Here is a 72,089-nt window from a genome sequence, read left to right as displayed (position 1 = left end):
ATTGTTGCTTCCTGTGTTTTTTTTTTTTTTTTGGATTTGTTGTTGTTGTTGTTTTTAAAGTTGGAATTTTGTTCTTGCAGCTGTTTTCTTTTAGGTTTGTTGAATGATTATTTTCTTGCTTTTTCTAGGGTGTAGTTTCCTTCCTTGTGTTGGTGTTTTCCCTTTATTATCCTTTCAAGGGCTGGATTCGTGGAAAGATATTGTGTGAATTTGGTTTTATCATGGAATACTTTGGTTTCTATATCAATGGTAATTGAGAGTTTTCCTGGGTATAGAAGCCTGAGCTGGCATTTGTGTTCTCTTAGTGTCTGTATAACATCTGTCCAGGATCTTCTGGCTTTCATAGTCTCTGGTGAGAAGTCTGAAGTAATTCTAATAGGCCTGCCTTTATATGTTACTTGACCTTTTTCCCTTACTGCTTTTAAGATTCTATCTTTATTTAGTGCATTTGTTGTTCTGATTATTATGTGTCTGGAGGAATTTCTTTTCTGGTCCAGGCTATTTGGAGTTCTGTAGGCTTCTTGTATGTTCATGGGCATCTCTTTCTTTAGGTTTGGGAAGTTTTCTTCTATAATTTTTGTTGATGCCCTTTAAGTAGAAAATCTTCATTCGCATCTACTCCTATTATCCATAGTTTTGGTCTTCTCATTGTGTCCTGTATTACCTGGATGTTTTGAGTTAAGGCCTTTTTGCATTTTGCATTTTCTTTGATTGTTGTGTCCATGTATTCTATGGAATCTTCTGCATCTGAAATTCTCTCTTCCATCTCTTGTGTTCTGTTGCTTATGCTTGCATCTATGGTTCTAGATTCCTTTCCTAGGGTTTCTATCTCCAGAGTTGTCTCCCTTTGCGTTTTTTTTTTAAAATTGTTTCTACTCCCCTTTTTAGATCCTGGGTGGTTTTGTTCAATTCCATCACCTGTTTTGTTGTAGTTTCCTGTAATTCTTTAGGGGATTTTTGTGTTTCCTTTTTAAGGACTTCTATCTGTTTAGCAGTGTTCTTCTGTATTTCTTTAAGTTATTAATGTTCTCCTTAAAAACTTCTACCACCATCATGAGATATGACTTTAAATCTGATTCTTATTTTTGGGTGTATTGGGGTATCCAGGACTTGCTGTGGTGGGTGTACTGGGTTCTGATGATGCCCAATGGTCTTGATTTCTGTTAGTAAGATTCTTTTGTTTGCCTTTCACCATCTGGTAATCTCTGGTGTTAGATGTTCTATCTGTCTTTGGCTGCAGCTTGTTACTCCTGTGATTCTGTTAGCCTCTCTCAGCACTCCTGAGAGTCCAATTCTCACCTGAGTCACAGTGGTCAGAGCACTCTCTACAGGTAAGGTCTCCTCTTGCAGGGAAGGTGTCCAGAAGTCTGGAGCTCAGATCCACCTGTTGAGTCCTGAAGTTAGAGCCCTCCCTAGAGGCTGACTCTCTTCTGGCAAGGAAAGTGCCCAGGGGTCTGGGTCTCAGCTCCGCCTCCTGGCTAAGGATGAAGGCCCAGAGGGACCCTGTCCAAGAAGCTCTGTTGCTTCTGTCGCCCATGTGCTCTTCACTGGTCACGACGTTCTGGGTGTGCTAGGGGTCCTGTAGCATGGAGAGTCCTCTGGGGCCCTCGGCACCCTTCTCCGGGTTCATGGGCTGGCCCTGACCAGAAGGAATCCCAGCCTCTGGTCAGGCGGGGTTCCTTTGTCCCTGTTCCTGCTGTCACAATACCCTCCGGGATACTTTGGAGCTGATGTTGCATTCCTCTCACCTGTGATCCAAAAGTCTTGAGTATGCAAGGGGTTCTATGGCATGGATAGTCCTCTTTCGCCCTTGGCACCCTCTGCCAGGTTCACGCGGAAGAGTTGGTATGAGATTATTTAATTCCTGTTTTTCCATTATTGTAATTACACTTCTTGGGTTGCAATTTGCCTTCTTTTTATTTCTGGGTTAAGAATATATATTCTTAATTACTTATTCTATTTATTTACATTCCAAATATTGCCCCTCTTACTAGCCTCTGGTTTGTAGAATTCTTCTCCCATCCTCTATTTCCATTGCCTCTGAGATGGTGACCTCCTGTGTATCCCCCTGTCCACCACGTGCTCACCCTACTACTGGACCCAAGATTATTTGGCGGGAATTGGGTTCCCTCCCTCTTTTTATGTCGGAACTAGTAAAATTGAGCTTTGATCAGAATAACTGTCTTGGCTACATTTCTTTCTCTCGCCACCTAGCCCCTCTTCTCTTCCAGGTTTCCAAAATGCCTTTCCAGGCTAGAACCCAGATTGTGGTCTGCTGGCCGGACACAACATCCCCCCACCCTGGGGTATCAAGTTCCTACAGGCACATTGTCCCCCACTGATTCCAGATAAGGCATCCCATATGTGACAGAGACCTCAGACCAGTCCATGCATACTCTTTAGTTGGCTGTTCACTTTCTAGAAGCTCCCAGTGGACCATGTTAGTTGATACTGTTGATCTTCCCATGAGGTTGCCACACCTTTCAGTTCCTGAACTGCTTCCTCTAACTCTTCTGTAGGGATCCTCAACATCTGAAAGTGCTTGGCAGTGAGTATCTGCATCTACCATAGTCAGCCTCCAGGTAGACCCTCCCAGAGGACAGCCATACTATGCTTCTGACAGCAAGCACAACGTAGCATAGTTGGGGAATTGTCAGGGATTGGTGCCCACCATGGGATGTATTCCTAGTTGGGCTGATCACTGGTTGGCCATTCCTTCAATCTCTGCTCCACTTTTGTCCCCACATTTCATTAGGCAGAAGGAATTTTTGGTCAAAAATTTTATAAGTGAGTTGGTGTCCCCATCCCTCCACTGGAAGTCCTGTCTGACTACCAGAATTGGTCTCTTCATGTTCCATAACCCCACTCTTGGGCATTTCAGCTAAACTAAACTACATTAGTATCTGGAGTCTTCCCCTACCCCAGGTCTCTGGGACTTCCTATAGGTTCTCCACACCCACCAACCCAGGCAAATACATATTTCCACTCATTCTCCTGGAACTCTGGGCCTCTCTGACCTTCTCTTCTCATACCTGATACTGCCCCTGCTCTCCTCTCCCTCCCCTTCCCATTCCCTTCCCCTCCTTTTCACCACCCAGATGACTCTTTCCTTCTGTCTCACATGACTACTTTGTCATCCTTCTATGTGGGACTTTACTCACCCTTACTTGGGCCTTCCCTCTAGGTTAACTTCTTAGGTTATGTGGGGTATATCATGGGCATTCTATATTATATAGGAATATTGGGTTATCAGATAGTATTTTCTAGTTCCATTCATTTGCCTGCAAAATTCATGATGTCCTTGCCTCTAATAGCTGAATAGTATTCTGTTCCATAAATGAACCATATTTTCTGTATCCATTCTTTGTTTGAGGAACATCTGGGTTGTTTCTGGTTACTGGCTATTACAAATCAGGCTGCTACAAATATAGTGGAACACATGTCAGGTAGAATTAGTTCCAGTTTTCTGGGTGGTTGTACAAGTTTGCAATCTGACCAGCAACGAAAAAGTTTTCCCATTTCTCAGTATCCTCACCAGCATGTGCTGTCACCTGCTTTTTTTTTTTTTTTTGAGCATGAAAATGGAGCAGAAATTTAATTCTAATTTTTTATTACTCATTCCATTCACTTACATCTCAAATGATATCCCAATTCCCAGTTATGCCTCCACATGCCCTCCATCTCACATCCTTGAGTTTTTGATCTGAGCCATTTTGATTGGTATAAGGTGGAATCTCATTCTCATTTTCATTTTCATTTCCCTTATGACTAAGAACATTTCTTTAATTGTTTCCCAGCAATTCAAGATCTTCTATTGAGAATTTACTGTTTATCTCTGTACCTCATTTTTAAATTATGTTATTTGGGTTTTGAGAGTGTTTGTTTTGTTTTGGGTTTTGGGTTTTTGTTTGTTTGTTTGTTTGATTTTAGTCTAACTTCTGTAGCTCCTTATATATTCTGAATAATAGCACACTGTCAGATGTAGGATCAGTGAGGATCTTTTTCTAATCTGTAGGCTGTTTTGGTATATTGACAGTGGCTTTTACCTTCCAGAAGATTTTCAGATTCAAGAGGTCCCATTTATCACTTGTTGATCTTGGAGCCTGAACCACTGCTGAGCTCTATTATGGTGTTTAAATAAAATAGGTCTATCTTAATTTACTCTTTCTATATGCATGCGGCTTTTAATAGTCTGTCTTCATTCCCCATGATTATTATTTAGATTATTAATTTGTAAGTGGTCTTCGTTTTCTGGTAATTTATTTGCTGTTCAAGATTCGTATGCCTTTACAGCCATTGCCTTCCTTAGTTCAGAATATTTTCTTGTATAATGTTATTGAATATTTCTTTTGGACCTCTGTGATATGGTTCTTCTTCTATTTTTATTATGCTTTTAAAAATTTAGACAATATTTTATTTGTTTTTTATTAATGTTATTTTTATTAATCATTCCATTTATTTACATCTCAAATGATATCCCACTTCCAACTTACCCCTCCACAGCCCACCATCCCACAAAAACCTTCTGCCCCTTCACATTTGCATCTATGACGGTGCTCCCCCACCCACTAACCCTCTCCTGTCCCACCACTCTAGTATCCTCCTATATTGGGGCATCAAATCTACATAGGTCCAACAGTGTCAGCTTCCATTGATATCAGACATTGAAATCCTCTGCTACACATGTATCTGGAGCCATGGATCCCTCCCTGTACACTCTCTGGTTGGTGGTCTAGCCCACTGGAGTACTGGGTGGTAGAGACATCTGACACTGTTCTTTTTGTTGGGGTTTTAATTCATTGTGTTCCCAATTTCCTGGATGTATTTTTGTCAGAAATTTTTAGATTTATAATGTTTTACCAGTGAATCTGGGGTTATTATAACTATTAGTATTTATTATATCTTCAATGCCAAAGAGTCTCTCTTCTGCTTCTTGTATTTTATTGGGGATGCTTGTATCTGTACTTCCTGTAACTTTCCTAGATATTTTATTTCCAAAATACTCTGTGTTTTCATTGTTTTACTTCCATTTTCATGTATTGAACAGAATTATTAACTTACAAACTTTTCAGTCTTTTGTGGATTTCTTTAAATGAAATATTGATTTCTTCACATTTTTCTCTTTTTGGGGGGGGGATTTGTTCATTTTCTCATTAAGGACCTCTATCATTTTCATAAAGCTCAAAAACTTGGTTTAAAGGTCTTTCCTTTGTTTTGTGATTCACCTCTGTTATAATTTTTATTGCTTACTATAGTAGAACAGTTGAGCTCTGCTGGTGACATATTGCCTTTGCTGCTGTTGACTGTGTTCTTACACTGGCATCTATGCTTGGATTTTGTGTGATTATAGTTCTAGGTACCAATTTCTGAGGTTACCATTGTTGGATGGATATTTTGTTATTTGTTTTCTGTTTCTTCTCTGATCTTCAAGTCATTGTCTGTTTGATCATGACATCTCCACTCAAGTTGAGGTTTGGAATTCTGTCTCTGGTCAAGTAGCACCATGCAACTTTGTGCCTGAAATACAGTGATAGAAAGGAAGGGCAAATTGGCGATTTAATGAGCAGGAACTGAGTGTTAACTATGGGAAAGTGGCTTACCTACAATCTGGTGGATTGTTTGGCCTTTGGTAGAGGAGGGGGTCTCTACTCATGTTAGGTTAGAGACACAGAGAGGAGGTGAGGGAAGGGATTTGTGGAATGGTAGCATTGAGTGCGTGGGGGGATTTTTAAATAAGTGATCTACATGGAAGTTTGACAGCCAGTGTGGCCTCAGTCAAGCAGAAGTTTCCTGACCAAATTGAGAACTGTGAAACAGTGAAGAGGAATATGGTGGGTAGGTAGTGAAAGCATAAAGAGATCCAGGCTGGCAGTTTACCTTGAGTTCTGGTGACTGGTATGGCCTTAGGTCATGTGGAATGCCAGAATTCAAGTTGGGAACTGGGACTCAGTGATGAGGAAGAGAGGGGAGATCGAAGGAAGGGTGTGTGGGCATGGAAAAACAGAGGAATGGACCATGGGTGTGCAGCCCACATGGGGTTTTTGTGGTTTGTGTGGTCTCTTGGAGAAGATAATTCTAGCCAAATTCTTTGGATGAAAAAATCCTACCTCTATAGGTGCAGCCAAATTAGGATGCCCACAGGATGGAGACTAGCTCAATAAAATTCATATATAACCTTTCCTTTAGTGCCTCTTATATTGGATATGGTCTCTGGGTGTCTCCTTGTGAAAGAAAGAATGGGAAGAAAGGCTTACTAGATTGTTAATATTCATCAGTGATATACAGGCAACACAGATGAGCTCAGGACTCCAGGAATCATAAAACAATTGTACCTCATTTTTAAAGCAGTATCTGGATATGATATGCTTCAATATAACATTATAGCATCATATTTAGTATCATTGACAGTGCCTCCATAGAGACGTTGGGCATCCCCAAAAGAGAAATAAACATTTATCACCAGTAAAAATAATATTTAACCTTCATATAGATAAATATTATATCTACCTGTTGGGTAGACATTAATGAGTCGTTGAGAAGATGTTAGGGAATATTTTACATGTTTCTTTGAGGAATATCTCAATCCTTCAAGTTGTTTCAATCAACTTATAGTAGGGAATAATCCATTCTGGATCAAATCATTGGTTTAGTGTATTTGCAGTTGGGTACATCCAATAATAATAGTATTTCAATCTCTTAAACTTAAGGTATCACCAAGTTCTTTGTGAAAGACCATTAGTTATTGGACTAGATACTGATATTTGCTAAGAAGTTACTACACAGTACATTTTCCCTTATGTGCTCCAGAACTGCAGAGTCTGTCAAAGTGCCAATGAAGCCAGTGTTTCAGCCAAGGTCTCTTTATCTGCAGTGATATTATGATGATTTTGGCACTAATGGACTCTTGTACACTTCCAAAGTCTATTAGAATGTCCTTCTTTCTAGCAAATCTTTTATTTACAGAAGCAATCCAGGTTATATAGGCAAGGACATGGATTGAGCAATCATTAAGTGTTTTGAGTTCTGAGTTATACAGGAAGATCAAGATTTATTAGTTAATAAGAGCATTCCCTTCACCCCATTCTTGAACTTCTATTAATTCCCGGCATTTATAATCAGTTCATTTAACTTAAAAAATCTCCATACTTAGTAGGGAATATGCATGTGATGAGTCAGTGGTCCAGATACTGAATTTCATAAACTGACCACAATTTCTGAACAACTGTGAAATTTTTTTTTTAGAGCACTTTCCCTCAACCCAAACATTACATCACTTTAGAGAAATTTGTATGTGAAGGTTGGAATTTCTGATTGTTTTTTCTCATTATCATACACATAAGTGGTTTTATCACCTGGGATATGGTGTTTTCTTTCTTTTAACTTTATGGATCATTAAATTTTATTTCATTACTTAGTCACTTTATATCTGACTCACTCTCCTCCTCCTGGTCACTACTCTCACAATCTTTCTCCCATCCTCCTTCTTCTTCTCCTCTGAGTGAGTAGGGTAACATAAAAAGGCAGACCTATAAGAATAAAACCCAATTTCTTTTTTTAATTGGTTATTTTATTTATTAACATTTCAAATGTTATTCCCCATCCTAGTTTCCCCTTTTCAAACCCCCTATCCAATACTTCCTCCCTCCTGCTCCTGTGATCTTGCTCCCCACCTACCCACCCACCAGTCCTGCCTCACCAACACATTTTCCAACACTTGGGCATCAAGCCTTCACAGGACAAAGGGCTTCCACTTCCATTGATGCCAGATAAGGCAATCCTCTGCTACATATGCAGCTGAAGCATTGGGTCCTCCATGTGTATTCTTTGGTTAGTGGTTTAGTCCCTGAGAGCTCTGGGGGGAATGGTTGGTTGATATTGTTTTTCTTCCTATAGGGTTGCAAACCCCTTCAGCTCCTTCAGTTGTTCCCCTAATTCCTCCACTGCAGGTCTATTCCTCAGTCTAATGGTTGGCTGTGAGCATCCTCATATGTATTGGTCTTTGGATATTAAGCAAAAACCTTGCAATATCCATTATACACCTCACAAACTATAGGAAGGTCAAGAAGAAGGAGCACCAAAGTGTGGGTGCTTCAGTCCTACTAAGATGGGGGAACAAAGTAATTACAGGTGTTAGAGAAAGAAAAGGACTTTGGGGGGAGGAAGGAAAGGGAGAAAAGGGGGAGCAGGATCAGGTGTGGGAAGAAACAGGGTAGATATACAGAGGGTCAGAAGATTGTATACCCAACTTCTAAATAAAGACGCTAAAAGCCTGAAGAACATCAAAATATATCTTGCACCCTCTTAAAAAAGAAACAGTAATGCCAACCTTGACTGTATACCCAATAAACACTCAATCACCACAGATGGAGAAGATAATTCAAGAAAAATCCAAATTCAAATTCAAACAATACATATAAACTAATCCAGCCCTACAGAAAATACTAGAAGTAAAATTGCAAATCAAGAAGCATAACTACATCCAAGAAAACACAGGAAATAAGTAATTTCATAAGAACAAAACTAAGGGAAGCACACACACGCACACACTCAATAATATAGGAGTAATATTTAAAATGTATGCAGTGGAGACAGTCAAAAAAATCAGCTTAGCCGGGCAGTGGTGGCACATGCTTTTAATCCCTGAATTTGGGAGGCAGAAGCAGGCAGATTTCTGAGTTCAAGGCCAGCCTGGCCTACAGAGTGAGTTTCAGGACAGCTAGGGCTATACAGAGAAATCCTGTCTTGAAAAACCAAAAAACAGGGGGAAAAAAATCCATCACCTTATATGAAAAGAGTGGTTGAGGTTAATGGTGATAAACTTAGATTATAGGATAAAATCACCAAAGAACCTAAGATGGTAGCTGTCAAAGGTTTTGTCTTCTAGAATCTTTATGGATTGTACTGAGGATTTGTGACCAACTAGTTCGCATAGTAGGCTCATTAGACCCGAATATCTATAATTTTATTAGCTGTATATAATGTCCACAGTGTGTCCTGAAATGACTGGATTGATTGTGCAAGTCACACATTCTCCTTTCTCCAATATTATGAGAGGAAAAAAACAACCATATTGCAATCAGAACCAGATGTAAAGACACAGAGTCTCAGAAATCTGTAGGGTACTTCCAGCAATGGTTGATTCTTAAAATTACATTTATTATTTTTATTTGACTGCATTCATGTGTGCTTATTCCATTTTAACTAAAATTTTGGATGGTCTATTCAAGGTATCAGATTATAAATTGTAGCCTCCCTCAGCCTTGAAGCAGGCTGATCGAGACTTTGACCTTGCTGCCACTAAGGAGGTTACATAGGGTAGAGCCTTCTGACCTTGAGGGCTCTATTTGCTCTTCTCCAAGACTCTGCTTCCTGCTGATAATTGAAGGAAAAAGCTTTGAAGGATTACTAGATACTGGAGCTGATGTAACAATTATTAGAGGACAAGATTGGCCTTCAACTTGGCCTTTGTCTGATACACTTACTCATCTTCAAGGAATTGGTTATGCCAATAACCCAAAACAAAGCTCTAAATTGCTAACCTGGAGGAGAGATGAGGAGGGCAATTCAGGACAAATTCAGCAGTGTTGGGAGCCGCGCCCACATTCGCCGTTACAAGATGGCGCTGACAGCTGTGTTCTAAGTGGTAAACAAATAATCTGCGCATGTGCCGAGGGTGGTTCTTCACTCCATGTGCTCTGCCTTCCCCGTGACGTCAACTCGGCCGATGGGCTGCAGCCAATCAGGGAGTGACACGTCCTAGGCGAAGGAGAATTCTCTTTAATAGGGACGGGGTTTCGTTTTCTCTCTCTCTTGCTTCTTGCGCTCTTGCTTCCTGCACCCTGGCTCCTGAAGATGTAAGAATAAAGCTTTGCCGCAGAAGATTCTGGTCTGTGGTGTTCTTCCTGGCCGGTCGTGAGAACGCGTCTAATAACAATTGGTGCCGAATTCCGGGACGAGAAAAAAAAACTCGGGACTGGCGCAAGGAAGATCCCTCATTCCAGAACCAGAACTGCGGGTCGCGGTAATAAAGGTTCCCGTAAAGCAGACTGTTAAGAAGGATTCAACTGTATGAATTCAGAACTTTTCAGCTGGGGAACGAGAGTACCAGTGAGTACAGCTTTACGAGGTAAGCCTGGCCTTGAACTTTCTAACGAAATTCAAGACAGTCTATCAGAAGTAAAGTGGAAAATGTTTGGCCTTGAATTTTTTCTGGTGTTAGGAGCCCTTTTGTTCCTTTTCACATGTTATCAAGTGGTTAAGGCAGGGCGGATTCTAGATGAAATTCAGGACAAGCTATCAGAAGTAAAGCGGGGAGAGAGAGTAGGAGCAAAGAGAAAATATGGTACACAAAATAAGTATACAGGCCTTTCCAAGGGTCTTGAACCCGAGGAAAAGTTAAGGTTAGGTAGGAATACCTGGAGAGAGATTAGAAGAAAAAGAGGAAAAAGGGAAAAGAAGAAAGATCAATTAGCGGAGGTCTCTAGGAAAAGGAGCCTGTGCTCATCGCTGGATGGGCTCGGGGAGCCAGCTCTTAGTAGTTCTGAAGCAGATGAAGAATTCTCCTCTGAGGAAACAGACTGGGAGGAAGAAGCAGCCCATTACCAGCCAGCTAATTGGTCAAGAAAAAAGCCAAAAGCGGCTGGCGAAGGCCAGTTTGCTGATTGGCCTCAGGGCAGTCGGCTTCAAGGTCCGCCCTATGCGGAGTCCCCGCCCTGCGTAGTGCGTCAGCCCTGCGCAGAGAGGCAGTGCGCAGACTCATTCATTCCCAGAGAGGAACAAAGGAAAATACAACAGGCATTTCCGGTCTTTGAAGGAGCCGAGGGTGGGCGTGTCCACGCTCCGGTAGAATACTTACAAATTAAAGAAATTGCCGAGTCGGTCCGTAAATATGGAACCAATGCTAATTTTACCTTGGTGCAGTTAGACAGGCTCGCCGGCATGGCACTAACTCCTGCTGACTGGCAAACGGTTGTAAAAGCCGCTCTCCCTAGTATGGGCAAATATATGGAATGGAGAGCGCTTTGGCACGAAGCTGCACAAGCGCAGGCCCGAGCAAACGCAGCTGCTTTGACTCCAGAGCAGAGAGATTGGACTTTTGACTTGTTAACGGGTCAGGGAGCTTATTCTGCTGATCAGACAAACTACCATTGGGGAGCTTATGCCCAGATTTCTTCCACGGCTATTAGGGCCTGGAAGGCGCTCTCTCGAGCAGGTGAAACCACTGGTCAGTTAACAAAGATAATCCAGGGACCTCAGGAATCCTTCTCAGATTTTGTGGCCAGAATGACAGAGGCAGCAGAGCGTATTTTTGGAGAGTCAGAGCAAGCTGCGCCTCTAATAGAACAGCTAATCTATGAGCAAGCCACAAAGGAGTGCCGAGCGGCCATAGCCCCAAGAAAGAACAAAGGCTTACAAGACTGGCTCAGGGTCTGTCGAGAGCTTGGGGGACCTCTCAGCAATGCAGGTTTAGCGGCTGCCATCCTTCAATCCCAAAACCGCTCCATGGGCAGAAATGATCAGAGGACATGTTTTAACTGCGGAAAGCCTGGGCATTTTAAGAAAGATTGCAGAGCTCCAGATAAACAGGGAGGGACTCTCACTCTTTGCTCTAAGTGTGGCAAGGGTTATCATAGAGCCGACCAGTGTCGCTCTGTGAGGGATATAAAGGGCAGAGTCCTTCCCCCACCTGATAGTCAATCAACTGATGTGCCAAAAAACGGGTCATCGGGCCCTCGGTCCCAGGGCCCTCAAAGATATGGGAACCGGTTTGTCAGGACCCAGGAAGCAGTCAGAGAGGCGACCCAGGAAGACCCACAAGGGTGGACCTGCGTGCCGCCTCCGACTTCCTACTAATGCCTCAAATGAGTATTCAGCCGGTGCCGGTGGAGCCTATACCATCCTTGCCCCCGGGAACCATGGGCCTTATTCTCGGCCGGGGTTCACTCACCTTGCAGGGCTTAGTAGTCCACCCTGGAGTTATGGATTGTCAACATTCCCCTGAAATACAGGTCCTGTGCTCAAGCCCTAAAGGCGTTTTTTCTATTAGTAAAGGAGATAGGATAGCTCAGCTGCTGCTCCTCCCTGATAATACCAGGGAAAAATCTGCAGGACCTGAGATAAAGAAAATGGGCTCCTCAGGAAATGATTCTGCCTATTTAGTTGTATCTTTAAATGATAGACCTAAGCTCCGCCTTAAGATTAATGGAAAAGAGTTTGAAGGCATCCTTGATACCGGAGCAGATAAAAGTATAATTTCTACACATTGGTGGCCCAAAGCATGGCCCACCACAGAGTCATCTCATTCATTACAGGGCCTAGGATATCAATCATGTCCCACTATAAGCTCCGTTGCCTTGACGTGGGAATCCTCTGAAGGGCAGCAAGGGAAATTCATACCTTATGTGCTCCCACTCCCGGTTAACCTCTGGGGAAGGGATATTATGCAGCATTTGGGCCTTATTTTGTCCAATGAAAACACCCCATCAGGAGGGTATTCAGCTAAAGCAAAAAATATCATGGCAAAGATGGGTTATAAAGAAGGAAAAGGGTTAGGACATCAAGAACAGGGAAGGATAGAGCCCATCTCACCTAATGGAAACCAAGACAGACAGGGTCTGGGTTTTCCTTAGCGGCCATTGGGGCAGCACGACCCATACCATGGAAAACAGGGGACCCAGTGTGGGTTCCTCAATGGCACCTATCCTCTGAAAAACTGGAAGCTGTGATTCAACTGGTAGAGGAACAATTAAAACTAGGCCATATTGAGCCATCTACCTCACCTTGGAATACTCCAATTTTTGTAATTAAGAAAAAGTCAGGAAAGTGGAGACTGCTCCATGACCTCAGAGCCATTAATGAGCAAATGAACTTATTTGGCCCAGTACAGAGGGGTCTCCCTGTACTTTCCGCCTTACCACGTGGCTGGAATTTAATTATTATAGATATTAAAGATTGTTTCTTTTCTATACCTTTGTGTCCAAGAGATAGGCCCAGATTTGCCTTTACCATCCCCTCTATTAATCACATGGAACCTGATAAGAGGTATCAATGGAAGGTCTTACCACAGGGAATGTCCAATAGTCCTACAATGTGCCAACTTTATGTGCAAGAAGCTCTTTTGCCAGTGAGGGAACAATTCCCCTCTTTAATTTTGCTCCTTTACATGGATGACATCCTCCTGTGCCATAAAGACCTTACCATGCTACAAAAGGCATATCCTTTTCTACTTAAAACTTTAAGTCAGTGGGGTTTACAGATAGCCACAGAAAAGGTCCAAATTTCTGATACAGGACAATTCTTGGGCTCTGTGGTGTCCCCAGATAAGATTGTGCCCCAAAAGGTAGAGATAAGAAGAGATCACCTCCATACCTTAAATGATTTTCAAAAGCTGTTGGGAGATATTAATTGGCTCAGACCTTTTTTAAAGATTCCTTCCGCTGAGTTAAGGCCTTTGTTTAGTATTTTAGAAGGAGATCCTCATATCTCCTCCCCTAGGACTCTTACTCTAGCTGCTAACCAGGCCTTACAAAAGGTGGAAAAGGCCTTACAGAATGCACAATTACAACGTATTGAGGATTCGCAACCTTTCAGTTTGTGTGTCTTTAAGACAGCACAATTGCCAACTGCAGTTTTGTGGCAGAATGGGCCATTGTTGTGGATCCATCCAAACGTATCCCCAGCTAAAATAATAGATTGGTATCCTGATGCAATTGCACAGCTTGCCCTTAAAGGCCTAAAAGCAGCAATCACCCACTTTGGGCAAAGTCCATATCTTTTAATTGTACCTTATACCGCTGCACAGGTTCAAACCTTGGCAGCCGCATCTAATGATTGGGCAGTTTTAGTTACCTCCTTTTCAGGAAAAATAGATAACCATTATCCAAAACATCCAATCTTACAGTTTGCCCAAAATCAATCTGTTGTGTTTCCACAAATAACAGTAAGAAACCCACTTAAAAACGGGATTGTGGTATATACTGATGGATCAAAAACTGGCATAGGTGCCTATGTGGCTAATGGTAAAGTGGTATCCAAACAATATAATGAAAATTCACCTCAAGTGGTAGAATGTTTAGTGGTCTTAGAAGTTTTAAAAACCTTTTTAGAACCCCTTAATATTGTGTCAGATTCCTGTTATGTGGTTAATGCAGTAAATCTTTTAGAAGTGGCTGGAGTGATTAAGCCTTCCAGTAGAGTTGCCAATATTTTTCAGCAAATACAATTAGTTTTGTTATCTAGAAGATCTCCTGTTTATATTACTCATGTTAGAGCCCACTCAGGCCTACCTGGCCCCATGGCTCTGGGAAATGATTTGGCAGATAAGGCCACTAAAGTGGTGGCTGCTGCCCTATCATCCCCGGTAGAGGCTGCAAGAAATTTTCATAACAATTTTCATGTGACGGCTGAAACATTACGCAGTCGTTTCTCCTTGACAAGAAAAGAAGCCCGTGACATTGTTACTCAATGTCAAAGCTGCTGTGAGTTCTTGCCAGTTCCTCATGTGGGAATTAACCCACGTGGTATTCGACCTCTACAGGTCTGGCAAATGGATGTTACACATGTTTCTTCCTTTGGAAAACTTCAATATCTCCATGTGTCCATTGACACATGTTCTGGCATCATGTTTGCCTCTCCGTTAACCGGAGAAAAAGCCTCACATGTGATTCAACATTGCCTTGAGGCATGGAGTGCTTGGGGGAAACCCAGACTCCTTAAGACTGATAATGGACCAGCTTACACGTCTCAAAAATTCCAACAGTTCTGCCGTCAGATGGACGTGACCCACCTGACTGGACTTCCATACAACCCTCAAGGACAGGGTATTGTTGAGCGTGCGCATCGCACCCTCAAAACCTATCTTATAAAACAGAAGAGGGGAACTTTTGAGGAGACTGTACCCCGAGCACCAAGAGTGTCGGTGTCTTTGGCACTCTTTACACTCAATTTTTTAAATATTGATGCTCATGGCCATACTGCGGCTGAACGTCATTGTACAGAGCCAGATAGGCCCAATGAGATGGTTAAATGGAAAAATGTCCTTGATAATAAATGGTATGGCCCGGATCCTATCTTGATAAGATCCAGGGGAGCTGTCTGTGTTTTCCCACAGAATGAAAACAACCCATTTTGGATACCAGAAAGACTCACCCGAAAAATCCAGACTGACCAAGGGAATACTAATGTCCCTCGTCTTGGTGATGTCCAGGGCGTTAATAATAAAGAGAGAGCAGCGTTGGGGGATAATGTCGACATTTCCACTCCCAATGACGGTGATGTATAATGCTCAAGTATTCTCCTGCTTTTTTACCACTAACTGGGAACTGGGTTTGGCCTTAATTCAGACAGCCTTGGCTCTGTCTGGACAGGTCCAGACGACTGACACCATTAACACTTTGTCAGCCTCAGTGACTACAGTCATAGATGAACAGGCCTCAGCTAATGTCAAGATACAGAGAGGTCTCATGCTGGTTAATCAACTCATAGATCTTGTCCAGATACAACTAGATGTATTATGACAAATAACTCAGCTGGGATGTGAACAAAAGTTTCCGGGATTGTGTGTTATTTCCATTCAGTATGTTAAATTTACTAGGGCAGCTAATTTGTCAAAAAGTCTTTTTCAGTATATGTTACAGAATTGGATGGCTGAATTTGAACAGATCCTTCGGGAATTGAGACTTCAGGTCAACTCCACGCGCTTGGACCTGTCCCTGACCAAAGGATTACCCAATTGGATCTCCTCAGCATTTTCTTTCTTTAAAAAATGGGTGGGATTAATATTATTTGGAGATACACTTTGCTGTGGATTAGTGTTGCTTCTTTGATTGGTCTGTAAGCTTAAGGCCCAAACTAGGAGAGACAAGGTGGTTATTGCCCAGGCGCTTGCAGGACTAGAACATGGAGCTCCCCCTGATATATGGTTATCTATGCTTAGGCAATAGGTCGCTGGCCACTCAGCTCTTATATCCCACGAGGCTAGTCTCATTGCACGGGATAGAGTGAGTGTGCTTCAGCAGCCCGAGAGAGTTGCACGGCTAAGCACTGCAATGGAAAGGCTCTGCGGCATATATGAGCCTATTCTAGGGAGACATGTCATCTTTCATGAAGGTTCAGTGTCCTAGTTCCCTTCCCCCAGGCAAAACGACACGGGAGCAGGTCAGGGTTGCTCTGGGTAAAAGCCTGTGAGCCTAAGAGCTAATCCTGTACATGGCTCCTTTACCTACACACTGGGGATTTGACCTCTATCTCCACTCTCATTAATATGGGTGGCCTATTTGCTCTTATTAAAAGGATAGGGGGAGATGTTGGGAGCCGCGCCCACATTCGCCGTTACAAGATGGCGCTGACAGCTGTGTTCTAAGTGGTAAACAAATAATCTGCGCATGTGCCGAGGGTGGTTCTTCACTCCATGTGCTCTGCCTTCCCCGTGACGTCAACTCGGCCGATGGGCTGCAGCCAATCAGGGAGTGACACGTCCTAGGCGAAGGAGAATTCTCTTTAATAGGGACGGGGTTTCGTTTTCTCTCTCTCTTGCTTCTTGCGCTCTTGCTTCCTGCACCCTGGCTCCTGAAGATGTAAGAATAAAGCTTTGCCGCAGAAGATTCTGGTCTGTGGTGTTCTTCCTGGCCGGTCGTGAGAACGCGTCTAATAACACAGCAGTATGTTATGTCAAATTTGCCGGTTACCTATGGGGAAGAGATCTCTTGTCACAGATGGGCATTATAATGTGCAGTTCTAATGAGGCAGTAACTAAGCAGATGCTAAGACAAGGATTTTTGCCCAGTCAGGGGCTAGGAAAGGAAGGACAAGGTATTAAGACTTTTGAAAGTCCTAAACCTCACTCTAACACAAGAGGCTTAGGGTATTTCCAGTAATGACCACTATCTTGCCTGCATCCCATGCTGATAAAATTCAATGGCTTAATGATATTCCAGTGTGGGTTGATCAGTGGTCTTTACCTAAAGAGAAAATAGAAGCTGCCTCTTCACTAGTGCAGGAGCAATTAGAGGCAGGACATTTAGTAGAATCTCAGTCTCCTTGGAATACTCCAATATTTGTTATCAAGAAAAAAATCAGGTAAATGGAGATTGTGACAAGATCTAAGAAAGGTTAATGAAACCATCGTACCTATGGGAGCTTTACAACCTGGGCTTCCGTCTCCGGTAGCCATTTCGAAAAGATATGAAATTGTGGTAGATTTGAAAGATTGTTTCTTTACTATTCCTTTACATCCTGAGGATCACGAAAGATTTGCTTTCAGTATTCCTACTATTAATTTTAAAGAACCTATGAAAAGATATCAATGGACAGTTCTTCCACAAGGCATGGCTAATAGTCCTACCTTATGTCAAAAGTTTGTGGCACAAGCCATTCAGCCTGTGAGACAACAATGGCCTATGATCTACATCATTCATCATGATGATGATGATGATGATGATGTCTTAATGGCAGGAAAAGATTCCCAGGACTTGCTTTTATCATATAGAGATTTACAACAGGCATTAGCTGATAAAGGACTATAGATAGCTCCTGAGAAGGTACACAGGATCCTTATAATTATTTGGGTTTTAGACTTACAGATCAAGCTGTTTTTCCCCAGAAGATAGTTATTCGCAGGGACAGCTTAAAAACTTTAAATGATTTTCAAAAATTGTTAGGTGATATTAATTGGCTTTGCCCCCATTTAAAGCTTACTACAGGGGAATTGAAACCTTTATTTGATATTCATAAAGTGAGTTCTGATCCTACCTCCCCTAGATCTTTAACCTCAGAAGGATTGCTGGCCTTACAACAAGTGGAAAGAGCTATTGAAGAACAATTTGTTACTTGTATAGATTACTCTTTGCCTTTATATCTGTTAAGTTTTAATACGATTCACATGCCTACAGGATTGTTGTGGCAAAGGACTCCTCTAATGTGGATACATTTGAGGATATCTCCTAAATGTAATATCCTGCCATATTATGAATCAGTAGCTCGGATGATCATACTTGGAAGAAAGCAGGCACTAACTTATTTAGGGAAAGAGCCAGATATCATTGTTCAGCCTCATAGTATAGATCAAGATACTTGTCTGAAGCAGTACAGTACAGATTGGTTGCTTGCTCAAATAGGATTTATAGGAACTATAGATAATCATTATCCTCAACATAGGTTGATAAAGTTTTTAAATGTACATGAGGTGATATTTCCTAATATGACCTCTTTAGAGTCTTTGTGTAATGCTCTTTTCATTTTTACTGATGGATCCTCTAAAGGGTGAGTTGGATATCTTATGAATAATTAACAGGTAGTCATAGAGACTCCTGGCCTCTCAGCTTAGTTAGCAGAGCTGACAGCGGTATTGAATGTTTTTCAGTCTGTAAATGATGCTTTTAATATATTTACTGATACTTTATATGTTGCACAATCAATCCCCTTATTGGAGGCCTGTGGTATGTTTAACTTTAATACACCAGCAGGATCTCTGTTTTCACAATTGCACAACATCATTCTTGCCCGAAAACATCCATTTTATATTGGTCATATACAAGCTCATTCGGGTCTTCCTGGACCTTTAGCTGCAGGCAATGATTGCATTAATAGGAGAGGCCTTAATTTCAGATCCTGTTGCATTGGCTAGACGTGATCATGATAAATTTCATCTCTCTAGCCATACCTTAAGGCTCTGACACAAGATCACTAAAGAGCAGGCAAGAATGATTGTAAAACAATGCTCTAAATGTATTACATTATCTCCAGTTCCACATTTAGGAGTTAATCCACGAGGTCTTATGTCCAATCATATTTGGCAAATGGATGTAACTCATTATGCAAAATTTGGAAAATTAAAATATATACATGTTTGTATTGACACTGTTCAGGATTTCTTTTTGCTTCTTCATATACGGGAGAGGCCTCTAGAAATGTAATTGATCATTGTTTACAAGCCTTTAATGCTATGGGATTGCCTAACGTCATTAAGACAGATAGTGTGCCATCCTATACTGGCAACAATTTTATTTCATTTTGTAAGGAATTTGGTATGAGACATAAAACTGGAATTCCTTATAACCCCATGGGACAAGAAATTGTTGAACATGCTCATCACACTCTGAAAAATTGGCTTTTAAAAACAAAACAGGGGCAATTATACCCCCCAAGGTCACCAAAAGCACATCTTATTTTTGTCTTATTTGTTTTAAATTTTTTGCAAACTGTTCTTAAAGGTCTGTCTGCAGCAGATCTCCATTGGCATCCAGTTACTTCCAGTTCTTATGCCATGGTTAAATGGTAGGACCCATTAACTAATACATGGAATGGTCCAGACCCTGTTTTAATTTGGGGAAGAGGTTCTGTCTGCGTTTTTTCACACAAAGAAGATGGAGTGCGATGGCTGCCTAAAAGATTGGTTCATCAAGTGGACACAGATCTTGGATCTTCTAGTAAGTATGATTCCAATCTTGATGATGGCTAAAAGTCTGTTTTAGCCAGAAGAGTTAATTTGGAGCGCAGCCTCCATTTCCAGATAATTTACAGCCTTTATGTTGATTCTCAAAGTCACATATTCTACACTGGGAGGTCAGAGTCTAAGCTTAATCGTTGCTAATTTGCAACTAAATAGAGTACCTGGCCATCCCCAAAGAAGTTTTTATCCTGTTGTTTTTCAACTGTCTTGACCTTGTTTTTCAAGCAGGTTAGTCAACGCCTTACAGCCTGTTTTCAGAAAGTGTACATCTCACCTCAAGCAAATGCAGGTGGTAGAAATTCATCAATATGAAGAAGCATTTTAAGTATATATTGGGGTTTGGTCTGATTTGGGAACAAGGTGTGCTATGAGGGCCAGTCAGTCAATGACAGGCAACCAGATTTTGGAACAATATCAATCTAAGACAGAGGTATATGCCAAGAGGCCGTGGTTTATTAATAATACACCACAGAGTCATGTTTGTGCAAAAATAAACACAAACAAGCTGCATATATTCTTCTTGACAGATAAGAATAGCTTGGGAAAATCTGAGTCCCCAAGCCAGGCATGGCTGCCAGCCACCATAACTCCCAGGCAGAACTATGGAGCATAAATACATTTTATGCCTCAGTCCAGCTAATTTTTATTATATATTTAGGGAGGAATTGTAGCCTCCCTCAGCCTTGAAGCAGGCTGATCCAGACTTTGACCTTGCTGCTACTAAGGAGATTACATAGAGTAGAGCCTTCTGACCTTGATGGCTCTATTTGCTCTTCTCCAAGACTCTGCTTCCTGCTGAAATGTCCTTGAGATGTTCCAGAGACACACCCTGTAGATTGCCTATGGGCTAGCTCCAGGCACCAAGAATGGGCTGGTGTGGGATGGGCCTACCCTCTTTATAAGCACAGACTCTCAGTAAACTTCAGAGGCTTTGAACAGATAGGTTTGTCTTGGCCTCGTTCTTTTCTCGCCACCTGATCTCTTTCAGCCCCAGCTCGCCTTTCAGGGGAACCCAGTTCACGTGGCTGCAGGTGGCTACAATACGTTAAAATTGGGTGTTATTTCTTGAGATTTTTAGTTTTCTTAATAAAAGTTTTTAAGTATGGATCAAATGGAAAAAATAATTTTTTAGAGTTTAAAAGAAAAAAACTCATCAAATTAGACAAGCTGTTGAAGAACGATAATGAAAGAAAAGTAATGAACAAGTAATTGAAAAAAGCTAGAATCCTGAATTTAGCCCACGTGAACTTTAGTCATAGAGGGGAAGTTAGCAACCAGAATGGAGTGATGGCTTGGAAAAAGCCTGAACAATGCTAAGTGTTAGGGCAAGCATAGTTAGAGCAGAGATAGAAAACAGAGTATATCAGAACAGCTTGGCTGTCCTCTATAAAAGGTTGTGCTAGCAGGTATGAATGCAGAAAGTAAGTATAGTATTTGGATAAACAGATAATTATTCTACTCGTCTCTTTAGCATGACTTATGATGAGCCCACATTCCAGGGGTTAACTCTTCCTTTTGAGACACAATTCCTTGGCCAGGGAATTGACCCTTAAAACTCTAAATTTGAGGCTCCAAGCAGATCAAAGATTCTATTTTCACAGCTATAAACAGTGCAATAAGGGAGACATGGGGGAGGAGTGCACATACTCTGTACAAGCTCAATGATCAAAGCCTAAATGGAGGCTGTTAGAAATGTAATTGGGCCCACACCAGGGTCCAAATGATGAGTAGCAACAACCCATTTATGGATATCTTTATTCCTTATGGCTTCCACAGCATTGTGAATAGGTACATTAAAAAGGATATATTCTCCGTAAGATGGTGCTTGACGAAGGTATATTTCTTAATCGAAGGTCTTCATACCATGACTGAGCAGAAAATTAGGTTAGAATTAATATGGAATACAATCTTAACAATACTCTTGACATGCTTACTGGCCATGAGGAATACATTAAACTTGTCACTCAGGCCACTATGTGACTTCATACTTAGTTTACTCAAGTGGACAATCTTACCTTTTAGGCCCTTAAGGCCTGCACCCCTCAAGACTTCTCTGCTTACTTTGACAACCTTGTCTAACAGTTTTAGACGTCCTTCACAGACTTCCTCTGCTATCTGACTGAGGCAGTAGAAAGGCAGGTTGATGCTGACTGTACCTGAGATGTGCTCTAAACAGCTAAACAAGAAAAAAAGACTCACTCTTATTCTCTTTCTTTTATTCTTGCTCCCTTGTTCACCCTCTCTCCGCCTTCCCTTACCCCCTCTCTCCATATGGCCATAGCTGGTTTCTCCTTCTCCTTCTCCTTCTCCTTCTCCTTCTCCTTCTCTTTCTCCTTCTCCTTCTCCTTCTCCTTCTCCTTCTCCTTCTCCTTCTCCTTCTCCTTCTCCTTCTCCTTCTCCTCCTCCTCCCTCACCTCCTCCTCCACCTCCTCCCCCATCCTCCTCCTCCTCACCCTCCTCCTCCCCCTCTTCCTCTTCCTCCTCCTCCTCCTCCTCCTCCTCCTCCTCCTTCTTCTTCTTCTTCTTCTTCTTCTTTCTTCTTCTTCTTCTTCTTCCTTCTTCTCTCTCTCTCTCTCTCTCTCTCTCTCTCTCTCTCTCTCTCTCTCTCTCTCTCTCTCCCTTCCCTGCCTTTCCACAATAAACACCTTAAACATAACAAAAAGAAGAAAGAAAGAAAAAAGAAAAGAGACTCAAACTAGGGTGTTTGAATCTCATTTAAAAGAAGGAATAAAATAGCCATTGGAGGATAGAGGGAGCAAACTGTTGGGAGAGTGAATGGAGTTGGAAATTGGATTATTTAGGATGAGAGATGGGGAGTTATGGAGTTATAGGAGCGATGGCTATATGGCCATGAGAAACAATGTGAAATAATGGAAACCTGTAACTGGTGAGTGTGTGGGTGCAGAATATCTCAAGGCCAAACAGAGGCCTGGTATAGGAGAGGTGCCCCAAGATCAATGAGAATGACCTTAACAGAGACTCATAATATCAGGTATCTGAAACCTATAGACAGGCAGAAACTCCAATCCATCCACAAACATTCAGCCTATAATTTATCCTGTTTACAAGAAATCCTGGGATGGAGATGGAGCAGAGATTCAGGGAATGGCCAAACTAAAACTAGCCAAATAGAGACCTATCCCATAGGCAAGCACCTATTCATGACATTATTATACTCTGTTATGCTTGCAGACAGGAGTCTATCCTAGCTGACTTCTGAGAATCTCCACCCAGCAGCTGACTTACACAGATAAAGACTCCCACAGCCAAACACGAAATGGGTCTTGGAGAGTCTTATGGAAATCTTGGGGGAAGAATCAAAGGCCCTACATATGAATTTCACAGAAAGTCAACTAACCTGTGAGACTCAGAGAACAGATCTTAACTAATGAAAACAGATCTTAACTAATGAAATATTTTCCAAGATATTCATATCAAGGCTAGATAAGGTAATCTCGTTCTTCATGGTTCTCTGATCATCACCTAATGCTGTGTGTGTGTCTGTGCTTCTGCATCCATCATCAACTGGAGTAAGCTAATCTTATAACTGGGCTAGGGACCAATCTATGAGTATAGCAGAATATCATTAAGAATGACTTCATTAAGGTTTTGCTAGTAGTGTCTATATCTTTGAGCTATCTGGTATCCCTTTCATGGTCACACAGGCAGTGTGAGACATACACTTCTTCTTGTGTTGGTGCCAAATTAGGCCAGTCATTGGTTGTGATTGCTGTAAGCTGTGAACCACCATTGCCCCCACCTTGAAGCAAGGTAGATTGTAGATGGAAAGTTTTGGGGCTGGGTTGGTGATACAGTTTCACTACTTGAAGACTTGCCTGGTTACAGAAGAAGGAGAGAATCCTTCATAACCTGGATTCCTAACTAGGGACACCCTCACAAATTCAGAAAGTTTCCACTGCACTACATTTCCACCCCACACTTCAAATGTCCCCAAATTCCTGCCATCTCTCTTCCATACTTTCTCTCTCTCTCCATCCCACCCTACATTGCTTGATACTTTACTCTTCCCTTCCCTACTAATTCCTAGTTCACATCTGAAATCTATTCCACATCCCCATCTACCCTAAGGTACATTTGTGCATCCCTAGTAAATCCATTCTTCTTACTTAGCCTGTTTGTGTTTCTGCTTTTTAGCATGATTATGTTTTACTAAACACCTAGTAACAGCTAATAAGTGAACACATACCATGCTTCTCTTTCTGGGTCTGGGTTAACTCCTTCAGGTAGATTTTTTTTCTAGTTATAACCTTTTTCTGAAAATTTAATTTTTATTAGATATTTTCTTTATTTACATTTCAAATGTTATCCCCATTCCTGGTTTCCCCCCTGAAACCTCCCTATACCCTCCCCCATCCCCTGATCACCAAACCACCCACTTCCACTTCCTGGCCCTGGCATTCCCCTACATTGGGAAATAGAGCCTTCACAGGACCAAGGGCCTCTCCTCCTGTTGATGACTTTCTAGGCCATCCCCTGCTTCATATGCAGCTGGAGCCATGAGTCCCACCATGAGTACTCTATGGTTAGTAGTTTAGGCCCTGAGAGCTCTGGTGGAACTTGTTAGTTCATATTGTTTTTCCTCCTATTGGGCTGCAAACTTCTTCAGCTCCTTAGCTCTTTCATTGGGGACCCTGTGCTCTGTCCAATGGGTGGCTGTGAGCATCCACTTCTATATTAGTCAGGAACTGGCAAAGCCTCTCAGGAGACAGACAGCTATATTAGGCTCCTGTCAGCAAGCACTTCTTGGTATTCCACAATAATGTCTGGGTTTGGTGATTGTTTTTGGGATGGATCCCAAAGTGGAGCAATCTCTGGGTGGTCGTTCCCTCGTCTCTACTCCACACGTTGTCTCTGTAACTCCTTCCACGGGTATTTTGTTCTCCCTTCAATGAAGGATCAAATTATCTACAGTTTGGTCTTCCTTCATCTTGAGTTCATGTGGTTTGTGAATTGTATCTTGGATATTCCAAGCTTCTAGGCTAATATGCTCTTATCAGTGAGTGCATATCATGTGTGTTCTTTTGTGAATGGGTTACATCACTCAGGATGATATCCCCCAGATCTATCCACTTGCCTAAGCATTTCATAAATTCATTATATTTAATAGGTGAGTAGTACTCCATTGTATAAATGTACCACATTTTCTATATCCAGTCCTCTGTTGAGGAACATTTCGGTTATTTCTAGCTTCTGACTATTATAAATAAGGCTACTATAAACAGAGTGGAGAATGTGTCCTTATTACATGTTGAAGCATCTTCTGGGTATATGTACATATTGCTGGATTCTCAGATAGTACCATGTACAATTTTCTGAGGAACTGTCAAACTGATTTCCAAAATGGTTGTACAAGCTTGCAACCCAACCTACAGAGCATTTGTGATAAAAACTGTATTACATTGGTACAGTGACAGGCAGGTAGATCAATGGAATAGAGCTGAAGACCCAGAAATGAACCAACACACCTGTGGTCACTTGATCTTTGACAAAGAAACTAAAACCATCCAGTGGAAAAAAGAAAGCATTTTCAACAAATTGTGCTGGTTGAACTTGAGTTTAACATGTAGAAGAATGCAAATTGATCCATTTTTATCTACTTCTACAAAGCTCAAGTCCAAGTGGATCAAGAACCTTCATATAAAACCAGATACACTGAAACTAATAGAAAAGAAATTGGGGAATATCCTTGAGCACATACGTACACGGGAAATTTTCCTGAGCAGAAATACCAATATCTTATGCTCTAAGATGAATAATTGGCAAAAGGGACCTCATAATATTGCAAAGCCTCTGTAACGCAAAGGACACTGACAATATGATAAATGGGCAACCAACAGATTTGGAAAAGATCTTTACCAATCCTATATCCGATAGAGGGCAAATATGCAGAGATCCAAATAACTATTAAAAATGGGGTACAGAGCTAAACAAATAATTCTCAATTGAGGAATAATGAATGGCTCAGAAGCACCTAAAGAAATGTTCATTATCTTTAGTCATCAGGGAAATGCAAATCAAAACAATCCTGAGATTCCACCTAGACCATTCAGAATGGCTAAGATCAAAAACTAAGGTGACAGCAGATGCTGTCAAGGTTGTGCAGAAAGAGGAACACTCCTCCATTGCTGATGGTATTGCAAGCTGGTAAAAACCACTCTGGAAATCAGTTTGGCGGTTGCTCAGAAAATTGAAAATTTCATTATGTCTTCTTGTAACAGCTGTGAAATAATCTGTTGTGTATATGTACCATATTTTTTATCCATTATTTAACTGAGGGGGTCTAAGAAAATGTGGTGCAGTGGAAACTTTATGAAATTTATGACTGATATGGGGGATATTGTTTCCAACTTCTGGTAGTGTGACTAAAGCCACTGTGAACAGGTGATTGGATAGCACTTTCACAGGAGTTGTATAGCTGAGTTTTAATATATCTGTTCCCAGTTCTCTTTGGAAATACCACATTAGTTTCCATTATGACTGTACAAGCTTGAACTGCCACCAACAATAGACTACTTACCTGCTCTACATCCCTTGCACAATGAACTCTTCTTTAGTTATTGATCTTAACCATTCTTACAGATGCAATATGGCATATCAAAGTATGTTTTTTCTCTATATTTTTCTGATGGCTAAAGATGTAAAACATTTCTTCAAGTATTTCTCAGTCATTTAACATTCTGCTATTGAGAATTTTCAGTTTATATTCCCATATGTAATTGGGTTTTACGTTTTAATACCTAGTTTTCAATTTCTTTATGTATTTTGGAAATGATCCCTCATTGGATATGGTATTGGTGAAATCTTTCACGTTCTTTTTGCTGTTCTATAAACCATTTTAATAACCATTCATCAGAAAAAAATTCTTAAGATGATTCAAAGAATGTTTTCAGTATGTGTGAGAAATAATATATCGCAAAGTATTTTTTCTTGCTCATCATAGCAGGATTTAGGATGAATGAAACTAGACAAAAGAAGAGGTAAAAAGATACTTTTTTTCTTTTACTTTGGTATTGCATATTGGTCTATGTGAAGTATAAAAGCATTTTTTTCTTCAATAAAATTTAGATTAGAAATATGGCAATTATATGCTAATACATCGGCATTGTTATTCTCACACAGAGGAGATAAAATGTGTAGAAACAAGTCAAATAATAACCAGTATGGTTTTGTTCAGACAGCTCAGGAGGTACTGGCCAGAGTTTATTAGGAAGGTATAACACATTCAGCGTATTTGCTTCATATATCAAAAGTGAGACATTGACGTTACAATTGTGAATATTCTTTGGCTGGTATAAGAGAAGAGGTCAAGGACAAGGGCTCTGTGTCATGGGTTGGACAGAAACTCCCTCTTTACTCAGTGCTACGATTGATTACATAGCAACTGCACTACCTCAGGTCATGTAGTGCTGGAATTATAGTAGAGAGCCACCATACCTGGTTCATAAAGACACGTTAAACATATATTTATTCAGTAGAAATTTTCAACAGTGTTAATAAGCTGTCTTAAGTGCTTGGTATTTTAAATGACTGGCTTTTTATAGTTGAAGATCAGAGAACAAGGATAACTAGGATCCCTAAAGATCAACAGCAAGGGAGAAATAGTGGGGAAGCTTGAAGTTAAAACTTCACCTATATGCCTCAACCACAGATTGGAGTCTACAAAAACAATGTGAAGAATAAAGCAAATACAGTGTAGAAGATAAAAACTTACAAATGTGACCACAAGCAACACAATGCTATGGGCTGCTCTGATCTCAGCATAGCCTCTGTTGCCTTGATGGGGAGGGAAAATGTACTGCAGTCTCTGGTAGTGTCTATACAGGAGACGTACCATGGAGACACTGGCCCAGACCATGATGCTGATAAATATGGCATCATGGGCAAATGACAAGAACACAATGCCGACACTGAAGCCAGATGTAAAACAGACCCACTTACTTTTAGTGCTGGTTTTATTATGTCTGTTCTGTGGACCACTGACTTTCATTGGAATGTAGACATTATATAAGATACCAAACAACCAACAACTACAACAGGAATAGCTTATGACCTTGGGGCTTCTTCCTCTGACCATCAGCTCACTGAAATTACCAGGAACAAGAGTGACAAACTGATAGGTGCTCAAGACACAGGTGGAACACAAGTTTGTGCTTCTTGCTACCATGTATACAAAGTACTCAAGTTTACATTGAAGGTCATTCAGTAAATTCCTTTGAGCAACAAACACATTGTTTGGAAACACAGTCATGAATAGAATTAAGATGCTGGACACAGCCATGTTAGCACAAATCACTTCTTTGGGTCTCAGCTGACATCCAGTCAAAAGTGGAGAGAAATTATGGACAAACAGAAGAATGTTAGCCATAGTCCCTATCCCAAACTGACAAAGCAACACAATCTGAAGTGCCACTTCCTCAGTGGTTTTCATGGCTCCATTCTGAGAAGACATTGAAAGGCTTCTGTACCAACTGGAGGGGTGACCACGAAGGACAGTGCTGTCCTCAGGACTCTGGTCTACTGTCCACACTTATCAGTTGATCTGGGATGATTTCTTCTAGTCAGAAGGGAGACACTACTACATTCCATTAGAGAACCTTTGCCTGAGAACACTGCATGGACACTAACTCAGAATATGATTTTGTGCCGTTGAATTCCTCTTATTTTGAGAAGAAACTTATACAGATGTTGTAACTATTTCTCTATTGATCAACAACATAATGACATTTTGACACAATACAGGCTTTAAAGGTAAATTCGTGAAAAGTGAAAAATTAGAGTACACTGTTCAATCATTAGAATCCAATCATTCCTCATATGATTATATATGAAAATAATATTTATATGCTACCAATAAAATTGCATAAATGAATGAAGTAGCAAGAAAACAAAGTATCAAATTTTCAGAAAACCAAAATGGGAAAATATAAAATATTTCAAAAGAGTCACTAGTATTCTTATCCCATACATAAGCCTAAATTTATACATAGAGTCTGTATATTGGAAATATTTCTGGGGACTAAATAATGTTATTTATTCATAACTTCATGCATCTTGCCTCTTTTACTGTGGAATCAGATGCTGGAGATATGTGTGAATCATACTCAGCTTCCCTCAGCCACTCTGAAATACATCAACACTGTCACACTTTAACCCATGTACACACAGGTTATTTTGAAACTCGGATTTGAAAGCTTGTGTTTTGTTTTCCATAGGAGGAATCAGTTTCAATAATTCACTCGATGGATTATTAGGTAAAAGCATACATTAAACACCTATCTATACATCTCTTTGTCTGATGAAATAATGCAAGGAAATGCTTACCTGTTTCTTAGTTTCTTCTTAATGCTATGAAGGCTAATGCAGGTGAGCCCAGGTTGCCAGACCTTATAAAATGACAATATAGATGAATGTAACAGCCTACAGAGAGTCAATTACTTTGTCATTGGTGGTGGCACTGGAATTGTCTGCATGGAGACTTTAGGATAGCTAAGTTGAAGGGATAAACATTTATCCCCAAGACAATTCATCACTTTTACCTTCTAATGGTCAATGATGATATTTGCCAGTTGGCTAGATACTAATGAGTAGCTGAGCAGAAGATAGGAAAAGTTTTCTAAGTTACCTAGGGGAAAACTTTTGGAAGTTCTGTAGTCTGTTGCAGTCAGAAATTGAAGAATGTACTCCAGGGTGAAGAAATGTATTTGTTTATTGCATTTTCATCGGGTACATTCTACAGCACTGTGGCACTCTTCTAAAATCCTCCTGACAACAAGAAATTTCATAAGGACCATCAACATGTGATCTAGAGTGTGGTGTTTGCTATGGAGTTATTTCACTCCACCTATTCCCTCATGTTGCACAAGAATATTTAATATGTCAAATTACCCCCTGGCACCAAGGTTTCCCTCATAAATCCTAGGGTTATGGCAGTGTGCTTTTGTCTGGACGTAGATTGTGGCTTGTTTTCCGATAAACCAAACTATAGAGCCTTAGGTACATGCAAAGCCTACTAGCTGCTGCTAGATATCTAGAAAATCTGCAGTGTAAGAAGCAATTCTGGTCACACAGGACAGGCAATGGATAGAACAAGTCATTAAGAGATAAATATAACCATCAATATTTATTGCAACTATAGTTAGAATAGACAAGAAGTAAAAATAGCCCAGGTGCTTATCAACTGATGAACTATCAATGAAATGTGGTACACTTACAGATCAGAATAGTATTCAGCTCTTAAGAATAATTTACAAATCAGGAGCTAAATAGTCGGGCAAGAAATAACCAGTGTGTGAGATTTTCCAGAAACAGAAAGACAATTATCTTTCCCAGGGAAGGTATAAGGACATCTACCCACCCCCAAATTTTGACAAAAAATTTACCCTCTCTACAAGAAATGCACAGACAATGTTGGAACAGTGGCTGAGGGAAAGGCCAACCAACAACTGGTCCAACTTGAGATCTATCCCATGGGCAAGCACCAACCCCTGACACTATCAATGATACTCTGTTATGCTTGTAGAAAGCAGTCTTGCATAACTGTATTCTGAAAGACTCCACCCAGCAGGTGATTGAAACAGAATCAGGAAACTGGAGCCAAACATTGGATGAGGCTTGTGGAGCTTATGGGGGAGTTGACAAGAGATTGAGGGACCCAGAATGAATAGGAAGTCCACAGGAAGACCAACTGTATCAATTAACCTGGACACTTAGGGGCTCTGAGATGCTGAGCCACCAAAAAGAAAAAGAGTATTTCTTCATAAGATGACCTAGTATCACCGCATATATGTAGCATATATGCAGCTTGGTCTTCACTTGGGTCCTGAACAACTGGAGCAGAGGCTATCTGTAAAGCTGCTGCCTGTCTATGGAATACATTGTTCTAGATGGGCTGCCTTAGTAAGAGGGGAAGGGAGGGACTGAAGAGAGGTAACTGGGAGGCAGGTCAATGATCAGGATGTAAAGTAAGTACATTAATGAAAATAAAATAATTTAAGAAAATAGACATTAGAGAGAGAGAGAGAGGGGGGGGGAGGGGGAGAGAGAGAGAGAGAGAGCTCTCGACAGAGGAATCTCTAATGACCAAGAAGCACGTAAGGGGTTCAACATCCTTAGTCATCAAGGAAATACAAGTCAAAATAACTCTGAGATTCTATACTCTGCTTGTCAGAATGGCTTACATTAAGAAGCTCAAGGAACAGCTTGTGCTGCGAGGTTCAGGAGCAAAGAGAACACTCGTTTCCTGCTAGAGGGTGTGAAAACTTGGGTAACTGTGAATATCATTAGCAAGGTTCCTCAGAAAAATTGAAAGCAATCTACCTAAAAACCCACTTCTACCTGGTTGTATTCACAAAGGACCCTCAGTCCTACCAGAATGATGCTTACTCAGCTATGTTCACTGCACCTTATTCATAAAAGCCAGAATCTTAAACTAAACAGGTGTCCCGAACAGAAGAGTGGATAAATAAAAGGTGGTACATTCATACTAAGAACACTATTCACCCATTAAATCCATGGATTTTGCTGGCAAATGAATGGAAATAGAAAGTGTCCTGATTGATGTAACCCAAGCCCCAAAAGGCACACATGGTGTGTTTTTTTTCTCATAAGTACATAGAAGCCATAAAGTAGAGAATGCTACAATCCACAGACTGAAAGAAGCTGAGTAACAAGGAAGACCTAAGGGAAGATGTTTGAATCTCACTGAGGAGGAAAAAATAAAATAGATATTGGAAGTTAATGGAGAGGGGGAACTGTGTGGGAGAGAGTGTGGGAGGGAAGCATAAGTAGACAAGTTTGGGGAGGAGAGAAGCAGAGAGAATTGGGACTGGTGAGGAGGGGCATCTCTGGATGAAACCAGGACAAAGGAAACACCTAATAACTTATAAGGGTGACCACAGATAAGACTCTTATCAATAGGAAATATGAAACCTGAAACAGACACCTGCAGTAACCAGGACAGGTTGTCATTGGTGGACACAAACTTACCCACAAAAATCTTCTAACCACTCTTTGTTCAGTCTCCAGCTGTCCAGACCAAGACTCCTATACTGTAGTTTTCCATGGTGGTGATGGGGTGGGGGCAGTCCACCTTAGTTTGTAATGTTAACTATGTGGTTGGGATTCAAATGCCCAGATAGAGGGGCTAGCACACCTCCCAAGCTGATATCCCACCCTCCATGTCCAACTTGTTTCTACTTTTCTATTTCCCACCCTGCTGATATCCCACCCTCTTTGTCCAACTTGTTTCTACTTTTCTATTTCCCACCCTGCAGTCACAATTATCCAAATGTGACACCATTATTTCCTAGCCTGCAGGCCTGGCCCTCCCATCCTGATTGGGTTTCAGGTGCCATTTGTGTTGTGCTTCTCCTCGCACCCCTAACTTTGGCCCTCTATAGCTTTGGTTGGTAGACCTCTATGAGGGCCTGGTAGTCTTAAGCATTGGTCTCTAGGCCCAGAGAAAGGCTAGCAAAGACAACACCCACTCAGAAGGAGAACAAATATTAGGGGAATGGGTTAAGAACACAGAAATACTTGAAATGCCTTGAGTGGTCGGTGTTCCATGGGATAAGGTATACTGTATATGCATTTGTACAACCCAGCAGTCCCCAGGTTGGAGGAACCCTGAAAGGATGAGCTGCCCTGGGCCACTCACTAAGCTGGAATCCATTGGCAGCCTGAGCATGGATGTTCTCTGTGGGTTTGCCACCTCTGACTTGCCTCTTCCTTCCCTCTTGCTTTGCAGTGGACATCATCATGGATGACGACAATGTTCCCAACTGCGCCCCCCCCATCAAGCTGTCCCCAACCCAGTCTGCACCTCCTCCTTGGCCCCTGCCCCAAACATAGCCACCAGCTCACTACATCTGCACTGACTGGGAACAGGTTAAGCTTCACAGGTTGCAGCACCAATGCATGCACACAGGTAAGTGTCCTAACTCCTGTACCACCTGCAGCAAGACCTTCTCACAGAGCTCGCACCTTGTGCAGCACAGGAGCATCCACACAGGCAAGAAGTCATATGCCTTTTCAGAGTGCTGCAAGCGCTTTAGCTGCAGCTCCAAACTCACACAGCACCAGAAGCCTGATACTTAACCCAACTGAGGTCTCAGCTTCACACAGAGCAACAGCCTGGCCAAGCACCATAACTTCCATGGTGGTCTAAAGCTCTTCATGTGCCTGAGTTGAGGCTATGGCTTCAGCCAGCCCAAGAGCCTGGCACCCCACCTGCGGTTGCAGCCAGAGCTGTCAGGGCCAGGTATGGCAGCTAAGATGCTGGAGGCCAGCGTGCAAAGCGCCAGGGCACCTGATGAGGCCACAGCAGCAGAAGGTAAAATTACAATCCCAGTGGGCAATAGCGAGGGCATCATCTTGGTGGGGATGGTGTTGCAGCGCTCTGGCCAGGGTGGGGACATGGGCAACAGGGACACAAATGTGCAGGGCGCTGGCACCTAAGCCATACATGTGCATGGAGTGCAGGAAGGGCTTTGGGCACAGGGCTGGGCTCCTGGCCCACCAGCTTACTCAGCACGGGGACAGGCTAGGGCTAAAGGGTGCTGAGGAACCTGTGCACATCTGCATGGAGTGTGGTGAAGGATTCCTGTACCATGCTGCAGAGACAGAAGAAGATTCATGCAGTTGGGTTACCTTCAGTTTGCAGCAACTGCCAACAGAGGACCAAGTGGCTGGTGTGCTGTGTGCAGGGAGTCAGGGTGGGGAGGCCTTTTAGGGATGGAGATGCCCAGGGAGGGGATGGGCAGGGCTCCTTGGGTTTGGTGGAGACTACCAGTGAGCAAGACCACAAGGGAGGTCCAGAGAGAACCAGACCGAAAGAAGCAGTGGTCTTGTCTCTCTTTCCTTCCTTCATGCTGTTCTGGGTGTAAGGGGGCCCACAGTTATCAGGTTCTCAGAACTGCCCTACTGCCTGGGGGACCTCCCTTTTGTAGGTTCCTATGTGAGAGCCAGAGACTGAGAGATCTGCAAGATCAATTGGCACTAGATGCTTAAGGGAAAGTCCACCCCTACTACAGGTTTTAGGCTGCTGTGTCCTAAGGAATGGAGGGAATCCTGGCTTTATGCATTGAGAGGGTCTTTCTTCCATTCTAGAATTTTCTCTTAATCATATAGTGTAGTCTCCCCTCCCCCAGCCTGAAACCTGCTTGCTCGGGGTGGAGCTTCCTGCTCATTCGTTCTTCCACGCCCACTGCTGGAACCTGCGTAGCCACACCCGTGCACCTTTCTACTGGACCAGAGATTATTCGGCGGGAATCGGGTCCCCTCCCCCTTCCTTCATAACTAGTGTCGCAACAATAAAATTTGAGCTTTGATCAGAATGAAATTGTCTTAGCTCCGTTTTTTCTTCCACCCCGTCTAGATTCCTCTCTTACAGCTCGAGCGGCCTTCTCAGTCGAACCGTTCATGTTGCGAGCTGCTGGCGGCCGCAACAATATAGTTTTGACCCCTCTTATCCAATATTATCTTTTCTATTCCATGGGTCCTTATTGATTTTTCTAGCCCAAGTCTTTTCTCTTCCTCCTGGATTTGCAGTAACAGAGATGTAAAGCAGCCTCCTGTTCCTAACATGGTCTTATTAGGAGGATGGGGTCCTTTTTTCCCTGTCCTGGCAGTGGAAGAAGGGTTGTTGGGCAATAAATAATATTATTCAATTGTCCCAGCACTGACTGTTTCTTGAGTTTGGGATGGAGAAGAGAGAATGATTAAATGGAGCCATCTTTACTTTGGTGCACACAAGTGACAAACACCAGATGAGGGCTGAGCATGTTGGGCCCAGGGTGTCCCAAACCAGTTCCAGAAAGAGACATGTTTACCAAGGAGTCCCTTGCTGACCTGGTAAAAGGTCACTGTTGAGAATGTTGTCTGTTCCTGCTGGAAAAGGGATGGCTTATGGAGGACATAGGAATAGCACACCCCTCCTTGGTCCATGTTCTCATCACTCATCAGGCATATATCAGTATTCTCTGCAGAGCAAGCCTTATCTTGATGACTGCTACTGTTCAGTAAAGCAGATCAAAGGAGGAGGAGGAGGAGGAGGAGGAGGAGGAGGAGGAGGAGGAGGAGGAGGAGGGACATGGAGTAGATTGTTTTTAATCCAGTACCCAAATGAGAACAGGATGTTGGAAGTTGCTGTGGCATGCTTTGATCCAGATGCTGCACAGTGACAGTCCAGTACATCCCCCAGAACCTCTGCACCTGCAGGATCAGAAGGGACCTTCAGTGTTAGATACAGTTTCTTGGGCACACAGTCCCCAGCTCAAATAATTTGGGAACATGCCAGATGCAAGTTTTTTACTATATAGAACAGTACTTGACATGTTTCTTGATGCCAATTCTCCCCTCCCCCTTCCTTGAGCCTCTTGGAAGACTTGAAAATGGCACACAACCCCCCTGTCCAAATCTGTTCCCAGCTAGACATGCAGCCATATTCTCCATAAAGCAGGCTGAATAGGGTGGGGTGATGCTGTCCATTGGTGAAGTGGGCAATGGAAGGAGGAGGAGGAAGAGGAGCAGGGACAGCTGAGATATAGACTTCAATGTTTTCTGAACTTGTTTGGTCATGAAACCTTGATTCATTCATTGAGCATCTTGGTGCTGGTGTGGTAAATTCTGCCACTATATGATGCCTTTGCCCTGCCTGTCAGCACCATGGACAGAGAGCTCTGGCTTAGGTCTCCCCCACTCAGTCCTCAGGCATCCTAGCCTCTTACCCACCTATGCCCTACTAGGAGGAACTGTCCCATTTTTCAGCTAAGGAAACAGGTCAGAGGAGGCCAAGTATAGCACCCAGGTTCTCTCAATAGAGGAATAGCAGATATTATCTATTAGATCCCCAGTCCATATACCATGCTGCATTGAAAACGAACCAGAGTTGACTTAAAAAAAGAAACATTATGTGCATACATTTTCATGTGGTAGTCAGAGGACAATCTGCAGAAATTTTCTATTTCTGGGATAGAAAATTCCAGATGTGGATTCTGGGATCAACCTCTAATCATGAGTCTTGGAGGCAGGTGCCTTTCCCTGATAAACCATCTCATCAACTCATGTAGACTGTTTTCTTTTTTTTTCCTTTATTTTTTATTACGTATTTTCTTCATTTAAAATTCCAATGCTATCCCAAAAGTCCCCCCATGCCCTTCCCCCTCACTCTCCTCCCCTCCCCCACTCACACTTCTTGACCCTGGCATTTCTTTAGTGAGACATATAAAGTTTGCAAGACCACTGGGCCTCTCTTTCCACTGATGGCTGACTAAGCCATCTTATGATAAATATGCAGCTAGAGACACGAGCTCTAGGGGGTACTGGTTAGTTCATATTTTCGTTTCACCTATCGGGTTGCAGATCCCTTTACCTCCTTGGGTACTTTCTCTAGCTCCTCCATTGGGGGCCCTGTGTTCCATCCAATAGCTGACTGTGAGCATCCACTTCTGTGTTTGCTAGGCCCAAGAATAGCCTCACAAGAGAGAACTATATCAGTGTCCATCCAGCAAAACTTGTTGGTGTATGGAATGGTGTCAGTGTTTGGAGGCTGAGTAAGGGATGGATCCCCGGTTTTGGTAGTCTCTAGATGGTGCATCCTTTCGTCTCAGCTCCAAACTCTGTCTCTGTAACTCCTTACATGGGTGTTTTGTTCCCAATCCTAAGAAGGGGCAAAGTGTGCACACTGTGGTCTTCGTTCTTCTTGAGTTTCATGTGTTTTACAAATTGTATCTTATATCTTGGGCATTCTAAGTTTCTGGGCTAATATCCACTTATCAGTGAGTACAGATCATGTCAGTTCTTTTGTGATTGTGTTGCCTCACTCAGGATGATGCCCTCCAGGTAAATCCATTTGTCTAGGAATTACATAAATTCATTCTTTTAAATAGCTGAGTAGTACTCCATTGTGTAAATGTACCACATTTTCTGTATCCATTCCTCTGTTGAGGGACATCTGGGTTCTATCCAGCTTCTGGCTATTATGAATAAGGCTGCTATGAACATAGTGGAGCATGTGTCCTTCTTACCAGTTGGGACATCTTCTGGATATATGCCCAGGAGAGGTTATGTGGGATCCTCCAGTAGTACTATGTCCAATTTTCTGAGGAACCACCAGACTGATTTCCAGAGTGGTTGTACAAGCTTGCAATCCCACCAACAATGGAGGAGTGTTCCTCTTTCTCCACATCCTCACCAGCATCTGCTGTCACCTGAATATTTTATCTTAGCCATTCTGACTGGTGTGAGGTAGAATCTCAAGGCTGTTTTATTTGCATTTCCCTGATTAAGGATGCTGAAAATATTCAGGTGCTTCTCAGCCATTTGGTATTCCTCAGGTGAGTATTCTTTGTTTAGCTCTGAGCCCCATTTTTTAATGGGGTTATTTGATTTTCTGGAGTCCACCTTCTTGAGTTCCTTATATATATTGGATATTAGTCCCTTATCTGATTTAGAATAGGTAAAGATGCTTTCCCAATCTGTTGGTGGCCTTTTTGTCTTATTGACAGTGTCTTTTGCCTTACAGAAGCTTTGCAATTTTATGAGGTTCCATTGTTGATTCTCAATCTTACAGCACAAGCCATTGCTGTTCTTTTCAGAAATTTTTCCCCTGTGCCCATATCTTCAAGGCTTTACCCACTTTCTCCTCTATAATTTTCAGTGTCTCTGGTTTTATGTGGAGTTCCTCGATCCACTTAGATTTGACCTTAGTACAAGGAGATAGGAATGGATCAATTCCCACTCTTCTACATGATAACCGGTAGATGTGCCAGCACCATTTGTTGAAAATGCTGTCTTTTATCCACTGGATGGTTTTAGCTCCCTTGTCAAAGATCAAGTAACAATAGGTGTGTGGGTTCATTTCTGGGTCTTCAATTCTAATCCATTGGTCTACTTGTTTGTTGCTATACCAGTACCATGCAGTTTTTATCACAATTACTCTGTAGTACAGCTTTAAGTCAGGCATGGTAATTCCCCGAGATTTTCTTTTATCCTTAAGAAGAGTTTTTGCTATCCTAGGTTTTTTGTTATTCCAGATGAATTTGCAGATTGCTCTTTCTAATTCGTTGAAGAATTGATTTGGAATTTTGATGGGGATTGCATTGAATCTGTAGATAGCTTTTGGCAAGATAGCCATTTTTACAATGTTGATCCTGCCAATCCATGAGCATGGGAGATCTTTCCATCTTCTGAGATTTTTGATTTCCTTCTTCAGAGACTTGAAGTGCTTATCATACAGATCTTTCACTTCCTTAGTTAGAGTCACACCAAGGGATTTTATATTATTTGTGACTATTGAGAAGAGTGTCGTTTCCCTAATTTCTTTCTCAGCCTGTTTATACTTTGTGTAGAGAAAGGCCATTGACTTTTTTGACTTATTTTTATATCCAGCTGCTTCACTGAAGCTGTTTATCAGGTTTAGGAGTTCTCTGGTGAAATTTTTAGGGTCACTATAAATACTATCATATCATCTGCAAAAAGTGATATTTTGACTTCTTCTTTTCCAATTTGTATCCCCTTGACCTCCTTTTGTTGTTGAATTGCTCTGGCTCGGACTTCAAGTACAATGTTGAATGGGTAGGGAGAAAGTGGACAGCCTTGTCTAGTCCCTGATTTTAGTGGGATTGCTTCCAGCTTCTTACCATTTACTTTGATGTTGGCTACTGTTTTGCTGTAGATTGTTTTTATCATGTTTAGGTATGGGCTTTGAATTCCTGATCTTTCCAAGACTTATATCATGAATGGGTGTTGGATTTTGGCAAATGCTTTCTCAGCATCTAACGGGATGATCATGTGGTTTTTCTCTTTGAGTTTGTTTATATAATGGACCAAGGTGATGGATTTCCATATATTGAACCATTCCTGCATCCCTGGAATTAAACCTGCTTGGTCAGGGTGAATGATTGCTTTGATGTGTTCTTGGATTCATTTAGCAAGAATTTTATTGAGTATTTTTGCATCGATATTCATAAGGGAAATTGGTCTGTAGTACTCTATCTTTATTGGGTCTTTCTGTGGTTTAGGTATCAGAGTAATTGTGGCTTTATAGAATGAATTTGGTAGAGTATCTTCTGTTTCTATTTTGTGGAATGTTTTTTGAAGAACTGGAATTAGATCTTCTTTGAAGGTCTGATAGAACTCTGCACTAAGCCCATCTGGTCCTGGGCTTTTTTTAGTTGGGAGAGTATTAATGACTGCTTCTATTTCTTTTGGGGATATAGGACTGATCCTGATTTAACTTTGGTACCTGGGATATGTCTAGAAATTTGTCCATTTCATCCAGGTTTTCCAGTTTTGTTGAGTATAGTCTTTTGTAGAAGGATCTGATGGTGTTTTGGATTCCTTCAGTATCTGCTGTTATGTCTCCCTTTTCACTTCTGATTTTGTCAATTAGGATTCTGTCCCTGTGCCCTCTAGTGAGTCTGGCTAAGGGTTTATCTATCTTGTTGATTTTGTCAAAGAACTAGCTCCTTGTTTGGTTGATTCTTTGAATAGTTCTTCTTGTTTCCACTTGGTTGATTTCGCCCCTGAGTTTGATTATTTCCTGCCATCTACTCGTCTTGGATGAATTTCTTTCCTTTTGTTCTAGAGCTTTTAGGTGTGTTGTCAAGCTGCTAGTGTGTGCTTTCTCTAGTTTCTTTTTGGAGGCACTCAGAGCTATGAGTTTTCCTCTTAGAAATGCTTTCATTGTGTCCCATAAGTTTGGGTATGTTGTGGCTTCATTTCCATTAAACTTTAAAAAGTCTTTAATTTCTTTCTTTTTTCCTTCCTTGACCAAAGTATCATTGAGAAGAGTGTTGTTCAGTTTCCACGTGAATGTTGGCGCTCTACTGTTTATGTTGTTATTGAAGGTCAGCTGTAGTCCATGGTGATCTGATAGCATGCATGGGACAATTCAAATATTTTTGTATCTGTTGAGTCCTGTTCTGTGACCCATTATATGGTCAATTTTGCAGAAGGTACCATGAGGTGCTGAGATGAAGGAATATCCTTTTGTTTTAGGATAAAATGTTCTGTAGATATCTGTTAAATCGATTTGTTTCATAACTTCTGTTAGTTTCACTGTGTTCTTATTTAGTTTCTGTTTTTATGATCTGTCCATTGATGAAAGTGTTGTGTTCAAGTCTCCCAGTATTATTGTGTGAGCTGCAATGTGTGCTTTGAGCTTTACTAAAGTTTCTTTAATGAATGTGGCTGCCCTTGCATTTGGAGCATAGATATTCAGAATTGAGAGTTCCTCTTGGAAGATTTTACTTTTGATGTGTATGAAGTGTCCTCCTTGTCTTTTTTGATAACTTTGGGTTGGAAGTCGATTTAATTCAATATTAGAATGGCTAATCCAGCTTGTTTCTTCAGACCATTTGCTTGGAAAATTGTTTTCCAGCCTTTCATTCTGAGGTAGTGTCTGTCTTTTTCCCTGAGATGGGTTTCCTGTAAGCAGCAAAATGTTGGGTCCTGTTTGTGTAGCCATTCTATTAGTCTATGTCTTTTTATTGGGGAATTGAGTCCATTGATATTAAGAGATATTAAGGAAAAGTAATTGTTGCTTCCTATTATTTTTGTTCTTAGATTTGGCATTCTGTTCTTGTGGCTGTCTTCTATTAGGTTTGTTGAAGGATTACTTTCTTTTTCTTCCAGGATGTGGTTTTTGTTCTTGTATTTTTTTTCTGTTATTATCCTTTGAAGGGTTAGATTCATGGAAAGATAATGTATGAATTTGGTTTTGTCGTGGAATACTTTGGTTTCTCCATCTATGGTAATTGAAATTTTGGCTGGGTATAGTAGCCTGGGTTGGCATTTGTGTTCTCTTAGTGTCTGTATAATATTTGTCCAGGAACTTCTGGCTTTCATAGTCTCTGGTGAAAAGTCTGGTGTAATACTGATAGGCTTACTTTTATATGTTACTTAACCCTTTTCCCTTACTACTTTTAATATTCTATCTTTATTTAGTGCATTTGTTGTTCTGATTTTTATGTGTCAGGAGGAATTTTTCTGGTCCAGTCTATTTGGAGTTCTGTAGGCTTCTTGTATGTTCATGGGCATCTCTTTCTTTAGGTTTGGGAAGTTTTCTTCTATAATTTTGTTGAAGATATTTGCTGGCCCTTTAAGTTGAAAATCTTCATTCTCATCTACTCCTATTATCCATAGGTTTGGTCTTCTCATTGTGTCCTGGATTTCCTGGATGTTTTGAGTTAGGATCTTTTTGCATTTGGCCTTTTCTTTGATTGTTGTGCCAATGTTCTCTATGGAATCTTCTGCACCTGAGATTCTTTCTTCCATCTCTTGTATTTTGTTGCTGATGCTCGCATTTATGTTTCCAGATTTCTTTTTTAGGATATATATCTCCAGCGTTGTCTCAATTTGGGTTTTCTTTATTGTGTCTACTTCCCTTTTAGGTCTAGTATGGTTTTGTTCATTTTCATCACCTGTTTGGATGTTTTTTCCTGTTTTTCTATAAGGACTTGTACCTCTTTAGCAGTGTTCCACTGTATTTCTTTAAGTGAGTTATTAAAGTCCTTCTTGATGTCCTCTACTATCATCATGAGATATGCTTTTAAATCCAGGTCTAGCTTTTTGGGTGGGTTTGGGTATCCAGGACTGGCTGAGGTGGGAGTGCTGGGTTCTGATGATGGAGAGTGGCCTTGTTTTCTGTTAATAAGATTCTTACATTTGCCTTTAGCCATCTAGTAATCTCTGGAGTTAGTTGTTATAGTTGTCTCTGGTTAGTGCTTCTTCCTCCCTTGATTCTTTTAGCCTCTATCAGCAGACCTGGGAGACTAGCTGTCTTCTGAGTTTCAGTTGTCAGCATACTCTCTGTAGGAAAGCTCTCCTCTTGCAGAGCAGGTGCACAGATATCTGGCCTTCGGACCTGCCTCCTGGCAGAAGATGAAGGCCTGAAACAGGGCCTGTCCAAGAAGCTGTTAGCTTCTGTAGTCCACACTCTCACCTGTGCAGAGTTGTCTCTGAAGGGTCCAGAACCAAGATGGCTCTCCCAGGTGCTCTGGCAAAGCCCTCCCAGGCGGGACAGACACCTCTCCTCCAGCAGGGAAGGTGCCCGGATGTCTGGAGCCTTAAAGGGGTCTGACCCAGAAGCCGTGTGGCTTTCACCTGTCCCAGAAGCTGTTAGCTTCTGTAGACATAATCTCACCTGCACAGACTAGACTCTGAGGGGTCTGGGAACCAAGATGGCTCCTCCAGGTGGTCTGGCAAAGCCTCCAGATAAGGGATTTTTGAATTTTACTTTCTGAATTTTGCTGAAAGCCTTTTCTTTGTCTTCAGAAAGGAAATCATGCTGGCAGCTCACAAAAAAATTCTCTCTCTCCTCACTTATGGCAACAAATGAAATTTTCCCACAGCCAAAGCCCTCTTGGGTGGGACAACTTTTCCTTCCACCATTTGGAAGCACTGATGTATTTCTTTCACTCACAGTTTTAAAGGAAGCCAGCTGGTGACTTGCCTGTTTCAAAGTTGATGAAGAGCTTGAGCTTGTTCTTGAAACAACTGATTCTGATTCTCTCCATCTTCTGTTGCATCACCAAGCACCTGGGAAGTGGATAACCTAAACCTTCCAACAGAAACATTCAAATTGCCAGGGAAAACACTTGTCCTTTTAGAAGTTAAATGTGCCAAATCTGAATACTGCATGGCTATAGAGCCTTCCTTTTCTGCTGCTTTGTAAGACTTGTGAAGTTGTTGCTTTTTCCTCAGCATAACCCACTGATTGACCCGGTGTCTGACTTGTCTCTGAAAATGTCTCAGAGACTCTTGCTTTCTTCATTGCCGTTCCTTTATTTCCTCTTCAACTACATATGCTGAAGTATGTACTGGAATTCCAAACCAATTTGGTGAGGCAGGTTCCATCCAAGCCCCAACTGGTACTATGGTCTGGTTCCTCTCAGCCAGCACTGCCAAAATGTCCTGGCTCTTTGTGGAATTTAAATCCAGGGCCAATTTTGTGGGATTCCGAGGCTTCTTGAGGGGCACCATACCTCCTGGCATTGACTTCTGTGAAGCCTGGAGCATGTCGCGATCCTGACCATCTCACACAAAGACTCAAACTCTGCGGGCTGCTATGCAAAGGACAAACAGCGAACTCTGCATTTTTTTTTAAATGGAGTAATTGTGTGTCCTGTTTGATAGTGAAAGAAAAGAGAAACAGGGACTGCTATCTCTCTTTCTTTGTGGATGGGAGAGGAAAAAGCTGTGATTTATCACGGTGATATGCCTATCTTTGTAACTAAGTGGTGTCTAAATCTGTATTGAAAGGGAAAGAACGTGGGTTGGAACACAGGGCTTATACAGTACCCCCTCCAAGAGTATATGAGGAGGTGGTGGTGACTACATGGCTTTGATTTCCTGTTTAGGGTCAATAAAATCTGGATTACAGTGGTCTTTATGGTCATGATCTTCAGACTCACCTACTGTGAGAACTTAACATTTGCTGTGGGTCTGTTCTAAATGATCATATGCATGGGTGGGTTGCTACTATTCTAACAATGAGCATTTATGTTGTCACCCTAGCTCACAAAAATAAAAATGACACGGTGACTTATGTTCATAATACCTAGGCCTCGAGCTAGGCTTCTTCCCACTACTTCATTACTCAATTATTACATTGATACTAATCTAAGTTCTGCCAGGTGATGAGTTACCACTGCTCAGATTTATAGTTCAAATTTCTCCAGATCTTTGTGGTGAATCATATGACTGACTCTTTCTCAAAGTTCTGATTTTTGTCCAGAAGTTGCAACTTACTATTCTGCTTTTTGCTATGAACCCTGGACTTTTAAAACTCAGGGAAGATAATCATTTTCTCTCCAGTGACTCTCTAAGGTGGGTCCAGCCAGAAGTACACAGGCTGCAAAATCAGCAGAGCAGTTGGAACAGGGTCCTTCTGCCTCCATCTGCACCCAGGAGGTTGGGATGTTCTGCAGGACTCTGTATACTATTCCTGCCAGGGGAGAGCTTGTCTCCAGGGAGTGCTCTGACCCCAGAACTCAAGGGAGATCACCATTTTCTCTCCAGTGACTTTCTAAGCCAGACACAGCCAGAATCACACAGGCTGCAAGCAGAGCAGCTGAGACAGGGTCCTTCCTGGCTCCATCTGCACCCAGGAGGTGGGGTTGATCCACAGTCCTCTGTGCACTGGTCTTACCAGGAGAGAGCTGGTTTCACTGAAGTGCTGAGATGGGCTTACAGACACACAGGAGGAACAAGCTCCAGCCAGAGGCAGCAAAAACATCTAACACCCGAGTTTACCAAATGGTGAAAGGCAAATGCAGGAATCTTACCAACAGAAACCAAGACTACTTGGCATCATCAGCACCCAGTACTCCCACCACAGCAACTCCTGGATACCCCAACACACAAGAAAAGCAAGACTCAGATTTAAAATCATATCTTATGATGCTGATAGAGGATTTTAATGAGGACATAAATAACTCTCTTAAAGAAAGACAGAAGAACACAGGTAAAGAGGTAGAAACCCTTAACTTAAAGAGGAAACACAAGAATTCATTAAAGAATTATATGAAAACACAACCAAACAGGAGAAGGAATTAACAAAACCATAGAGGATCTAAAAATGGAAATAGAAACAATAAAGAAATCAAAGAGGGAAACAACTCTGGAGATAGAAAACCCAGGAAAGAAATCAAGAGTCATAGATACAAGCATCACCAACAGAATACAAGATATAGAAGAGAGAATCACAAGGACTGAAGATACCATAGAAAACATTGGCACAATAATCAAAGAAAATGCAAAATGCAAAAAGATCCTAACCTAAAACATCCAGGAAATGCAGACACAATGAAAAGACCAAACCTAATGACAATAGGTATAGAAGAGAGTGAAGATTTCCAACTTAAAGGGTCAGTAAATATCTTCAACAAAATTATAGAAGAAAACTTCCCTAACTTGAATAAAGAGATGCTCATGAACATACACAAGGCTTACAAAACTCTAAGTAGACTGAATCAGAAAAGAAATTTGTACCATCACATAATAATCAAAGCACCAAATGCATTAAACAAAGAAAGAATATTAAAACCAGTAACAGAAAAAGGTCAAGTAACATATAAAGGCAGACCTATCAGAATTACACCAGACTTCTGACCAGAGACTATGAAAGCTAGAAGATCCTGGGTAGATGTCATCCAGACCCTAAGAGAACATAAACACCAGCCAAGGCTACTATACCAAGAAAAACTCTCAATTGCCATAGAAGGAGAAACCAAAATATTCCATGACAAGACCAAATATACACAATCTCTTTCCACAATTCCAGCCCTACAAAGGATAATAGATAGATAACACCAACACAAGGAGGGAAAGCTACACTCTAGAAAAAGCAAGAAAATAATCTTCTTTTAACAGAACAAAAAGATGTTAGCCATATAAACATAATTCAACCTCTAAAAACAGTAACAGGAATTAATGATCACTTTTCCTTAATATCTCTTAGCATCAATGGACTCAATTCCCCAATAAAAAGGCTCATATTAACAGACTGGATACTTAAACAGGACCCAACATTTTGCTGCATACAGGAAACCCAACTCAGTGACATAGGCAGACAGTACCTCAGAGTAAAAGGTTGGAAAAAAATTTCCAAGCAAATGGTACCAAGAAAAAAGCTGGAGTAGCCATTCTAATATCAAATAAAATTGACATTCAACCAAAAGTTATCAGAAAGAATAAGGAAGGACACTGCATAGTGGTCAAAGGAAAAATATACCAAGATGAATGCTCAATTCTGAACATCTAAACTCCAAATGCAAGGGCACCCACATTCACAAAAAAAAATTTACAAAAGCTCAAAGCCCAAATTGTACCCCACACAATAGTGAGAGACCTCAACACCCCACTCTCATCACCGGACAGAACATTGAAACAGAAACTAAACAGAGACCCAGTGAAACTAACAGAAGTTATGAACCAAATGGATCTAACAGATATTTGTAGAACATTTCATCCTAAAGCAAAAGAATATACCTTCTTCTCAGCGCCTCATGGTACCTTATCCAAAAGTGATTATATAATTAGTCACAAAACAGGCCTCAAGAGATACAAGAAGATTGAAATAATCCCATGCACCCTATCAGATCACCACAGACTAAGGCTGGTCTTAAATTGCAACAAAAACAACAGAAGAGGCACATACACATGGAAGCTGAATAATGGTCTACTCAATGATAATTTGGTCAAAGAAGAAATAAGAAAGAAATTAAAGTCTTTTTAAAATTTAACGAAAATGAAGACACATCATACCAAAACCTATGGGACACAATGAAAGCAGTAGTAAAAGGAAAACTCATAGCTTTAAGTGCCTCCAAAAAGAAATTGGAGAGAGCTTAGACTAGCAGCTTGACAGCACACCTAAAAGCTCTAGAACAAAAGGAAGCAAATACACCCAAGAGGAGTGATGGCAGGAAATAATCAAACTCAGGGCTGAAATCAACCAAATAGAAACAAAGAGAACTATAGAAAGAATCAAAAAACCAGGAGCTGGTTCTTTGAGAAAATCAACAGGATAAATAAACTCATATCCAGACTAACCAGAGGGCACAGAGACAGTATCCCAATTAATAAAATCAGAAATGAAAAGGAAGACATAACAAAGGAAACTATGGAAATCCAAAAAAAAAAAAAAAAAGATCCTATTACAAAAGTTTATACTCAACTAAATTGGAAAATCTGGATGAAATGGACAATTTTCTAGACACACACCAGGTGCCAAAGTTAAAGCAGGTTCAGATAAACCATCTAAGCAGTCCCATAACCCCCAAAGAAATAGAAGAAGTCATTAATAGTCTCCCAACCAAAAAAGAAAAAAAAAGCCCAGGACCAGATGGGTTTAAAGGCAAATTTTATCAGACCTTTAAAGAAGACCTAATACCAATACTCTTCAAACTATTCCATAAAATAGAAACAGTAGGAACACTATCCAATTCATTCTATGAAGCCACAATTGTGCCTATACCTAAACTATACAAAGACCCAACAATGAAAGAACTTCAGACCAATCTCCCTTAAAAACATTGATGCAAATATACTCAATAAAATTCTTGCCAATTGAATCCAAGAACACATCAAAACAATCATTTACCATGATCAAGTAGGCTTCATCTCAGGGATGCAGGGATGGTTCAGTATATGGAAATCCCTTAACGTAATCCACTACATGAACAAACTCAAAGAAAAAACCACATGATCATTTCATTAGAATCTGAAAAGTCATTTGACAAAATTCAGCATCCCTTCATGTTAAGTCACTGAAAGATCAGGAATTCAAGGCTCATACATAAACATAGTAAAAGCAATATACAGTTAAACAGTAGCCAACATCAAGCTAAATAGAGAGAAATTTGAAGAAATCCCACTAAAATCAGGGACTAGGTAAGGCTGCCCACGCTCACCCTATTTATTCAATATAGTATTCAAAGTTCTAGCTAGAGCAATTAGACCACAAAGAGAGGTCAAAGGGATACAGATTGGAAAGGAAAAAGTAAAAATACCACTATTTGCTGATGATATGATAGTATACTTAAGTGACCCCAAAAATTCTACCAGAGAACTCCTAAACCTGATAAACAACTTCAGCAAAGTGGTTGGATAAAAAATTAATTCAAAAAAATTAGTATTCTTCCTCTACACAAAAGATAAACAGGCTGAGGAAGAAATTAGGGAAACAACACCCTTCACAATAGTCACAAATAATATAAAATACCTTGGTGTGACTCTAACTGCTGAAGTGAAAGATCTGTATGATAAGAACTTCAAGTCTCTGAAGAAATAAATTGAAGAAGATCTCAGAAGATGGAAAGATCTCCCATGCTCATGGATTTTCAGGATTAATATAGTAAAAATGGCTGTTCTACGGAAAGCTATCTACAGATTTAATGCAATCCCCATCAAAATTCCAACTCAATTCTTCACAGAGCTAGAAAGAGAAATTTGCAATTTGTTTGGAATAACAAAAAAAAAAAAAAAAAAAAAAAAAACGAAAAAAAAAAAAAAAACGAAAAAAAAAACAAAAAACCAGGATATCGAAAACTATTCTCTACAATAAAAGAACTTCTGGGGAATCACTATCCCTGACCTCAAGTTGTATTACAGTGCAACTGTGATTAATAACTATATGGTATTGGTATAGAGACAGGAAGAAAGATCAATGGAATAGAATTAAAGACACAGAAATGAACCCACACATATATGGTCACTTGATCTTTGACAAAGGAGCTAAAACCAACCAGTGGAAAGAAGACAGCATTTTAAAGAAATGGTGGCACAATACACAATGGAGTACTACTCAGCTATTAAAAACAATGAATTCATGAAATTCTTAGGCAAATGACAGAACTAGAAAACATCATCCTGAGTGAGGTAACCTAATGGCAAAAGAATACACATGTTATGCACTCACTGATAAATGTATATTAGCCCAAAAGCTCCAAATAACCAAGATAGAATTCACAGACAACATGAAGCTCAAGACCAAAGTGTGGGTGCTTTGGTCCTTCTTAGAGGAAGAACAAAATACTCACAGAAGCAAATATGAAGTTAAAGTATAGAACAGAGACTAAAGGAAAGGCCATCCAGAGACTCTCCCATCTAAGCATTCATCCCATATACAGTTACCAAATTCAGACACTATCGTGGATGCCAAGAAGTGCCTGCTAAACGGAGCTTGACATGACTGTCTCCTGAGAGGTCCTGCCAGAACCTTACAAATACAGAGATGGATGCTTGCAGCCAATCATTGGACTGAGTGTGAGGTCCCCATTAGGGGAGTTAGAGAAAGGATCAAAGGAGTTGAAGATGATTGCAACCCCACAGGAGAACAACAGTATCAACCAACCAGTCCCCTAAGAGCTCCCAGGAAGTAAGCCATCAACCAAGGAGTACAAATAGCTCCAGCTGCATAGGTAGCAGAGGATGGCCTCGTCATACATCAATGGGAGAAGTCCTTGGTCCTATGAAGACTTGATAGATGCCCCAGTGTAGGGCAACTGAGAGCAGGGAGGTGGGAGTAATTGGGTGGGTAGAGGAACACCCTCATAGAAGCAGGGGGAGGGAGGATGGGATAAGGGTTTTTTTTGGGGGAGGGAGACTGGGAAAGAGGATAATGTTTGAATTTAAGTAAAGAAAATATCCCATTGAAAAAGAGAGTTTTCCAAAGCATTTAAAGATACTTTATTCTTTAAAATTAAAGATACATTTAAAGATTTTATTCCATGCTTAAGATACCAGTGTGGAAAAACTGTCATTATAAGGCCTTCATTTTACCCTTTCTTTGAATGGCCTGTTTGAATCTGTAGTGCAAACAAAAAGCCACATCTATCTTGCAAATCACATCTGAATGGGGGGTGGAGGGAGCGGGGGTAAAGAAACTGTATGTATCTCACTGGAATGTTAGTGACCTGTAATTTTAGTATACAATGGGTCAAATTAAGGATCCTGCCCTCTTTTTATTTATTTATTTTTTTTGAGGTAGTTCGAGGTACTTTGAGATCAGAATACAACCATGTTTCTTGCACCAGAAATAAAAATAAAAAATAAAGGAATAATAAAAAAAGAACTTTTTTGCAGTTTGCATTTTCTTTGATTGTTTTGGCAATGTTTTTTTTTTCCATTTTTTATTAGGTATTTAGCTCATTTACATTTCCAATGCTATACCAAAAGTCCCCCATACCCACCCACCCCCACTCCCCTACCCGCCCACTCCCCCTTTTTGGCCCTGGCGTTCCCCTGTACTGGGGCATATAAAGTTTGCGTGTCCAATGGGCCTCTCTTTCCAGTGATGGCCGACTAGGCCATCTTTTGATACATATGCAGCTAGAGTCAAGAGCTCCGGGGTACTGGTTAGTTCATAATGTTGATCCACCTATAGGGTTGCAGATCCCTTTAGCTCCTTGGGTACTTTCTCTAGCTCCTCCATTGGGAGCCCTGTGATCCATCCATTAGCTGACTGTGAGCATCCACTTCTGTGTTTGCTAGGCCCCGGCAGGTCTCACAAGAGACAGCTACATCTGGGTCCTTTCGATAAAATCTTGCTAGTGTATGCAATGGTGTCAGCGTTTGGATGCTGATTATGGGGTGGATCCCTGAATATGGCAGTCTCTACATGGTCCATCCTTTTATCTCAGCTCCAAACTTTGTCTCTGTAACTTCTTCCAAGGGTGTTTTGTTCCCACTTCTAAGGAGGGGCATAGTGTCCACACTTCAGTTTTCATTTTTCTTGAGTTTCATGTGTTTAGGAAATTGTATCTTATATCATGGGTATCCTAGGTTTTGGGCTAATATCCACTTATCAGTGAGTACATATTGTGTGAGTTCCTTTGTGAATGTGTTACCTCACTCAGGATGATGCCCTCCAGGTCCAAGTTTTTGGCAATGTTTTCTATAGTATTTTCTGTGCCTGAGATTCTCTTTTCCATTTCTTGTATTCTGTGATTATTGCATCTAAGACTCCTGATTTCTTTCTTAGGTTTTCTGTCTCAAAAGTTGTCTCCCTTTATGCTTTCTTTATTGTTCCTCCTTCCATTATTTTATCCTGGATGGTTTTGTTTAATTTCTTCACCTGTTTAGATGTGTTTTCCTGTACTTCTTGAAGGGATTTTTGTGTTTCCTCTGTAATGGCTTCTACTGTTTATCTGTGTTCTCCTGTATTGCTCTAAGGGAGTTATTCGTGTCCTTCTTAAAATTTTTTATCACCATCATTAGATATGACTTTAAATCTGCATCTTGCTTTTCAATTGTTTAGGGGAATCCAGAACTTACTCTGGTGAGAAAGCTCGATTTTGATCATGCCTCTCAGTATTGGTTTCTGTTGGTAAGTTCCTTTCATTTGCCTTTCACCATTTCCTTATCTCTGGTGTTAGATGTTCTTGCTATCTCTGGCTGAAGATTGTTCCTCTAGTGGTTTTGTAATCCTGTGTCAGCAGTTCTGGGAGACCAGCTCTTTGCTGCGGAACTTGTGTATCGAATGCTCTGGAACAACCCAAGCTCTGGGTGCAGATGCTTACTGGAAGGATCCTGTCCTAGTTGCTCCACTGATCTTGTGCCCTGAGTGCTTCTAGCATGCCCCCACTCCACACAGTTACTGGCGAGAAAGTGGTTCTCTCACCTATGAGCCCAGGAATGAAAACACTCCTTGGAGGACAGGGCTCTCCTCAGGGAACCCGTGCATAGTGGGCCTATGAAGAGCCTCAGCTCATGGGTGCAGATGTCGGACCTCTATTCATTTTCTTTATTACATTATTTTTTACACTCTGTATTCCATTCCCCACTCCTTCCCCCTATTTGCCCACTGACTGCTCCATATCCTACACTTCTTCCCCTCATCTCCACATGGATGCCCCCACCCCACGCCACCTCACCTCTAAATTCCCCGGGGCCTCCAGTCTCTGGATGGTTATGTGCTTCATCTCTGAATGACCACATACCAAGAAGTCCTCTACTACATGTGTGTTGGGGCCTCATATTAGCTGGTGTATGCTGTCTGTTCGGAGGTTCAGTGTTTTTTAGATCTTGGATCCAGATTAATTGAGACTGCTGGTCCTCCTACAGAACAGCCCTTCTCCTAAGCTTCTTTCAGCCTTCTGTAACTCTACAACACGGGTTAGCTGCTTATGTCCGTTGGTTGGGTACAAATATCTACATCTGTCTTCCTCAGCTGCTTGTTGGGTCTTTTAGAAGGCAGTCATGACAGTTTCTTTCTTGTGAGTGCTCCATAGCCTCAGAAATAGTGTCAGGCCTTGGGACCACCCTTGAGCTGTATCCCACTTTGGGCTTGTTGCCAGACATTCTTTTCCTCAAGCTCCTCTCCATTTTCATCCCTGTAATACTACCAGACAGGAAAAATTGTTGGTCAGATATGTAACCGTGGGATGGCAAGCCAATTGTACCTCTTGATACCTGTGTTCCTGCTGGAGGTGGGCTCTATAAGTTCCCTCTCTCTATTGTTGGGCATTGTATCTAAGGTCCCTCCCTTTGAGTCCTGAGAGTCCCTCACCTCCCAGGTCTCCGGTGCATCCTGGAGGGCCCACCAACTTCCTTTTTCCTGAGGATGCCAGTTTACATTCTTTCTGCTGACCCTCAGGGCTTCAGTCCTTTTCCCTCACCCAATACCAGATCAGGTTCCCGTCTCCCTACCACCCCATCTACTTACCCTCCCAGGTCCCCCCCTGCCCTGCACCCCCAACATTGGATTGCTTTCTTCACTCTCTCAAGTGAGACTGGGGAATCCTAATTTGGAAACTTCAGCTTGTTGGCCCTTTTGAGTTCTGTGGACTGTAACTTGGCTATTCTTTACATTTTTGGATACCATCCACTAATTAGTGAGTACATACCATGCATGTCATTTTGAGTCTGATTTACCTCACTCAGGATATTTTCTAGTTCCATCCATTTGTCTAAAAAGCTCTGGATGTCCTCATTCTTAATACCTGTGAAGTATTGCATTGTGTAAATGAACCATATTTTCTGTATCCATTCTTATGTAGGTGGACATCTGGGTTGTTTCCAGTTTCTGGCTAAGACAAATAAGACCACTATGAACATAGTGAAACAGGTGTCCCTGTGGCATGGTGGGACATCTTTTGAATATATACCCAAGAGTGGTATAGCTGGGTATTGAGGTAGATTTATTTCTAATTTTCCGAGGACCTCCAGATTGATTTCCAGAGTGTTTACACCACCTTGCCATCCCACCAGTAATGGAGGTGTGTTCCTCTTCTCCACATCCTCACCAGCATCTGCTGTCACCTGAATTTTTGATCTTAACCATTCAGAGTTGTGTGAGGTGGAATCTCAGGGTTGATTTGATTTACATTTCCCTGATGATCAAGGATATTGGACATTTTTTCAGTTGCTTCTAAGCCATTCAGTATTCCTCAATTGAGAATTCTTTGTTTAGTTCTGTATCCCATTTTTAATGGGGTTATTTGAATTTCTGGAGTCCAGCTTCTTGATTATTTGTATATATTGGATATTAGTTTCCTATCAGATTTAGGATTGGTAAAGATCCTTTCCCAATCTGTTGGTGGTCTTTTTGTCTTATTGTCTTTTGCCTTACAGAAGCTTTTCAATTTTATGAGGTCCTATTTGTCAATTCCGCATCTTACACAACCAGTCATTGCGGCTCTGTTCAGGAATTTTTCCCCCTGTCTTCTAGGCTTTTCCCCACTTTCTCCTCTATAAGTTTCAGTGTCTCTGGTTTTATGTGCAGGTCTTTGATCCACTTAGACTTGAGATTTGTACAAGGAGATAAGAATGGATCAATGCACTTTCTTCTACACAAAAACTGCCATTTGAGCCAGCACCATATTTTGAAAATGCTGTCTTTTTTCCACTGGATGATTTTAGCTCCCTTGTCAAAGATCAAGTAACCATAGGTGTGTGGGTTCATTTCTGGGTCTTCAATTCTATTCCATTGATCTATCAGTCTGTTGCTCTACCAGTACCATGCAGTTTTTATCACAATTGCTCTATAGTACAACTTTAGGTTAGGCATGGTGATTCCACCAGAAGTTCTTTTATTGTTGAGAATAGTTTTTGCTATTCTAGGGTTTTGTTATTCCAGATGACTTTGCAAAACTGCACTTTTTTACTAGGTGAAGAACTGAGTTGGAATGTTGATGGGGATTGCATTGAATCTGTAGATTGCTTTTAGCAAGACAGAAATTTTTACTATATTAATCTGCCAATCCATGAGCATGGGAGATATCTCCATCTTCTCAGATCTTCTTCAATGACTTTTTACAGGACTTGAAATTATTAGAATACATATCTTTCACTTCCATAGAGTCACACCAAGGTATTTTATATTATTTGTGAGTATTGTGAAGAGTGTTGTTTCCATAATTTCTTTCTCATCCTGTTTATCCTTTGTGTAAAGAAAGGCCATTGATTTGTTTGAGTTAATTTTATATCCAGCTACTTCAATGAAGCTGTTTATCGGGTTTAGGAGTTCTCTGTTGTAATTTTTAGGGTCACTTATATATACTATCATATCATTTGCAAATAGCTATATTTTCACTTCTTCCATTCCAATTTCTATTCAATTGATTTCCTTTTGTTGTCTAATTGAATTGGCTAGGGTTTCCAGTACTATATTTAATAGGTATGGAGGAAGTGGGCAGCCATGTTTAATCCCAGATTTTAGTGAGATTGCTTCAAGTGTCTCTCCATTTAGTTTGATGCTGGCTACTGGTTTGCTATATATTGCTTTTATTATGATTAGGTATGGGTCTTGAATTCCTGATCTTTACAATACTTTTATCATGAATGGGTGTTGGGTTTTGTCAAATGCTTTCTCAGAATCTAACGAGATGATCATGTGGTTTTTGTCTTTGAGTTTGTTTTTATAGTGCATTATGTTGATGGATTTCCATATATTAAACCCTCCCTGCATCCCTGGGATGAAGCCTACTTAATCAGGATGGATGATCATTTTAACGTGTTCCTGCACTCGGTTTGCAAAAGTTTTATTGAGTATTTTTGTATCAATATTTATAAGGGAAATTGGTCTGAAGTTCTCTTTCTTTGTAGGATCTTTGTGTGGTTTACATATCAGAGTAATTGTGGCTTCATAAAATGAATTGAGTAGAGTACCTTTTGTTTCTATTCATTGGAATAGTTATAGGAGACTTGGAATTAGGACGTCTTTGAAGGTCTGATAGAATTCTGCACTAAACCCATCTGGTCTTGGGCTGTTTTTTTTTGATGGGGAGACTATTAATGACTGCTTCTATTTCTTTAGGTTATATGGGCTTTTTACATCATTAACCTGATCCTGATTTAACTTTGGTCCCTGGTATCTGTCTAGAAAATTGTCCATTTCATCCAGGTTTACCAGTTTTGTTGAGTATAGGCTTTTAGAGGAGGTTTTGATGATGCTTTTGATTTCCTCAGGTTATGTTGTTATGTCTCCTTTTTCATTTCTGATTTTGTTAATTAGGAAAATGCTCCTGTGCCCTCTAGTTAGTCTAGGTAAGGGTTTATCTATCTCGTTGATTTTCTCAAAAAAAAAAAAAAAAAAAAAAAAAAAAAAAAAAAAAAAACACCCAGCTCCTAGTTTGGTTGGTTCTTTGAATAGTTCTTTTTGTTTCCACTTCGTGGATTTCATCCCAGAGTTTGATTAGTTCCTGCCATCTACTCCTCTTGTATGAATTTGTTTTCCTTTGTTCTAGAGCTTTTAGGTGTGCTGTCAAGCTACCAATGTATTCTCTCTCTTGTTTCTTTTTTTGTGGCACACAGAGTTATATGTTTTCCTCTTAGAAATGCTTTCATTGTGTCCCACAATTTGGGTATATTGTGGCTTCATTAAACTCTAAAAAGTATTTAATTTCTTTCTTTATTTCTTCCTTGACCAAGTTATTATTGAGTAGAGTGCTGTTCAGCCTCCATGAAAATGTTGGCTTTCTACTACTTATGTTTTTTTTTAAGATCAGCCTTACTCTGTGGTGATCTGACAGGATGCATGGGATAATTTCAATATTCTTGTTTTCATTGAGGCCTGCTCTGTGACCAATTATGTGGTCAGTCTTGGAGAAGGCACCATGAGGTGCTGAGAACAAAGTACATCCTTGCTTTTTAGGATAAAATGTTCTGTAGATATCTGTTAAATCCATCTGCTTCACAACTTCTGTAATTTCAATGTTTCTCTGTTTAGTTTCTGCCTCCAGGATCTGTCCTTTGATGATAGTGGGGTTCTGAAGTCTCCCACCATCATTGTGTGAGGTGCATTGTGTGCTCTGAGCTTCTGTACAGTTTCCTTAATGACTGTGGATGCCCTTTTGTGGGAACTAAAGGGGTGTCTGGGAAAGGAGGGAGGAGGGAGGAGAGCCTGCACCTGGCCAGAGTTCCTCCTATGCTCTCCTATGTAGGCAGATGCAGGGGGTCTGCCAGATGTTTTCCACTCAGCCCTTGGCGGGCTGCCACATCTGTGTGTCCTACTTATGTAGCCAGTCTGCTAGTCCATGTCTTTTTATTGAGGAATCAAGTCCATTGATATCAAAAGACACCAAGGAAATGTAATTGTTGCTCCCTGCCATTTTTGTTGTTAGAGTGGGGATTCTGCTCCTGCTGGTATCCTCTTTTAAGTTTGTTGAAAGATTACCTTCTTGCTCTTTCTAGTGAGCAATTTCTCTCCTTGTGTTGGAGTGTTCCATTTATTATCCTTTGAAGGGCTGAATTTATGGAAAGATATTGTGTGTATTTGGTTTTGTCATGAAAAACTTCGGCCTTTCCATCTATGGTAATTGAGAGCTTTGCTGGGCATAGCAGCCTGAGATGGCATTTGTGCTCTCCTAGGGTCTGTATAACATCTGTCCAGGATCCTCTGGCTATCATAGTCTCTGGTGAAATGTCTGGTGCAATTCCAATAGGTCTGCCTCTATATACCACTTGACATTTTTACCTTACTGCCTTCAACCTCCATCTTTATTTAGTGCATTTATTGCTTTGATTATTATGGGTCAGAAGGAATTTCTCCTCCGGTCCAGTCTATTTGGAGTTCTGCAGGCCTCTTGCATGTTCATGTGCATCTTCTTCTTTAGGGCAGGGAAGTTCTCTTCTATAATTTTGTTGAAGACTGGCCCTTCCAGTTGAAAACCTTCATTCTCATCCATACCAATTCTCCCTAGGTTTAGACTTCTCGTTGTGTCCTCGATTTCCTGGATGTTTTGAGTTAAGATCTCTTTGCATATTACATTTTCTTTGATTGTTGTGTGCATGCCTTCCATGGCACCGACCTGGATCCTTTGCTACAGTCTCCCCTGTCCTCATCACCCAGGGCTCTTAGTTCTCATTCACAGGTGAGCAGATCTGGCTTAACAGTGGGGGACCACATGCATGCTAGTCTTGCCAAGATCTTACTTGGTCTAAAAGGAACTCTGGGTAAACTCCTAACTTGGGTGCCCATTAACATACCTGGGAGGTGCCAGGGTCTGGGACATGGGTCCCACCGGTGGCTGTGCTGCTCAGCACAGGAGAGCACATCTGAGCAGAGCTTACAATTTCAGAAAGAGCCAGGCCAGGTTGCTCACCCTTATAATGCTGTGAGTATAGAGATCATGGCTCCCATGGGTTCCTAAGGGAATGATGGCTTCCCAAATATATTTTTAAAGAATAGAATATTGATGGCTTGTAGCAAAGTTATCATTGGGTTTGACATTTGGATTGTGATTTGTAGCAACTGAAGTGTCAGTCTGGGTTGGATTCTGCCCTCATCATATCCAAGCACCAATGGGCACTGGGCTGGATTGGAAGAAACGAACCTTATCTGCTTGGATGGTTTAGGAGGATCTTGACTGGCATGAATACAGGGAAATAATAATCTTTGTAGACAGTTTTGGGTGAAACAACTCTCTTGCTTTGGGGTAAACAAGTGCTATATAAACATTGGGGACTGTGTAAATGTTTGTGTGAGTTTATATCATTGGCAGAGGCTGAAGTGCTAGGAATACCTCATTTGCATAAAGAAGAACTCCAGATGCTGGTTAGACATGTCTTCATGAATCAGATAGGAAGTCTGATCTGAAAACTGGCTACCAGGTTATGTGACTACCTTAATGATAACAGATATAGTGTTGTACAGACTACATGTGCAGGTATATCCAGAAACAGAACATGGAGGAAACAGTCCTACTTCATGAGATTTTTTGGTTGGGCATGACTCAACCTCACTCAAGATCTGGACTGACTTTCCCATTCATACAGCTTTCTGGCTTCATATCCCTCTTCCTTTTTTATGAAGGTGAGATTGCATCTGCTAGGGGCCAGGCCCAGTGGTTCTTCTTTCTTGTTGGTTCCTCTTGAGGCTGTCAATGAGGAAACACATCTGCAGGGAGTAAGACTTGGTCTTACAAGTTATTTGGAGCTACTGTTTAACAATAAATCATTTACGCTGGGCATGGTGGTGCACGCCTTTAAACCCAGCACTCAGGAAGCAGAGGCAGGTGGATTTCTGAGTTCGAAGCCAGCCTGGTCTACAAAGAGAGTTCCAGGACAGCCAGGGATATAAAGAGAAACCATGTCTCGAAAAACAAAAACAAAACAAAACAAAACAAAACAAAACAAAACAAAACCAACAACAAATCATTTACCTATCTTAAGTCTATGACACTTTCCTATTTTTGCTGACCTGCCTGAGCTCCTTTTAGGTGAGATACTATTCAGCACCCCATCATAAGATAGCAGGAGATTAAGGTAAGTAGCCTTTGTCAATCTCCACAGAAATTACAGGGCTCTAACTTCAAACCTGCTAGTTGAAGTTACAGGCAGTAAAAGGGACACATTGAAAAGTGATTTTAATCTTTATTTCTAAATTCTCTCCAAATGATTCATATGAGAGTTGTGTAAGAAAAAAAGGATTCTGGTTAGAAAAGGGGGAATAAGGTTTTTGTTGTTTTTATCTGCCCTCAGCATTTATACATCCTTCAGAATAAATGATCACATGGTAAAAAGTTCATCACAAGTGAAGCTAGCAGAAAGTGGCTTGGATCTCCCTCTGGGGTTGACCTCCTGTTGAAGGATGTTAATGTTGATAAAAACCAACTTGAAAGCAAGTCAAGGCTGGCAAGAAACATTGATCAGCTACAGGTTATTTAGTGTATCCACTGGGGTAGTGATTACTCATGATTCCTAGACAACATTACTACTCCCATATATCACTGATGGAATTCTGAAAGTGAGTTTTAAGTTTCGGTAGCATGGTACCATCATGTCCAATGGATTCAATTTTTAATTCCTAATGTCTGCAAGCTCCATATTAGAAGGCCTCCTGCATGCAGTCACCTGTGTTTCAGTAAGGAATACAGAGGAAAGAGCTGGGATAGAGGAGATGAAATTGCGTTATAGAGGGATCTCAATTCTGGTCTGACAGTCCTGTGTTCCTATTTTTTTAAGTCAATTATAAAGCATCTCCAGTGGTGTATATTGGGAGGGATATAAGTAAGCTGGGAAGTAGCAGAGTTAGAATGAAGAATAACAAAAACTTCCATAAGAATAAAGGAAAGGGAAGAGAGTGGAGGGTACATGGCTTGGCAGTAGCCACAGATCATGGATGTCCTTCCAGGAGATCTTGTTGATTTATTGTGGATGGCCTCTCCTCTGCCACCACAGAAAGTTGGGAAATCTCCTTGGTTGTTGTGGTTATGTTGGACATTTGTAGTAGGAACCTAAATAGGCCTATGCTGATTCTGTGGAAAGACACAGCCAAAGTTGTTACACATTTGTGTGTGTGTGTGAGGGGATTTCCTACCTTCCAAATCAAGTCCAATGTATCTTGACATTGTACCATATGGGAGGAATTACTCCTGGTAAATGACAATGGAAGAAGATGGGAGTGTGTTTGGAGCTCTTGTAAATGTTAAATAGATTTAGGGTAGTAAGATTCATCTTGTTCAGTGGGTAGGAATTTGTTTTTTGTTTTTTGTTTTATAAGTTAGATTTTAAGGTTTGCTGTGTTATTTCTATTATCCTTTGCTTGACTCTCTTTGTTGTTCAAGAATCCCTGTGTGGTGGGCAATTTCACATTGTGAACACAAGGTTTTGAATTGTGCACTAGTAAAAGCAGGGCCATTGTGAGTTGTCATCTGTTGGAGAATGCCCATAAGGGCCAAGGTGGAGAACATACGGTGAATTTACCTTTTTGATTTTTGTTCATTTGAGCAATAGCCCACATAGAATGCTAGTATGAATCAAAAATAAGAAAGACATTTTGTCCATGGAATTTAGAATGGTTATGATATCAATTTGCCATAGGGCATTGGGTATGAGACACCAGAGTTTGGTGTCCATAGCTTGTAAAGTGTCCGTAGTAATAGGGATGCACAACAGGAAAATATTTTTATTCTTCTTTGAGTCTGAGCCAGAGGGACATGGGGAAAATGGGCTTGCAACCCTTTTATATTTGTTTTTGTATATGAATGGGATTTATCTACTTGTTCAACAGAGGCAATGAACATTCCTGTAGAGGCAATCTGATCAACAAGGAAGTTTCCATCAGATATCTGATCTGGCAGGGGACTATGAGATCTGGCATGTTGCAGGTAAAGGGAAAATGGATCTTTAGTATGAAAGGGGGAGTGGATTTTGTCTAATTTGACAGAGAATCTTCATAACCAGGGAGTCAAATTAAGAGAATTTACATTGTATCTAAAAGATTAAATAGACTAGGGATTTCTTTTGGAGCTAAAACAGATAGCATATAGTTCCTTAATTTGGAAGAAATGATAGAACAGCACTTGAATAGGATACCAGAGGAGTTCATTTTCCAGGGAGCAGAATTTTTGTCATTAAATATTGAGGAGCCCCTGGTGATGGGTATCTTTGTAAAGAGCCTGGGGGTGGGGAACTAACAACAAGAAAGGAAGAATAGAAACTCATTTTTCATTAGGGTAATGGTTATCAATATGTTCTGGTAATCCTATTAAGTAAATAAAAAAGCAGGAGTGATTTATGAGTAGCCATGAATATTAGAGATAGAAAAAGGTATAACAAGAATATCAGGTTATTTCTTGCTGTTTGGCTCTATATCTATGATTTCTAATGCTAACAACTAGTGTATCAACTACAGTTAGAATTCTAGATGCACCTTGCAATAGGGTGTGGAGTCATCCCAGCATACTTTGGTACTGCTATAGGCCCCCCCACCAAGTGTAGCAGAGGAGTGAAAACCTGTACATGGATATCATATCCTCTCATTCCAGGGATCCAGATGTAGTTCAATATATGGACATCCATCAACTTCAACCACTACTTTAAAAAATTCTAAGAAAAAAAAAACCCACATGATCATTTTATTAGGTGCTGAAAAGTAATTGGCAAAATTCAACATCCCATCATGTTAAAAGTCTTGGAAAGATCAGGAAATCAAGACTCATACATAAACATAGTAAAAGCAATATAAAGGAAACCAGTAGCCAACCTCTCACTAAATGGAGAAAAACTTGAAATAATCCCACTAATATCATGAACTAGGCCAGACTTCCTACTATCTGCCTATCTACTGAATATGATACTTAGATTTCTAGCTAAAGCAATTTGACAGCAAAAGTAGTATAAAGGGATACAAACTAGAAAGTAAAAAGTCAAAATATCACTATTTGCAAATGATATAGTTATACTGAGGTGATCACAAATATTCTACCAGAGAACTCCTACAACTGATAACCTCAGCAAAAACTAACTTAAAAAACATTAGCCTTCCTATAGTCAAAGAATAAACAGGCTCACAAATAAATTAGGAAAATGACAACCTTCATAATAGTAACAAACAATATAAAATATTTTGGTGAGATTCTAACTAAGCAAGTGAAAGATCTGTAGTACAAGAACTTCAAGTCTCTGAAGAAAGAAACTGAAGTTCTCAGAAGATGGAAAGCTCTTCCCGGCTCATGGATTGGCTGGGTTAGTATAGTATAAATGACCATCTTGCTGAAAGCAATCTACAGATTCAATGCAATCCCCATCAAAATTCCAACTCAAATTTTCATAAACTCAGAAAGAGCAATTTACAAATTCATTTGGAATGACTAAAAACCCACTTTGTCATACTACAAAGTCCTTGTCTGTACATGAGAATATACAAGACACCAGATCATATATTGTCTGTCTGGGAGTACTTGATTTTAGCATGATATGCAAAAAGAAAAGCATATGGTATAATGTACCTCCCCCCCTCACCCCCAGGAAATACATGTAAGAAATCTCGTGATCGCCTCTGGAGTGTTTCTTTCTACTCTTGATGACAACATCAATTCAGAACTTAGAATCTCTCAAAGGAAACTTGACTAGTCATTAAGATCTAACAAACTCTTGGCATCATCCTTAATTACCAGAAAGTGAAAATGATGATTTGCTCTGGGGATAAATGTTTTTTCTTTCATTAGAGGTATTGCAACATCCCCATACAGACACAATAAATAATATCACAGATAACACAGTAATGGGCTCTCTGAGTGATGTCAGGGCCACACACTGTCTCTTCATGAGCTCTGATAGTGGGTCTCAGTCAGTGATCAGTGAATCACTTCATGGAAAATATGGGGCAGGTAAGGATTTCTTTTGGATCTGTCTTCAGAAATAGTTACACAGAAAAGGTCATCAAATGGAGTGGAATTCAGAACTCTGTTTCTGCAGTAACTCTCAGAAGCAGGCCTCCATCCCTGTCAGCATCTCTATCATTGATAAATGTAGGTGAGATTCCTGCAATTGTAGATATTTGCTTAGACTAGATTTCTTATGCAATCAATGGTGTTTTGTAGAACCAACATTAGTCATTAGAATGACTTCCTTTTTATCTCCAGTTTACCTAATCATGTCAGTCATTTCCTTTGTGTAAAGAAATGTCTATTTCTTGGCTCAGGATTCATCTGAAAAATTCCTTCCATCTGACGACTATATGTGAGAGGACAGGTTTTTAGCTGTAGGATGATGGCTTATTTTTTTCTATGGACAGCAAAATAAACCAAGTAAGTTTCAGAGTATACATGATCTATCTAAAACTGAGTTTCAAAAAAATCTGTGTGTGTAAACACTTAAACTGTAATTGTTTCAATGATTTCAGTTGTGTATGACAAAAACTGTAGATTAATCAATTTTGTGTACAGCACCTAATTCCTTAGAAATATAGATGAAGTTCAGATATTTATAAAATAATGATATGCTTGGGTTCCAGGCACTTTAATCCTACATACATGATATATGTGTAAATCAAGTTTCTTCTATGTGAGTAGAATAACAGTGACATTTTCAGAATCAATTTGCATTCTATCATTATCATAATGAATGTAAAAATATATTAAAACTAGATGGATCATTTTAGGGGGAAATACTTCAGTTTCATTCTTTTTTTAAATTATAACTATTAAATTTGTATTTTGTTCCTTAAAGTTTTATTCATTTAGTATTTCATAAATTTGTGTTTTGCCTGCAGGTATAGCAGTAAATACCACATCCCCTTTAATTGGATTTACTGACAGTTAGATGATGTCATATGGATGGTGGAAATTGAACTAAGGTCCTATGGAGCAGCAACCAGTGCCCTTAATTGCTGAGCCATCTCTCCAGCCTTGTATTATTATTATTTTTGAGATATACTTATTTCATTTTATGTTTATAAATATTTTGCTGTTGTGAATTACAGGATATACTGGAAAAAAGTGCCATAAAAGTCAAGAAACAGCATTAGATCCAGAACCAACTATCAGAAACCAAATTTGCTCTTCTTAAGACATTATTATAACATGAGTAAAAATGCTGAATTCCAATCAAGCAAAAATACACGCTTGTCTATAAATGTTAATTTATAAATATGAAGATCCCATACTGTGTTAAAATGTGTGTCATGTTATTGACCAGTAGAGATAGTGTTGCATCACACACAGAGATCCTTAATGAAGAAAGACAAAGTAAAATAGTTGTAAAGTTGATATTCTGGATCAATGTTCATGCAGCATCCAGTCAACATGACCATGCAGATAAAGTAGAGCTGCCTTTCATGGGGGAAAATGACTTCAAATCAATTGGAAAGGTCAGGATTTGAGAAGACTCAAACAGCACTGCCAACGTGATGATTATTCCGTTGTCTAATGAAGTTGTCTCCATGTTGTCTCAGAATAAATCTGTGAAAACCACAGAGGAAGTGGCTCTTCAGATCCTCTTGCTTTGCCAGGTTGGGGTTGGGACTGCAGTCAACATTTTTCTGATTGTTCATAATTTATCTCCAATCTTGAATGGATCTCAACAGAGACCCATAAAAGTCATTCTAGCCAACTTAGCTGTGGGCAATACCTTGATTCTCCTCTTTGCATTTCCAAACAATATGACAATTTTTGTTCCAAAAGATCCCCCAACTGACCTAAAATGTAAACTTGGGTACTTCATTTGGCTGGTGGCTCGAAGTACAAACATGTGCTCCACCTGCTCTTTGAGCACTTATCAGCTTGTCACTCTTGCTCCTGGTACCTGGGGTAGGGTGATGCTCCTTGGAAGAGCCCCCAAATTTGTGAGGTATACTTGTTATAGTTGTTGGTTGTTCAGTGTCTTAAATAATGCTCATATTCCAATGAAAGTCAGTGGTCCCCAGAAAACACATAATGATACCAATTCTAAAAGCAAGTGGGTTTGCTCTACCTCTGGTTTCAGTATAGGCATGCGCATCTTATCATTTGCCCATGATGGAGTGTTCATCAGCATCATCATCTGGAGCAGTGTCTCCATGGTAATTCTCCTGAACAGACACCACCAAAGACTGCAGTATATTCAATCCCCAAATCAGAAGCTCAGAGTTCATGCTGAGACTAGAGCAGCCCACACCATCCTGATGCTGGTGGTCACATTTGTAACCTGTTATCTTCTAGACTGTATTTGTACGTTCTGTCACATTTATTTTGTGGACTCTCGGCTCTGGTTGAGGCGTGTAAACCAAATTTTGGCTGTAAGCTTCCCTACCTTTTCTCCATTACTCTTAATCTTTAGAGATCCTAAGGATCCTTGTTCTCTGCTATTCTGCTGCTGAAAATGAGAGTCCAAATGACAAACATTCCTTATAACTTCCCTAACAGCCATAAATATTCTATTTTCTGGGAATACACTTAACGTGTTTCTTGGCCAACTGTTGCAGAGAGCCCTAGTGCTACATGTAATTTGATGCTAATTCTGTTCTTGGGAAGGGTTGTGAATAAGCAATGAGTCAGCACTCAGATATTTTCCTGTAAACCATCTTCCCATTTTAATAGGTAAAATAAAGGCTAGAGCTAGTGATGGGCAGAGAAAGGGAATGTGGAGCTGAATGTTGGGAGAGAGAAGAAGGGCTGGGAGAAAAAGAGAGAGAGAGGGAGAGGGAGAGGGAGAGGGAGAGGGAGAGGGAGAGAGAGAGGATGATGGAGGAGGAGGAAGGAAAGTAGAGCAGAAGCACATGGCCTAGAGTAACTGCAAGTTATAAGGGGTCTCATAGATAGGAAAGATGGTAGTGAAGTAGTAGATCTGCACAATCTAGGTGCACAGTTTGTATTCATATTAATTGAGTTGTGCTTTAATTGCTGGGGAATATTTGGGTTGCAGAATTACCAATACAGCCCACTAGTATAATATGAGCACTATGGAGTTTGAGGTGGTTAGATTGTCATGCAATACATTGCTGCTCATACTATAGCTGCATATCCAGCTGAGCCTGTGATGCAGAGAAACTGTTTTACATCTCTCTGCTCCTTGAGAAAGGAAATAAGAAATGAATATTTTTAGAAGTATTTGCTTTAGTTTTGCTGTGTTAGAGGATCAAACACAATCCTAAAGTCCATATTCTTGATAATCTTTTCCTTTTAATAAGGCAGCTGTCTCAAACAAAATTATTCTTTTTATTTGAAGAATTTTCAGACATTTTTATCTCAAATCTATGGGGCTTTAATCCATATTTAATTGTCAATTGTCAGACATAAATTTTAGTTGAAAAAGGAGATGTGTGCTTATCCTAGAACAAAATAAAATACCTGAACAAAAATAATATATTATTCGAGCCCCGGGCTACCTTGCTAGCAGAGTCTTGCCCAACACCCGCAAGGGCCCACACGGGACTCCCCACCGGATCCTAAGACCTCTGGTGAGTGGAACACAGCGCCTGCCCCAATCCAATCGCGCGGAACCTGAGACTGCAGTACATAGGGAAGCAGGCTACCCGGGCCTGATCTGGGGCACAAGTCCCTTCCGCTCGACTGGAGCCCAGGGCTACCTTGCCAGCAGAGTCTTGCCCAACACCCGCAAGGGCCCACACAGGATTCCACACGAGATCCTAAGACCTCTGGTGAGTGGAACACAACTTCTGCCAGGAGTCTGGTTCGAACACCAGATATCTGGGTACCTGCCCTGCAAGAAGAGAGATTGCCTGCAGAGAATACTCTGCCCACTGAAACTAAGGAGAGTGCTAACCTCCAGGTCTGCTTATAGAGGCTAACAGAGTCACCAGAAGAACAAGCTCTTAACAGTGACAACTAAAACAGCTAGCTTCAGAGATTACCAGATGGCGAAAGGCAAACATAAGAATCCTAGTAACAGAAATCAAGACCACTCACCATCATCAGAACGCAGCACTCCCACCCCACCTAGTCCTGGGCACCCCAACACAACCGAAAATCTAGACACAGATTTAAAAACATTTCTCATGATGATGATAGAGGACATCAAGAAGGACTTTCATAAGTCACTTAAAGAATTACAGGAGAGCACTGCTAAAGAGTTACAGGCCCTTAAAGAAAAGCAGGAAAACACAGCCAAACAGGTAGAAATCATTAAAGAAAAACAGGAAAACACATCCAAACAGGTGATGGAAATGAACAAAACCATACTAGAACTAAAAGGGGAAGTAGACACAATAAAGAAAACCCAAAGCGAGGCAACGCTGGAGATAGAAAACCTAGGAAAGAGATCTGGAACCATAGATGCGAGCATCAGCAACAGAATACAAGAAATGGAAGAGAGAATCTCAGGTGCAGAAGATTCCATAGAGAACATCGACACAACAGTCGAAGAAAATACAAAATGCAAAAGGATCCTAACTCAAAACATCCAGGTAATCCAGGACACAATGAGAAGACCAAACCTACGGAAAATAGGAATTGATGAGAATGAAGATTTTCAACTTAAAGGGCCAGCTAATATCTTCAACAAAATAATAGAAGAAAACTTCCCAAACATAAAAAAAGAGATGCCCATGATCATACAAGAAGCCTACAGAACTCCAAATAGACTGGACCAGAAAAGAAATTCCTCCCGACACATAATAATCAGAAAAACAAATGCACTAAATAAAGATAGAATATTAAAAGCAGTAAGGGAGAAAGGTCAAGTAACATATAAAGGAAGGCCTATCAGAATTACACCAGACTTTTCACCAGAGACTATGAAAGCCAGAAGATCCTGGACAGATGTTATACAGACACTAAGAGAACACAAATGCCAGCCCAGGCTACTATACCCGACCAAACTCTCAATTACCATAGATGGAGAAACCAAAGTATTCCACGACAAAACCAAATTCACACAATATCTTTCCACGAATCCAGCCCTTCAAAGGATAATAACAGAAAAGAAGCAATACAAGGACGGAAATCATGCCCTAGAACAACCAAGAAAGTAATCATTCAACAAAACAAAAAGAAGACAGCCACAAGAACAGAATGCCAACTCTAACAACAAAAATAAAAGGAAGCAACAATTACTTTTCCTTAATATCTCTTAATATCAATGGACTCAATTCCCCAATAAAAAGACATAGACTAACAAACTGGCTACACAAACAGGACCCAACATTCTGCTGCTTACAGGAAACCCATCTCAGGGAAAAAGACAGACACTAATCAGAGTGAAAGGCTGGAAAACAATTTTCCAAGCAAATGGACTGAAGAAACAAGCTGGAGTAGCCATTTTAATATCGGATAAAATCGACTTCCAACCCAAAGTTATCAAAAAAGACAAGGAGGGACACTTCATACTCATCAAAGGTAAAATCCTCAAAGAGGAACTCTCAATTCTGAATATCTACGCACCAAATGCAAGGGCAGCCACATTCATTAGAGACACTTTAGTAAAGCTCAAAGCATACATTGCACCTCACACAATAATAGTGGGAGACTTCAACACACCACTTTCTTCAATGGACAGATCGTGGAAACAGAAACTAAACAGGGACACAGTGAAACTAACAGAAGTTATGAAACAAATGGACCTGACAGATATCTACAGAACATTTTATCCTAAAACAAAAGGATATACCTTCTTCTCAGCACCTCACGGGACCTTCTCCAAAATTGACCATATAATTGGTCACAAAACAGGCCTCAATAGATACAAAAATATTGAAATTGTCCCATGTATCCTATCAGACCACCATGGCCTAAGACTGATCTTCAATAACAACATAAATAATGGAAAGCCAACATTCACGTGGAAACTGAATAACACTCTTCTCAATGATACCTTGGTCAAGGAAGGAATAAAGAAAGAAATTAAAGACTTTTTAGAGTTTAATGAAAATGAAGCCACAACGTACCCAAACCTATGGGACACAATGAAAGCATTTCTAAGAGGGAAACTCATAGCTCTGAGTGCCTCCAAGAAGAAAAGGGAGACAGCACATACTAGCAGCTTGACAACACATCTAAAAGCCCTAGAAAAAAGGAAGCAAATTCACCCAAGAGGAGTAGACGGCAGAAAATAATCAAACTCAGGGGTGAAATCAACCAAGTGGAAACAAGAAGAACTATTCAAAGAATTAACCAAACTAGGAGTTGGTTCTTTAAGAAAATCAACAAGATAGATAAACCCTTAGCTAGACTCACTAAAGGGCACAGGGACAACATCCTAATTAACAAAATCAGAAATGAAAAGGGAGACATAACAACAGATCCTGAAGAAATCCAAAACACCATCAGATCCTTCTACAAAAGGCTATACTCAACAAAACTGGAAAACCTGGACGAAATGGACAAATTTCTGGACAGATACCAGGTACCAAAGTTTAATCAGGATCAAGTTGATCATCTAAACAGTCCCATATCACCTAAAGAAATAGAAGCAGTTATTAATAGTCTCCCAAACAAAAAAAGCCCAGGACCAGATGGGTTTAGTGCAGAGTTCTATCAGACCTTCAAAGAAGATCTAATTCCAGTTCTGCACAAACTATTTCACAAAATAGAAGTAGAAGGTACTCTACCCAACTCATTTTATGAAGCCACTATTACTCTGATACCTAAACCACAGAAAGACCCAACAAAGATAGAGAACTTCAGACCAATTTCTCTTATGAATATCGATGCAAAAATCCTCAATAAAATTCTCGCTAACCGAATTTAAGAACACATTAAAGCAATCATCCATCCTGACCAAGTAGGTTTTATTCCAGGGATGCAGGGATGGTTTAATATATGAAAATCCACCAATGTAATCCATTATATAAACAAACTCAAAGACAAAAACCACATGATCATCTCGTTAGATGCAGAAAAAGCATTTGACAAGATCCAACACCCATTCATGATAAAAGTTTTGGAAAGATCAGGAATTCAAGGCCCATACCTAAACATGATAAAAGCAATATACAGCAAACCCGTAGCCAACATCAAAGTAAATGGAGAGAAGCTGGAAGCAATCCCACTAAAATCAGGGACTAGACAAGGCTGCCCACTTTCTCCCTACCTTTTCAACATAGTACTTGAAGTATTAGCCAGAGCAATTCGACAACAAAAGGAGATCAATGGGATACAAATTGGAAAAGAGGAAGTCAAAATATCACTTTTTGCAGATGATATGATAGTATATATAAGTGACCCTAAAAACTCTACCAGAGAACTCCTAAACCTGATAAACAGCTTCGGTGAAGTAGCTGGATATAAAATAAACTCAAACAAGTCAATGGCCTTTCTCTATACAAAGAATAAACAGGCTGAGAAAGAAATTAGGGAAACAACACCCTTCTCAATAGTCACAAATAATATAAAATATCTTGGCGTGACTCTAACTAAGGAAGTGAAAGATCTGTATGATAAAAACTTCAAGTCTCTGAAGAAAGAAATTAAGGAAGATCTCAGAAGATGGAAAGATCTCCCATGCTCATGGATTGGCAGGATCAACATTGTAAAAATGGCTATCTTGCCAAAAGCAATCTACAGATTCAATGCAATCCCCATCAAAATTCCAACTCAATTCTTCAACGAATTGGAAGGAGCAATTTGCAAGTTTGTTTGGAATAACAAAAAACCTAGGATAGCAAAAAGTCTTCCCAAGGATAAAAGAACTTCTGGCGGAATCACCATGCCAGACCTAAAGCTTTACTACAGAGCAATTGTGATAAAAACTGCATGGTACTGGTATAGAGACAGACAAGTAGACCAATGGAATAGAATTGAAGACCCAGAAATGAACCCACACACCTATGGTCACTTGATCTTCGACAAGGGAGCTAAAACCATCCAGTGGAAGACAGACAGCATTTTCAACAATTGGTGCTGGCACAACTGGTTGTTATCGTGTAGAAGAATGCGAATCGATCCATACTTATCTCCTTGTATTAAGGTCAAATCTAAGTGGATCAAGGAACTTCACATAAAACCAGAGACACTGAAACTTATAGAGGAGAAAGTGGGGAAAAGCCTTGAAGATATGGGCACAGGGGAAAAATTCCTGAACAGACAGCAATGGCTTGTGCTGTAAGATCGAGAATTGACAAATGGGACCTAATGAAACTCCAAATTTTGTGCAAGGCAAAAGACACCGTCAATAAGACAAAAAGACCACCAACAGATTGGGAAAGGATCTTTACCTATCCTAAATCAGATACGGGACTAATATCCAACATATATAAAGAACTCAAGAAGGTGGACTTCAGAAAATCAAATAACCCCATTAAAAAATGGGGCTCAGAACTGAACAAAGAATTCTCACCTGAGGAATACCGAATGGCAGAGAAGCACTTGAAAAAATGTTCAACATCCTTAATCATCAGGGAAATGCAAATCAAAACAACCCTGAGATTCCACCTCACACCAGTCAGAATGGCTAAGATCAAAAATTCAGGTGACAGCAGATGCTGGCGTGGATGTGGAGAAAGAGGAACACTCCTCCATTGTTGGTGGGAGTGCAGGCTTGTACAACCACTCTGGAAATCAGTCTGGCGGTTCCTCAGAAAACTGGACATAGTACTACCGGAGGATCCAGCAATACCTCTCCTGGGCATATATCCAGAAGATGCCCCAACAGGTAAGAAGGACACATGCTCCACTATGTTCATAGCAGCCTTATTTATAATAGCCAGAAGCTGGAAAGAACCTAGATGCCCCTCAACAGAGGAATGGATACAGAAAATGTGGTACATCTACACAATGGAGTACTACTCAGCTATTAAAAAGAATGAATTTATGAAGTTCCTAGCCAAATGGATGGACCTGGAGGGCATCATCCTGAGTGAGGTAACACATTCACAAAGAAACTCACACAATATGTATTCACTGATAAGTGGATATTAGCCCCAAACCTAGGATACCCAAGATATAAGATATAATTTGTTAAACACATGAAACTCAAGAAGAATGAAAACTGAAGTGTGGACACTATGCCCCTCCTTAGATTTGGGAACAAAACACCCATGGAAGGAGTTACAGAGCCAAAGTTTGGAGCTGAGATGAAAGGATGGACCATGTAGAGACTGCCATATCCAGGGATCCACCCCATAATCAGCATCCAAACGCGGACACCATTGCATACACTAGCAAGATTTTATTGAAAGGACCCAGATGTAGCTGTCTTTTGTGAGACTATGCTGGGGCCTAGAAAACACAGAAGTGGATGCTCACAGTCAGCTAATGGATGGATCATAGGACTCCCAATGGAGGAGCTAGAGAAAGTAGCCAAGGAGCTAAAGGGATCTGCAACCCTATAGGTGGAACAACATTATGAACTAACCAGTACCCCGGAGCTCTTGACTCTAGCTGCATATATATCAAAAGATGGCCTAGTCGGCCATTACTGGAAAGAGAGGCCCATTGGACTTGCAAACTTTATATGCCCCAGTACAGGGGAACACGAGGGCCAAAAAGGGGGAGTGGGTGGGCAGGGGAGTGGGGGTGGGTGGATATGGGGGACTTTTGGTATAGCATTGGAAATGTAAATGAGTTAAATACCTAATAAAAAATGGAAAAAAAAAAAGAATCGATAAATGGGACCTCATAAAATTGCAAAGCTTCTGCAAAGCAAAAGACACCGTCAATAAGACAAAAAGGCCACCAACAGATTGGGAAAGGATCTTTACCTATCCCAAATCAGATAGGGGACTAATATCCAATATATATAAAGAACTCAAGAAGGTGGACTCCAGAAAATCAAATAACCCCATTAAAAAATGGGGCTCAGAGCTGAACAAAGAATTCTCACCTGAGGAATACCGAATGGCAGAGAAGCACCTGAAAAAATGTTCAACATCCTTAATCATCAGGGAAATGCAAATCAAAACAACACTGAGATTCCACTTCACTCCAGTCAGAATGGCTAAGCTCAAAAACTCAGGTGACAGCAGATGTTGGCGAGGATGTGGAGAAAGGGGAACACTCCTCCATTGTTGGTGGAATTGCAAGCTTGTACAACCACTCTGGAAATCAGTCTGGCGGTTCCTCAGAAAATTGGACATAGTACTACCGGAAGATCCAGCAATACCTCTTCTGGGCATATATCCAGAAGATGCCCCCACCGGTAAGAAGGACACATGCTCCACTATGTTCATAGCAGCCTTATTTATAATAGCCAGAAGCTGGAAAGAACCCAGATGCCCCTCAACAGAGGAATGGATACAGAAAATGTGGTATATTTACACAATGGAATACTACTCAGCTATTTAAAAAATGAATTTATGAAATTCCTAGCCAAATAGATGGACCTGGAGGGTATCATCCTGAGTGAAGTAACCCAATCACAAAGGAACTCGCACAATATGTACTCACTGATAAGTGGATATTAGCCCAGAAACTTAGGATACCGAAGATATAAGATACAACTTGCCAAACGCATGAAATTCATGAAGAACGAAGACCAAAGTGTGGACACTTTACCCTTTCATAGAAATGGGAACAAA

The 72,089-nt window shown here is 40.7% G+C and overlaps 2 protein-coding genes and 2 pseudogenes across 2 annotated transcripts; 2 read left to right on the top strand and 2 right to left on the bottom strand.

Annotated features, from left to right (window-relative positions):
- Window positions 1–26,987: 26,987 nt before the first annotated feature.
- Window positions 26,988–27,917, bottom strand: Vmn1r168 (vomeronasal 1 receptor 168). The gene has a single exon (NM_001166842.1). The coding sequence runs from the start codon at window positions 27,915–27,917 to the stop codon at window positions 26,988–26,990; it is 930 nt and encodes a 309-aa protein (NP_001160314.1).
- Window positions 32,213–33,191, top strand: Gm18195 (predicted gene, 18195; annotated as a pseudogene).
- Gm8745 (predicted gene 8745) lies at window positions 41,681–42,559 on the bottom strand (annotated as a pseudogene).
- On the top strand, window positions 63,048–63,995 carry Vmn1r167 (vomeronasal 1 receptor 167). The gene has a single exon (NM_001101562.1). The coding sequence runs from the start codon at window positions 63,048–63,050 to the stop codon at window positions 63,993–63,995; it is 948 nt and encodes a 315-aa protein (NP_001095032.1).
- The last annotated feature ends 8,094 nt before the right edge of the window (window positions 63,996–72,089 follow it).

This window comes from Mus musculus, chromosome 7, assembly GCF_000001635.26.
Source record: "Mus musculus strain C57BL/6J chromosome 7, GRCm38.p6 C57BL/6J".
NCBI classification, from domain to species: Eukaryota; Metazoa; Chordata; class Mammalia; order Rodentia; family Muridae; genus Mus; species Mus musculus.
The sequence above is the reverse complement of the archived record's forward strand: the minus strand, read 5'-3'. Positions and strand labels throughout refer to the sequence as shown.

Excerpts from the sequence above, each read along its gene's own strand:
- Vmn1r168 (NM_001166842.1), bottom strand. The coding sequence starts at position 27,917 with ATGTCTTCTCAGAATGGAGCCATGAAAACCACTGAGGAAGTGGCACTT.
- Vmn1r167 (NM_001101562.1), top strand. The coding sequence starts at position 63,048 with ATGATTATTCCGTTGTCTAATGAAGTTGTCTCCATGTTGTCTCAGAAT.